We start from the raw sequence: 55,888 nt of genomic DNA on the forward strand, positions 1-55,888 counted from the left end.
TGGTCGGTGACTGGGACTGTCCAAAAAAACACTTTGGAAAAACATCAAAAAAGAAATGAGAAAATTCTGGAGACAGACATTCCCCTGGACCTGCTATTTTTCTTATTGGAAGTATCACCTGAGCACCTATTTACCACAGACCAGTGTTATACTCTGCATATTTTGTTGATGGTAGCAAGAAAAATAATTACTATTAATCAGATGAAGCCTAACCCTCCCATGATTGTTCAATGGTTACAAAAAGTCAAACATTTTACATGATGGAACACATGACTGCCCAGTTACAACTAAAACTGCCTATTTTTAAAAGGAGATCAATTATTGACTACCTTAGTTAGAAATCTTGTACTTTATTGTTTTGATGTATAATTTTTTCAGGTATATATATATATATATATATATATATATAGTTAGGCAGATGTGTGTGTGTTTTATCCCTGTATGGTGTTATTTCATCTATATATGCATGTATGTCAAGTGAAGCCCAATCTCAAGGTGGTTTTGTTTCATAATGTTAATTGCCTGCTAATGTGTGTTAATGGCAATAAAATAAAATAAAATTTTAAAAAACTGCAGAGCTGCTTATTAGAAACAAATGTAAATAGTGAAAATCAGAACATCACATAAAGAATAATGTTAGATTCATAAATTCAATATATTTATACTCAATATACTGAATTTCAAATTCATACAAATGACTAAGTGGTACTCAAATTTAGGGGGGGAAATGATGAATAAAATTAAACCTGACCTTATTCAAGAGGGAATTAGATCCTGAATCAAGCCAAACCCAAAGAGTCAGACTAATCGGGTTTGGGCTGAAATTCAAAGCTCTAGATTAGCAACCCCTGGATCCAAAGCAGTCTATTACCGATGTGGGCGGCTGTGTGGAAACAGTAGAGCTGCAAGTCTAGTTATGATGAACTGCTGGTACGCAAATACTATGCCTTTAAATACAGTATGCTTGAAGAACTTTCATATGATGTAAAAAAACATGACTTGTGGCCAGAGAGTGGATGAAATTATGCTCGTTCTCAAGTAACTTTAATCAGTGAATTTTTAGATTAATTAAAAAAATAGTGCTCAAGCAACTTGGAAAGATGCAGTTTCCATAGATTATTCTTGGTATGACAAAAAAAAACCCTGATGAAAAATTCTGTCATAGTATGGTTATACACCAACGGCTCAAGTGTTGACAACCCCACATTTTAAGAAGAACATAATTCCCTTGTTTGTAGCATCTTTTCAAACTCTAAGCAACAGTTTCCATTAGCAGCTTGACTCACATGCTGAAGTATTTATTTTAGCGCCAAAACTGGAGTCCAATAAACTCACGAAAATTCATCCTGATCTAGTCCAGCTCTAGACTTTATGAGTGACATTTATGTGAGTGCTGAGGTGGGGAGAGTTGTATATCGCTGGGTTGTGCATGAGTTCTACTACCTCAGCCGCTGGGAGAGACGTACAGTAAAAACACATAAAGCATTTCACTTCGAAACTCACTGGAGGGCTGCAATGTTTCGTGATGCTCTCCTTTTTATTGCACACAACCAAGAGTGTGAGAGTGTGTGTGTGTGTACAGTATGTGCGAAAAAGTCCACTTGCATGAGCAACTGTGTGTGTGTTCTCATGTATGCACGGGTGTGTGTCTGTGTGTGTGTGTGTGTGTGTGTGTGTGTGTGTTGCCTGCCTGCTGGTGCTCCACAGCCATCTGGTATCTGGTCAGTCTAGCAAGCCTCTGGAGGGCACCTGGCCAGCAGCTTGCTCACCTGGCTCTGCTAGCCCCTGCCAACCACCACACCTGGCCTGGCCAGCACACAGGGAAAGGGAACAGATTGCACAGCGCTGTCAAAAGAAGCCCTACATTGCAGCATGAAATAATACAGTGATACAGGATACATTTGCTGCTCAGTGTACTGTAAAGTGTTACAAAAGTTACAAAGAATGTGATTCGTGTGAAGGCACTACATTAGGAATGGCACACTAGATGCTAATTTTCAAATATTAGTCATCAGACAGATCACAGAGCTTTCGGAAATAATGCTCTACTCATCATTTGTTAGGAAAATAGACTCTTAACATACTCATATGAATTCCCCTGCATCTGTCCCCAACAGTTTGTGCCAGTCTGTGCCAACCCATCCATTTAGCATATGATGGCACTTCCTTCCTGCAGGTTGTCCTCTGCTATCAATTACACTCTCCTCTCCCTGCAAGAAAGATGCTCTTTGTCCCCCCCTGTCACACACACACACACAAACGTGCACACACACTGTGGCCGCAGAGGGACAGACACCTGCAGAGTGTTTGTCACCTCTTCTGTTGGCATCTGCGACCGCGTGGCATTGTGGGAGAAACGGCCATCTGTTGTCGGCAAGGCTGGACTGGAAGGGTGCAAGCGGGCACAATGCATCACGCTGCTCTTTTCTGTTGGTCTGAGCTGTGTGAAGTGTTGTGATGGTGTTTTTGTTGTTCTCACTCGCACTGGTGATACTCGGCTAAAATAACGTGGCAACAGGAAGAAGTAGCTGTGGCAACACTGTAACAAGTAATTGTAGCTTCTCTCGAGGCCGGTAACACCTTTTTTTTCCAGTAAATTCAACATGTGTGTGTGTTAATCACACAAAAGCAACGTCCCATACAGAATGTTTTGGATTCATTAAACCACATGCAAATGGTTGCCTTTTGTCAAATTGAACTCTCTCCTAATTATCTCGGAAATGTTTACTCCTCTTCACAGGGAGACAGCACATGAATGCTTGATTGACATGACAGTGGCTGCAAAGTTTCTTCAATTATCCTGGCAAGGTTACGATTGCTGCCTCTCGATTCTCAGCAGGTTCTTGTCATTACGAACACAGAAATACTAAACTCTTTTCTCTACCCACGCTGCTGTAACCTATGAATTTTGAGATTATATGTAAAAGATGCAGAGGGAGTTAGAACCATTAAAATGATTGTGGTATTTAAAACATGTGGAGTGAGCTGAGGGCTGCTTTCACTTAGGTTTTTGTCGGTCTGTCGTCGGTCCACCACTTTAGTCCAGACTGAAATATTTCAAAAATTATTGGATGGATTGCCATTAAATTTTGTACAGACATTCAGGGTCCCAAGAGGTTGACATTCATTGTTCACAGACAATGAATCCTAATGACTTTAGCGATTCCCTGACCTTTCCTCTAGCACCATCATGGTTTTGAGTGAATGTTTCAACAACTATTTGATAGAATTCCCTAGAATTTGACATTCATGTTCCCCTCAGGGTGAATTGTACTTGGTGATCCTCCATCAGGTCAAAATTTTAATTTATCTCATACTCAAATACCTGCAAAATTAATGACGTTCCCATCAGCCTATGCTGTACTTTGTGTTTTGTGCAAACAAGAAAATGTTACAATATACAAGATTGTATGAATGTCTGTTTTATTTTAAGAGCCGTGCAAAATTATTTAAAGTTACAACTGAAGGACATATGTGGCAACTTTGACAACAAAGGCAAATATGCAGTTGAAATATGCACAAAGTATGATTTTAGTTTCCATTTTATCACTGTAGGCAACAGTTACTCTGTAAATACTCTGGTGCTGGAATAAAACATTTGCTGTAAAAAGAAATGAAGCATTACTAAACATGCAACAATGTGTTTTTTATCTTGAGAGATTACACAAGACGTAAGTGGAAATAATGACAGCAGGATTGAAAAAAGTCATATTGAGATAACAGAGATATTAACCACATATTCCTGAAGGACTTTCATTTGTGCAGGACGTTCATTTGGCTGGGTGGGTTGGGTTGTGGGTCTGCTCATCCAGCCGGCCTGCACATCGCAGACAGATGTTCGGCCAGCCAAGCCTGCAGCGCCAAAGGCAGTGTGTGTTCTAGAAAAACCCGGAGACCAGATGCTGCTACCTGGTGTCCCACCCGCCTGCCGCTCCGCTATACTGGGCATGCTCCAGTGGCCATCACATGACCTCAAACTGGGTTTCGAGATGGCGTGCCGTCAATCATACTGATGATAGAGTGGAGTGGAGCTGGAATTGAAAGACGTTGTGGGGTTGACTCAGCAGGTTTGCCACTGTGTATCTGACAGGCTGAATTAATATGCCAGATTGTTTCAAATAATGAATCAAATAATGTAGCTATATAGTGTAACATTCATGCATATATGAATTGGAGGATCTCAATTTCAAAAAGTCGACAACATCGCGAGGAGTAATATCAAAACCTTAGCATAAAAGAAACTCATATCCAATACAATAAAAGACTATTTTGGGAAAATGACACCATCAAAACGACATGGCATCCTACTGTGTGAAATATCAGAAGTAACATCAAAATATAATGCAGCATCTACATCTATTTCAGCCTCTTTTCCCTCCAGTTATGTTTCCCAAATAAATAAACACTCTCTCTCCCAAACAAACAGAAACACAGATTCATCGTCCCTCCCCACCGTCCCTATTATTGCCAAACACAAGGAAACTTTCGAAGAGATTCAAAGATGCACAAGATTAAAGATTTATTTGTTCTTTTGAAGTTGCAGCAGTGTTTTTGTCTTATTTCCTCGACAAATGCAGCGTAGTAATGGTGTTTTTGCAGTGTGGTTGGTGCTGACCTAGAACTGCCAGAGAGAGGTTGCTGGCCTGATGGCCGGGCTCTTGTCTTGAAACTCCCCTAATGAGGAATGGCTCAGTAATGGCATCGCTTCCTTGTAACCTCAAAGGATGGGCCTTTAACTCACTACTATTCAGACTGTTATTTATATATTGTATTTATATATCATATGTGAAAAAGAAGAAAAAAGACTAGGAGGAAGCTGGATTACTAGACTGGTATATCTGGATGGCTTTGTTTTGTTGCAGTTTGAGAGTCAAATATTTTATAGTCTAATGTACCTCAAGTCTTTCTGCACCTTCTAATCTACATTAAGACTTCTTTTTTGTTATAGTGTTGATTTTGATGATGAGATAGTACAGTTTTTGTCTTGGACACCTGGTGTTTTTCTCTTTTTCTCTTAATATGCATCAATGAGTATATGGAGACTTTCACCTTTTCTCATATTTTGGTTGCACTTATTAGATTTAAAAGTCACACATGTGTTACGACGCCCTGATCTGATGCTCAGATTTCAATTATACTTTGAATTTCAATAACAGCTCATTGTTCTTGCTTTTATTAGCTGCTCTATCTCTTAGATCCATCAGGCATATATCTCAGTGTGCTGTGCATCAGGGCATCTCTTGCCCCCAACTGCACAGGAGCAGAGAATCATACTGCCCCCTAGTGCCCAGAGTCATTAGTGACACAACAGAATTGATTGTACAGTCGTCAACCAGACAATACCCTGGTACTTTGCCAGTGGCTCGATACCAAGATCTGTCATGGGCAGCGATGCAAGACAATAGATTCTACTGATTGGAGTGGTGCACACTCCTGGCTATGACACTGGCCTACCACTTGCTATCAAATGGCTGTTTCTCTCTCTCTCTCTCTCTACACTCACACAGCCCCTAATTCAGCAATCAATGCTACTCATTTTAATAGCACCTTTGCTGCAGCCCGAGCAGAGAAGGGGAAAAATCAGGGTGAGCCGGTGTCAAATCATTCTTCTGAGGTGAGGACCGCAATCATGGCTGCGGGGGATTTCTGAAAATGACTAAACATGCTACAGTAGGGGTGTCTTGCTAGACAGTGTTTGTTACTGGAACCAGTTGCACATACTTGTTTAAGCTTAATACTATAAAACTTAAATGTGTGGATTCATTAATGCATGTAAAACAGTATTAGGAACAATTAGTAGGATGAGATTTGCAGTAAAGAGGTGTAGACAACTACAGATAACCATGCAAATGATGTATTGAGCCTTAACATACAATGTAGAGACTTGATGATGCAGAGAAATCAAAGCATGGTTTCATATGTTCTTCAGCAGCAAACACACACATTTTCATCATATCCATTACAGTAATTGCTCACATCTAGTATCCTATTTTCTGTTTTTAGCCAACATATCACTTTGTCTTGCCAGCCCCAGGATGCAATGTGAGCTCAAGCAGCCATAGGCTCCTCTAAAGACATCCTAAGCAAATGCTCCAAATGACAAGACAGACTAAATACCCCCCAACAAACGATACAAGACTGCAGAAAACGTTTTAACAAAGGAGGTATGTAATGAACCCAACGTGCCTTCTCTCCAATATATCATCCTGAGTGAATTTGCCAACATCACTCTCTTTACCTCCAAGCATGGTAAATGAGAATTTATGCACCTGCTGCTTTATCATTCTTTACTTTTTTCACCCCCAAGAGGTAGCCATGCCACACGAGACAGATATTTCCACCAAAGGCAATATCCCCTCGCAGTAATTATATCAGAGCGAGAGAATGGCTCATTAACATATGCTAGGCATGTCAGGAATTTACAAGCGCCTTTTGTAGATGCTTCTCGTCAGTGTGCTGCTCCCATCCGTATGGTGTCTCCTTTGAGGATGCAACCTCCTCATTTCCATAGACGTCAATCAAGCTGTGCGTGGCTTTTAGAAATATTCTGTACAAAAACACAGGGCTCTCTGAATATGGCAATCATAAGGGACAGCTCAGTGATATGGAAAAAGTGTGTCTGCGCACATGTGGGGGTGCGACTATGTGTCTTGTGAAACGACATGATGAAAACAAAGCGATGGGGGCAAGATTATCTTGATGATGTGCCATCAATGCAGAGTGGGTGGAGTGATTGTATTTGCTTTTCTGCAGTGTGTTAAAGAGGCGTGTGTGTGTGTGTGTATGTGTGTGTGTGTGTGTGTGTGTTAATACATGTAGAAAGCTTGACACCAGACACCAGACTGACTAACAGACAAGTCCCGAGGCCACTGAGCTAGTGGCGCTGCTGCTGCTGCTGCTGCTGCTCCACTGCTTCAGGACCCAACATCTGCTGCCTGCAAGAAGGCACATACTGTTGGCCTTTCACCCATTAGTGTGGTGCCAGCAGAACGCAATGACCTATTTATCAGCCATGTGGACATACACACCTCAAAAACTGTTTTTTCAGTTTCCATTGTGATGCCATTATGGAAATCTACTGAATATTTAGCGATGTTATGTATCATTTATGGTAAAAAATTTTACCCCAGAACAAAGTAGCGTCTGTGTAATCTTAGTAATGGTAATTAAGTCTTTAAAAAGTTTGAATGTAGACGTGTGAACATACAGCTCTCTTCCAGTGCTGGAGGCAGGAGAGCAAAGTCTGTAGTGATGTAACCTAGCAAAATTTCCCTGTGAAGTGCAGTGTATTCATAATAAACCTGAGTTGAACTTAATGGATAATGTGATGGTACCCAATTCAGTTATTCAGGGATAACAACTTTTCAACACTTGTGGGTGTAAAGTGTCTTCATCCTGTACCTCTATACAGTCAGGCATTAATTGATTTCTGTTTTTTGCTGGAGCATTGATGTATTGATGCAAAAGAGCTTACTGCAAACATAAATTATAGTTTAGTCATAATTCATTGAACCTATTAAAGCCTATTAAAAAAATAAACCAAAATCCATGTATTGGCTAATTTCTGGGATGGAAAATGCATAAGTTCTGATGATGTTATGCCCCAGCGACCCCATTTGCTTCTCTTTATCTGCCTGACCCCCAGGCTTCGTCCAGTCCACGCCAACGAGGCCAAGACAGACACACTGGTGTGGTGCTTAGTTCCACCACATTGCCTGACTTGGCCTGCTGCCCTCATACTCAAATAACTGACAGTAAACTAACCAATCTGACTGCAAAAGGAATTTAGGCTTTGCTGAATACACAAACGCCTGCACTTAAGCAAATGGTCACTATGGTTTTTCTATTCTGTAAATGGACAGTACTGTAGCTTTGAAGAGGCTGACTTTTTAAAAAAATAAGGGAAGTGAAAATGAACAAAAGAAATCACTTTAAAATGATATGGATCCATTGACTTGGAATGAAAAAGTGACCCAACAGTGGCATAGCAGGAGTTTGACATAAAGCATACAGAGTGAGATGGAGATGGAGAAAAAAAGTCATTTTGTGTTTGAATGAGTCTAGTCTTTTGCCCTGGCAAATGTCATTGCAATGACTGAAGACCCAATGTCCATTTCCATCACCGACTGCTCTCTCTATCTCTCTCTTTCTTTCTCATTCATTGTCATTGCCTTTTCCCTTTAAGTGCACTTTCGCCCACACCACTTGGAAATTGATTGAAACAAAATGTCACAATTATGCCCTGTAGCTCGCCGCTTCAATTATTCATCAATTAGGGGCTAGGCTCCTTTTTTTCTCTCCTGTGAGCTGATTTTTCATTCAGTTTGCTCGAGATGTATGGCTCCCCTGCTGTTAACCAGTCCAAAGTCATTAGTTTCTGGGTTTGCAATTAAACCTGATGCATTATGCATGAGGCTCAGTAGACACACGCAGCAGCGGCCGCAGCAGCTAGCGAACGACCTAGCAAGCTCTGGAGGCGTGGATGGGAAATTAATTTACTAGAAATGAAGTTCTCTCTCCCTCTCTCTCTCCCTCTCTCTCTATCTCTCTCTTGTCTGGCAGGTTGGAACAGATGCCACTGGCTGGAGATGGAGATAGAGATGGGGCAGCTATCGAGACTCAGTGCAGCTTGATCAGCACTGACAAGGGAATTGAATCCCACTAGATTTACACACCCAAAATATGTGCGAGAGATATATTTTAGTGAAAAAGTTTTCAGTCATTTTTTGCCAATGTGCGACTATATACTGGATCTATATTTAAAAATAAAATTTAAATGAAATAGTCGAGGCTTCATAACAGTTTTTGTTGAACAAACATGGTCAAAGTATCTACAGGGTTGCCAGTTATATATTACAGACCTGCACTGACCCACCAATGTGAACATCTGTAGTAAAACAAGGTATTTACATAAAAAGCTTTTGTGTGAATAAAGTTTGTGTAAACCACATATTTTTGCAAAGTCACCATGTACAGACATGACATCTAGCTGTTGTAATGTTTTTTTCTATTTTTGTGAACTTTATGAAAGCTGTAGTTGACAACATGCTATCAACTGAAGCCTGTGTTGAACACTGAAACTGGGTACAACTACAGTACATGTACAACTTTTAATGTTCATTTGCTGCCACCTAGTGACAACAGTCACATGACATCTATGAAATATTTGAGTCACTGGAAATCATAGCGGCATATTAATATAGTTGTGAATATTGAGTGTTCAACTCAAAATAGGGTATATATATGTCTTTGTGCACTGTTTTAGCCGAAAATGATGAGAAGAGATAGTTATTGAGATCATAGACTTTACCTTTTTTAATGAACTTGTATTTTTCTTGAAGCAACACCGTAGTACGAGTGTCCGTCCGTGTTAAAGCACTTGTATGAGCAGAGAAGCACGCGCACTGGGATAGTCAAGAGACTCTTCATTTTCATGTTCTGAAATACACATATGTAAACATAAACACATGTATGTATGTCAGATTACATGTGGTGCTACACATTTAGTGGTACTATAGAAGTCATATATGCTTTACCGGGTGTCATGGTATAATATTGTTTTATTCACAGTTTTTTAAGAATATTTTTCACAGTACTATGTAATGCAAAAATATGCTTAAAAACATTAAACCAACCTTCCTCAGACTGATGAACTGCACACACTCCAGCCAGGTGGTGAGGAAGGGCCCTAAACACACTGCACAACAGCTGCCGTTAGCCAACAGGGCAGTGAGGCATGGGTAGTAGGGAAGCATCCTGTGGACCAGAGAGGACCTGCTTCTGTCCTCCCTCAACACAAATCTGGCAACCAGCTCCTATGGGGACACAAGGAAGACAGACTGTAAATGCGATGAGTTGCAAATACACCATTAATATATTCTAGGGAACAACATAAAGCTGTGTTGTGTAACATATATTATATAATGGAAGATAAATATGTTATAATTCAGTTACCTTTAATGCAAGCACCTCCACGTCCTGCACCGACGGCATCGGCTCACATCGCACAAACCTGTTACCTTCACAGTAGAGCTCCTTCAGGTGCAGCAGGTGAAACTGGACAGTGTTATCAAACATAGAACGTGAGAATGTTATTCCATAATTTTAGATAGATAATACTGTATATACTGTACCTCAACAGGAAACATGGACAACTTGTTCCCAGCCACATCCAGAACTTGGAGTTTTGCCAGTGCCTTGATTCCCTGGGTGAAATGTCAGGCAAGTGTTTGGTTATGTAGCCAATCAATTGTACAACTAAAAGGAAGAACTGAAGTTAGAACATGGCTACAATAGCATACAGATAGTATCTTAAAAGGTACCTCATTTAAGTACATACGCTACTGTGATTCCATGTGTTCAGTAGGTTTAAGGAAAAGGTGGTGGATTAACTTGAAGTGACCACATTAGTGATTTTCATCAGCATAGGGGATTCAAATTGCATTACTGAATATAAATAGAGAAAAATAAAGAAACAAAAAAGACAAAGAAAACTGTGTATTGTGTAGAAATGTTTCTACCGGGTATACGCAGGCTTGCCAGGAACAAAATTCACTTCCTGAAAAGTTGAAAATCACATGATTGAACTGAATACCCACCTCTGGTAGATTGATCAGCTTGTTTCTGGCTACATACAACTTGGTCAGTTCTTTACAGTGGTACAGCTGTTGAGGTAGCTGAGACAACTCGTTGGAAGTTAAGTTTATCTCAGTCAACTTAGTGAGATGACAGAGCTCAACAGGTACCTCTTCTAGTTTATTGTCCAGCACACTGAGGTGTTGAAGTTTACTCAAGCTGAGGAGAAACAGGTTTGCATTTGTTTTATCATGAAAAGCCATTGTGTGACCAACCAACCAAATAAATGAGTTAATTTTGCCTTCCATGCAGAAATATTAAATCTGTAATTATCTTCAGAATCTATTATTCCAGGTACAATATATGGGACTTTTGGAGATCTTGATGCTATAAATTTACCTTCTAATCTCCGGCGGGAGTCTTTGAATCTGGTTGTGGTTCAGATTGAGCACCACAAGGTTTGGTAAACCACCTGTAAAGCATGACAATAAAGAAGTTAATTCCAGCTTTGTCTTTTAAACAAATCTACCGAGGTGCAAATCATACAGAACAGTGAGAAACCTACCCATCACCTCAGGTGGCACCACTGTAATTTGGTTGCTGAACAGATACAGTTTTTTCAATGACTCCAGATGGCTCAAAACAGCAGGAACCTCCTTCAAGGCATTATTCCCCAAATTCAGCTCAGCCAGCTTGCAGACATTGCAAAGGGAAAAGTATTTAATGACAAACCTGCGTGCTGTGTAAAACATTTAAAGTGTTATCTTGGCAATTTTCCAGCAGACAGATGAGCTCGCGGAGCAAACCAAGAAGACTCACGTGTTGCAGAGAGAGCAGCTCAACAGGAAGCGCGGTGATGGAGTTGTTGTTCAACAAGAGGACTGACAGCTTTGTTAACCTAGAAACACACTTAGGGACGTCGCTTATTTTCTTAGAACTCAAATTTAAAGAAGATGATCTGCCATATAAAGCTCGTATCACTGACTCAGCCATTTGTTTTCCTTTCCTATCTTGTTCCCATGGTGACAAGATGCTGGGGTTTGTTTCTGCGCGGGGGCGACTTCCAGTGGTGGCAGGTGAGTAGAGCATGTCTCATGTCTCATTTTGGTTTCTGGGTAAATGTTTTAATTTTAATATCCTAACTCTCACTGCATAACATTTTACAACATTGTTAGCGATAAAAAAAATGCAAGGCTGCTCATAAAAATAATAAAGAAAATAAATTATACATAGATGTAGGCCTCCAGTGTGTGTGTGTGTGTGTGTACAGTTTACCATGGACACAGATGTTCAAACTGTTTTACTGTATGACACAGTCACCTTGAATTAAAACCGAGGAAGGGCATCTGTGCTGGAAACGTCATGTTCACATACAATAAAAGAATTGGGAATGAGACAGGAGTGTGGGGGTGTTTTTCTCTCTTTTTTTTTTTTACAAGTAATTATTTCCAAGCACCTGCAGAGAATTTATGGATGTTAGAGCTTGTATGTGTGTGTGATTACCTTGAATTAAAAGAAATTAAATTTCTCAGTCTCATGTTGAACAGAGCATCACTTTTAAGTACAACTAACAGTATTTTCCTCATTGAAATATACAAAATAACACCGTGACACACCTGCGCTCTTTTAGTATTTTATGTAACATGGATATGATTTACAAGTTCCACAATTCAGTTCATTCCAAGAACACTGCAAAAGTTCAACAATCACTCAATGACTCTGTTGACATTTGGTTGAGTGACATGCATGATGAACAGCTCTTAAATCCTCTCCAGCCCAAATGGATTTGGTTAAAAAGTGAGTACTGTACGTTACACCAGTGCTTCTCAAAGAGGAGCCAGTGTAAAAATAAAAATAATTTAATTTCCTAACAGGTTTTTTTTTTTTTATTACCACAATCATACTTGTTTCAGAACAGATTAAATCTATTAGATTTCATTCTCCTTACCGCTATCTTTTCATTACTTAACAGATATGTACCATTCACTGTTTAATAACCAAATCTGAAAACAGTAACATTCTCTGTTAATATCAGTTCGACAAACTTCTCCATCAAAGGGGTCACCGCCCCAAATACATTTGTATTTAAGGGCCCTGGTGTGAGAGGTCTGGACACTCTCTGCATTGGTTTACATCACACCAAGACTGAACTGTCTCTCAGCTGTCCTCCGCATTGGCTGGGTCCTTTATCCGCTCCACAGAATTGTAATGCTCTCCAAGTCCATAAGCATGACGCATATAGCTGCAAACAATGAGGAAAACATATTCTGTGAGTTTAAGCAAAGAAGGAATCTGTCATTTAAAATATAAAAAGGTAACACTTTATGCAAATATTAGTTATTCATTGTATGTCTGCTGCTGCTTTAGTCTGCTGTATGATAGCTACGGCGTTATCAAGAGCTTAATATTTACATGCAGTTACATGTAGATCCAAAACTGTCATATCCTGGCTCTGAAGTAAAGTACACGGCTGCAATATCAATAACTCAAGCAGACACTGATCTAGACTGGTGAGAGCAAGAGCACCCTGTATGAGAGAAGTCTTTTGTTGAGCCTATCATGAAGGCTTACTTTACATAATTATAGATTACATTTTAAGTTGCAGTAGGCAAACACTGTAATAAATGCCTTGGCTTGTTTGTCACAGCATGTAACAAATGTAAATCCAACTGTACTATCTAATAAGTACTATCTAAAAGTAAAATGGTTTAAACTCCACATATCCTTATACATTTTATAATTAACAAATTGTATGAATTTTAACAATTTCGCTAATGTAACTTGTACCCCAAACAAACATAAAAACATGTACACATGTTCTTACACAAGAGTGATGGCTTTACTATCATATTCCTCCCCAATTTTTATAGTTGGAGAATCAGCCTGGATCACTTCTATTGGCAAATGAAGGACCTGGGTCAAAGCTTGCAGCTGTGAAAAGAAAAAAATATATTATTAATATTATTATTTCAAAGTACAATAAAATATACCATTGCGTATCTATGACAACAATATTAGAGTGGACTCACTTCCAGTTGCCCTCCCCAAGCTGCTGTGTGCTCCACATCACTGCAGTATTTCTCAAACTCATCTGGAAGCAAACATACACAGACACATTTGAATAAGCATGAATAGTCGGCTTATTCAATTGTTCTATCACATGATAATACCAGTTAGCTTTTTCAGCCTTTTATAAAAAAATATTGCTAAAGCAGATTGTTTCTGAAAAACAAGACAAAGTTATCTACAGTGAGCTGTTACCTGTTGTGTACATGTCACCAGTGTTGGGGTTGGTGAGGAAAGGCAGGAAGTCATCAGCATGGTTTCTCATGTACTCAGCAGTGCGGCACCGCAGTTCTTTCACACTCATGGTTAACGCCGGCTAGAATAAAACAGAAAAAGATAGTGTATATACTCATGTGTGCAGTTTTTCAGCGTCTTAACCAAAGTATTGTGTATCAATTCAATGACAGTTTGTCATAGAAGCATAGTGCCATGCCAAGAACTGCGGCAACTGTACACGCTTGTATATCACATTTTTAATTAGCAATTCAAAACTAGAGAATGGACGAGACAGCTCTCCATCTACAGCTATAATAGTCCTACTACACGGTGTACCTTTGCTCTCTGTGCCAGCTGGTCCTCAATGGCACGGTACATGCAGTGGCCATCAGAAGAAATCTCCTTTATCTGAAGCTGTTGCTGGGAGAGTTTCTGAGCCAACTTCAAACCCTCCTGGTGTCTCACACCCTGCAGGTTCTCCACCTCAGCCTCTGCTATCCTGCTCTCTCTATCCTTCTCCTGAGCAGCCTTCTTATCCTGGAGAGGATGATTCAAATAAAATACATTCCATTAGTACTTGGAGCCATGTCTGAAGTGAATTTAAAAAGGACAGCAAACACAGATGGTGGATTAAACAATCAATTATAAATGAAATGCCAAAGCATAACTAATAACCATACTGCTGTCTAAGATACTGACATTTGTATATTATTCAGAATGTTGCCTTTGTTTGCATTGTAAATCTAGTAAATAAGGATGATCGCATGAAGTGTACTTTGTTTGTACATGGACAATGTCAATATATGACAAACTAACATGCTAACAAAACCTAAAACTGTGCTATTTTAGAAGGAACCAGTAGCTCACCCTTCTCTTCTGGGCTTTGGTTATACGTGGTTGTTTGACCTCTTCTTGGTTTCCATCCTCCACCTTCATGGTCTCCACTCCATTTATCGCCTCTTCCACCTAGTCATATTGAGTGGGAGGAGCTTTGGTTATGTTGTATTCTTTTAAAGCCTCTTAAAGCCTCGGGATATTTCTAATGCATAGCAGCAACATTTGACAATCATCTGAATGCAGGCATTTACCTTTGTGTCAGTTGTAGCTTTGAGCTGCCTTAATTCCTCCTCATGTTTCTGGCTGAGGTCCGTCTCTAGTTTGGCAATCTCTTCTGTCAACTGTTTCCTCCTTTTCTTGTCATTTTTGGGGACTGCATTTTTCATGCTCTGGATTTTAGCTGGAAACGTAACAAAAGAGGAGACCGTCAGACCAAACACTACTTTCATAAAGCTCCTCTCAGGTAATGCTGAATGATAGTGAAAAAAGTTAAAATAAGAAATAAATGAGAGGGGTAAGATGACCGAATTCACTCACAGATGATTTTAATGCACTTTGATGTTTATGAGCTTTTGCACCACTCTCTATGAGTTAGACTAATATATACCTACCATTGCATAGAGTCTATGATTAAAACTTTCAAACCTATTTCTCTTCTGACCACAGCCCAATCTGTGATGTCACTGTTTGTATTTTAATTTGACAGCTGATGGAAAGCATATTTTGACATCAATGATTGGAGTATGGCTGCAATAAAATAATATTTTATGATATAACTGTAACTAGAGCTCGAAGAAGCCAAATGTCACTGCCTTTAATGTTGCCATCTGCTGTGTTGCTGTGTACGTGACAATAAAACCTCTTGAATCTTGAACGTCCAACTTTTAGAGCTATAGGTTTTACCCTAAAGCTACAATCATTGTGAACATCTGGTGAAAAACAAACTGCACACATTGACTGGTAAATACCTAAGAATTATAACTTTATTACAATAATTATGGATCCTACATTTTGCTCAGGATTGTCTCCTGTGAAATGGCACTTGGCCTGTTGCTAGTGACTACAATGAGCTAAATTCCAGGAAATAAAACAACACACTTGCTGTGAACTAGTAACTGACAGCAAATGTTGTTTGATAATGAGTGGAGACAGTTGAGGTTTGCTACCTTGCAGGTCCTTCTTCTCCTTGCGGTGCTGTTTAGCCAACAGCTCCTCCGGTGTCTCTACTATCCCCTCCTCCATGACTGGATGCGGCTGCTCAGTCTGTTCAATTAATCTTTACGAGCTACATGAAACTGACAGATATTACAAACACTATAAGCTATGACGCCTCTGTTATAAAATATGCCCACATCACTGACAAGAGATAAAAGATATAGTCCACAATAATAAAACGTGCTGATACAGCCTTTAACCGGAAGAGCCAGGCAGAGTTTTCTTCTTCTTCGCTTGTGCTCTCACTGTTGAAGTTTTCATAGCGCCATCTGCTGGCTGCTTATTGTAACAGCGCTACTCTTTCATAGCAGCTGTAAACATACTGTAATATGGAGAGCCGTTTCAGTCATGGAATACGTAACATTATTGTTAAAGTGACGTCATAAGTGTGCACTCATTCATTTTTACTATTTGCTTTATTCAAACAATATGATAACTTTCAAGCAGGGCCTTAAACCAGTGATTCTCAAAGTGGAGTCTGGGAACCCACAGGAGTCATTGAGAGAGTACCAAGGAGTCCCCAGCAAGAAGGGGAATCATTTATTTTCACTATAATTCCATCCATAAGTAACACAATGACAGAAATTAATAGACTCCGCATCAGTGCAACAAACACTCAGAAACAGAATACACAGATACACACACAGATATATCATTAAACAAGATTACTGAGGATATGCTCTCAAGTTGTCTTTTCCTCAAATTACTTAAAGGAATGTATGAGGTTCCTAAGATTGTTTTAAAAAAAATAAGTAACAAGCATATTAAACTATGCAAAATTATAAAACATAAAGATACATAATATAAATGCATAAATTACTATGCCTGCAACTAATATTTTTTTCTTGTTGATTAATTTGTCAGTTTGGTCTATGAAATATTCCAAAATGGTGATAAATGTCAATTATGGTTTCCAAAAGCCCAAGGTGACGTCCTCAAATGTCATCTTCTGTCCTGACCAACAGTCCACAACCCAAAGATATTCAGTTTATTATCATGAAGGACTAAGGTAACCAGAAAATATTCACATTTGAATCAGAGAACTTTTTCGGAGACATTTTTACTTAAAAAATGACTCTAAACAATAATTGATCATCAAAATATTTGACAATTGATTTGCAGACGATTTACTTGTCGGTTAGTCAACTAATTGTTGCAGCTCTAACTATTACACCAAGGATAATGTACATATAATATATAAGTCCCATTACTGGTTAAAAATAATTTATGGAAAAGTATTATAGCATAAATTATTACTACCATCAAAACTTCTTTGGTTTTATTGGTATTAATAAAATATTACAGGGGTCCTGAAGCTCATAGATTTTTTTTAACATTGTTTCTCATACAAAATTGAATACAGAGAACATTCAATAAGTCAATCACAATAAAATAAACAAGATAAATAAAATGGCAGGGCACATTGTACATATACAAAACCAGAGGACATTATTCATTCATACAAATATTTTATCGTAAAAATGTTATTATTACTTTATAATTTATTTTATTAGTCAATCAGTGCTTAAAGGGTAAATTCCAAATATATTTTTCTAATTAAGGTATTTTGCAAAATGTTTCAGTAAGTAACAAGATAGGGCATAGAGACAGCATCACCTTGAAGTAAACCACATATACCTCTGTTGTTATTTTCGGCAGACAAAAAGCATATCTGACCCACAGGAGTATCAGCTGGATTCGGAACCGGGTAACAGAGGTCCTTGTTTGGATCCTGAAGCCCAGAGACTGTGGTGTGCAGACGTGCAGTGTGACGTGGCACGGGGGGCGGAAGAGCTTGTTTGTGTTTTGGTTCTAAGGGGAAGTTGCGAGAAGAAAGAAAGGAGGAGACGTGACGGGATCGTTGAAATAATTTTCTTGGTTCTCCGACACCACCTCACCATAGTGTCCCTGGTTCCGTGTGTTAAAGACTACAGCGGTGGTGTTTAAAGTTCAAAACATCGTCTTGCTCTCAGGTAACGTTAGCGCACTTGACATGAATCGACAAGTTGTGGTTCCCAGCTGGCTAACGTTTGTCATCGGGGACTAACGTTAGCTAATGTCGGTGATGTTTCATAGCTAAGGGAATGCAGGCCTTTGTCACGTATTAATGACACCATCTGACCTCTTTGGTGTCGATGTGGTACCATTAGCAAGCGGCTAAATGGTGTCCGGTATAGCAAGTAGCAGTATGACAGTTGACTTTGCGATAGCTAGCAGCTAAAATGGGTGGATTCAGGTCAGTGGGTGGAAGGCTAACGGTGCTAGCAAGCTAACGTTATATTTGTTGATTTGGGGGTTGAGGCTACTCCTCGCTAAATAACATTAGTCAACCAGCACAACAAAGTAATTTAATAATGTTATCTAGCAGTACAACTACTAGCTTGTTGTTGTCGCTGCCTTTTGTTATATGTAGTTTACCGTGTCGTTTCGATATGCTGTGGTTCAGCTGGTAGGGAGGCTACTGGCCAGTTAGAAAGCTAGATAATGTTGGCTAACTGAAAGTGAGCTGACTAGCTTGACAACAAAAACAATTTAGAAGATGGCCTCCCACTCTAAAATCAAAACAGATGCAATGAGTACAGCTGACATGAGCAAGCGTGTTTACAGTCAACTTATGACAGCAGAATCCAAATACTTCGTGAGCATTTTGCAGCGCGGCGCGTTTGTTGACAGTCCCTGTCATGAGTCTGAAGAAACGCAGTGACTGCTTTGTCGCTGCAGCTTCTTCTTGTATGCGTACTCGTTTTCTTCCTGCTTGATGTAAAGGATAAGCATAGGAATGTTCTTTGTAAGCCTTCTATTTAGTTTTCAACCTAGCAGATCCTTTCTTAGTGCGACATGGGTTTACACAAATGTGTATAATTCAGGGGTTTCCTCACTTTTTCTTTTCCAGCATATTGCATAAAGTTGTTGTAGTTGTCTCACTTATAGACTTGTTAAACTAAAGTTATACGCAATTTAATCTCCTAATATGTACTCAAGAGGTTATATTTTGATGTACAGTATTTATGACTGACATAATTTCAGCAGCCATGAACTGCATGACTGATGCAATAACACAGGTGATTTGATCTGTCTTTGCAGCCTTGTTTTGAATATAAATATAGCTATCCTCTCAATAGTATAGCAGTTAAACATACTATAATAAGCACCTGTACATTCTAATACAATTATAGACAACAAACCTTGAAACAAAAATGGTGTGGTGTCGGTATTGGATGGCATTATGTACAATATAATACAATATGCAGTACTGTGGCCTCAAATTTCACCATAGAGGCCATCAATAGGTCTCTAAGAATAATATAATCAAAACTGTAAACAATATGTCTCACTGGTCAACTTTTTTGCAGAGCCATTGTATGTAATCGCATTAGAGAGCATATGTGAGTATAGTAAGATGTCCTGTATTTTTGTCACTAAGTGTAATATCTGCCTCCTGGATAAGGGAGATGGAGGGGGTTGCACTGTGAAAGTTATTATAGTAAGTTTTGTGGTAAAGGATAAGAATCCAGAAATCTTACTCAGGACAGATTCTCTCTGCAAAATTTAACATAGACTGTGATTATCGCCTGACAACAGCCATTTGTTATATACAAATTAGTCAGCGGATCTACCCTAAAGAAGTTACTAAGCAATGCATGAATGCATGGTATGTATCCATACAAAGGTTCTCACAGTTGTAACATGCTCGAGTAATGTGAGTGGATAAAACTCTTAGCTTGTGGTTCATGTCATGGCCTCCTTTTCTTTTTTACTGTTGTGGTTGTGGTCTGCTTTCTTTGCCTCTTTAAGAATGTCATTCATAAATTCATGAAGGCGCTGTGGGCGAGATATGCCTCCTTGTGTTTGTAGCTGCAGCTATAAATTCCCCTAAGCTAAGAAAAACTTTTGTGGACAATGACGTCTATACGATGCTCTTTCAGCCACAGTGCTACAACAGAAAATGAAGTTTATCAATTGTATGTAGGACTTCAAAAGATAATTTGGCAAATGAATGTACAAATTCATTTACTTATAACTTAATTTTTGCAGACATTTAAAGGAGAATTTATTTACGTTTTTAATCACAGCTTGTTCAGTGCATAAAATTGAAATTCATTCATTTTATTTAAAGGTGAAGTTTATCATTTGCCACACATTGTCTCCTTTCTCAGATGACTGAAATGATGTTCCAGCTACTGTAAAGACTGCTGAGTTGTCGTTGGAGTTTGTCTTAGAAGTCTGTTGTTTAATTGAATATGGTTGCACAATATAGAGAAGTGCAACACTATGAGGCATACACTTATTTTTTGCATTTGAAAAAATGGGTGTGAACTGGATCACTATGAGTGTGCTGACTCTATTTTGAGTGTACTTGATTGTCAGTTAGAGTAGATGCAACCTGACAAGCCAATCAAAATGTATTAATAGTTGAGATGGGAGAACATCTCCAACCACAGTAAAGGTGCCCATTAAGGATTTTTATGATCCTCCATCATACAGATACTGCACATTAACAATATATTAATCAAAACATTAGATATGCTGACTGTAAATATATACAGTACATGAATAATCACTTAGCTAACGTAATGCTAATTATATCATTGGCCTTGGCAAGTCATCTGACTTTGTTGCTTGATCTTAGTTTGAATATCTGCTTACATGTAAAATTACATGTGTAAACTAGTTAATTATTCTGCTGCACTTTTAGTGTTGTTAAACTGCATCAGATAGGCAAATGTATCCTGTCCTCTCTAAATTATTTAGAATTAAACATGGATGTAAAAACAATTCAGGGTTTGAAATTCTTTAAAAGTTCACTTTGCAAATATTTTGTGAGGAAGGAAATGCATTCAACACTCTTGTTAGACCTCAAGGTTACACACAATGCGTTTTGGTGAGTCACACACAATGTAAACATAACTTTCGTTTAACAAGAAAACTCCACAGGGGCCCGTTAATTAGGACAAAACAGTGAGAAAAGTAGAAAGCTTAGACCTGTATTTTGCACAGTTCGAGTACTGCAGTCTGCACAGGTTTAGCTCACACTGATGATTGATGAGACTCTTTTTTTTCCCCCAGCGTTTCCAAGTATTTTTTGTGCATTCTTATAAATGTGACCTTTAGACAGATCAAGTGCTATATATCCAATTCATTTTATATTAGCTGTTACTTAAAACCACCACTAACAGCCCACACAAATTTATTATTGTCATATCACTGTTACTTCCACTCTTTGCACATAGTAATACTGTATGTCTCTCATAAGTGTGTCATCACGGAAACCAAATATTTTGTTCTATTTTTAGCGCTGTAGAGTCCCTCATTGACTCAAAACAGAAAAATAAGCTTATTGGAGTAACAGATGAAAGCTCTAAAACAAAATGGTTGCTGTTGAAACTGTTGCTATTAGTATTTTGGTATCACACAAATTTTATAGGGGAAATTATTAGAAGATCTTTTATTATATTTGTTCTGAGCTGTGATGCTCCTCAGAGTTTAATACATGTTTATTACTTTGTTGGTGAGTCAGTAAACCCGACAGTTTCTTCTCCCGCTTCTTGCAGCAGAAGTCCTGATAGTGAGGATTTACACTCAGGCCACCGGGGGATCTGACTAGGTCATGGCCAATCGGGGAGGAGCTACGAGACCCAATGGACCCAATGCAGGGAACAAGATCTGTCAGTTTAAGCTGGTGCTGTTGGGAGAGTCAGCCGTGGGGAAGTCCAGCTTAGTGCTCCGCTTCGTCAAGGGCCAGTTCCATGAATTCCAGGAGAGCACAATAGGAGGTGAGCTTCATATCAACAGAGCAGGCTATATCTCACAAGCTTCCAGTTGGTTGTAGATCAGATGGGTGGAGTGTTGCTATCGCAGGAATATACTGTATTCGTGTCTGAATTAACCCAATTTTGCCTTTATTCAAACAGTCATAAATATGAAGGGGAATGAATTCCTGCAAAGGTCAAGGCACAAAAGTTGAAAAGCCTTCATTGTAGTGGCTACATGAATATACATGTATTCATGTTACTCAGGGTCAAACTGTCACATATTCAGGCAAGTGAATTAAGTACAAGCTTCAATCACACACATGAGAATTTTCACAGCCATATCTGGCTCCCTCTTTACACCTGTACTTAATAAGTTAACATTGTCACAGATCATAGTAAATAAAGCATGTAGTAACGACGACATGTATGCAAATGGATTCTCTTGAAGCCATATTCCACCTATACCGGTAAATAATATTGAACCAACAATACCAGATGAACCTGAGCTGAAAAAAAACAAAAATAACTGAAAAATAAAAGCAAATGAAACAATGGGATAACATAAGAAAAGGGGGTGGCAGAAATCAACACCTAGTTCATTTTACAAAAAAGGTGAAATATGAGGGCAGGGTATAGAGTGACATTCATCTCACAAATCCAAAAAGTATCCCTTTGTCTGCTAGTCTCGTCAACCTGTCAGTGTCTCCCTTACAGGATTAGCGATGCCTTCAATTACCGTGTTTTTAAGAGATATAACATCACTATTATTACTCATGTGTAGAGTCATAGCTAATTTAGGACAGGCGTACTTTCTTCCTTCTATTAGGTGCTTTACTATTGTCACAAAATAAAAATGAAAAAACTCAAAAATCAAAACAATTTGAAGAAGTTTTGAGCATTGTTTTGGTGTAGATATAGATTATTTTATGATGACTCAACCCTCTCCTTATCCTATCTCTCCACAGCGGCCTTTCTCACCCAGACAGTGTGTCTTGATGACACAACAGTGAAGTTTGAGATCTGGGACACTGCAGGTCAAGAGCGTTACCACAGTTTGGCACCCATGTATTACAGAGGAGCGCAGGCCGCCATCGTGGTCTATGACATCACAAACGAGGCACGTTCATCTATCCATGATAAAGTTGTTCATGCAATTTTCACAGCATTGACTTGAACTTGTACACATGATACTGGCCACATTCAGTGTACAAGTTGTAGTTCAAATACAGTTGGTGGCTTATATGAAAATGTTGTGAAAATTTTGAAGCTACTGATAGTATGAAGGTATTGACAAATTACACTATTTCTTCTGTTTGCAGGAGTCCTTTGCACGGGCAAAGAACTGGGTGAAGGAGCTTCAAAGACAAGCTAGCCCTAACATAGTCATCGCTCTGTCAGGCAACAAGGCTGATCTAGCCAACAAGAGAGCTGTCGACTTCCAGGTCAGACAAAAAAAAAAAACAAACTATGTCATGATAGTCAGTCTTATTTTTTTCTTAGGTTCTGGTACGTGTACGTGGTACGTCTAATAGATACAGTACCAGCCAAAAGTTTCGAAACACCTACCCACTCACTTGAATGAGAAAATCTATTAGATAACTGTGGTTTTGTTTTGCATGTGTGTGTGTGCGAGGAGGTATTGAAACCCGTGGTGTTTGCATTGTGTTGACAGGATGCCCAGTCCTACGCAGATGACAACAGCTTACTCTTCATGGAAACATCGGCCAAAACATCTATGAATGTGAATGAGATATTTATGGCTATTGGTGGGTAACTCATGACACTTTATTCATATATTCCCTATGCATTTGTAACAGAGTGGTAATCAGAGCCAAATTAATCCTATTGATACTTGTTCATAGTATTTATTCTGATTAACTAGACACCTTGCAAATGAACAGTCGCAGTTTCTGTTATTTTATATTCTTTAATTTGTTTGTTTTTTGCCCCTCAGCAAAGAGATTGCCGAAGAGTGAGCCTCAGGCTGCAGGAGCTAACAGCGGGCGGAACCGAGGAGTGGATCTGACAGAAGCTGCCCAGCCAGCCAAGGCTCCATGCTGCAGTAACTAACATGAAGAACGCCTTCCTCCCAACCAACCTGTATAGCAGTAACTAATGCGGCTGATGTCCCAAATGCCACTGCAGTTACTAATGCAATGTGTTGTTCTCTTTTCTCCAATTCTCTTATCTTAAAAACAAGATAAGATGGCCTGTGCCCACGCCCTTCTTTTTTGCAGTAGCAAAGTCATTGCCATTATACTGATCTCTCCACATGGCTCTGCCTCTTTTCCTCCATCATGGTTCTGCTGCTACCTGGTGAAGCCTCCTAACCAGTCTTTCTTACTCTCTGTCATCTAGCTTGTTACATCTATCAATTATTATTGATAGATTAATGATAGCAGATACTACAGACATTAGTGCACCTTGCCTTCCATCATCTTCCTTCTAACGTGTAGATATGGGTTTCATTTAGAGGAAGTGCTCACTTCCCCTTTTCTGGGATAGCTTAAGACTTAACTACTGCATTTCTAGTCTTCTGTTTTTGTTTTTGATAATTTTGTTAATTATTGTTTGCTATAATTTTGTCAAAATTATGGATGCACATACCTGTATATTTACAAGGCCTAAAATAGAAAAAAAGAAAACTGTGTTTTACCTTTTTATCAGCAGTAGCACAAAAAAAGTCTATTAGAGAAGAGGAGCATATTCTTGTAAATCTGAAAGGCGGGGGGGGAGGAGCGAGAGAAAGAGAGGAACCCTAAGCTCCACTCCCCTTTTCACTGGGATCTTTTTATCTGAAAGTTTAAAAACATTTGTTGTGGACTGTAGTCCTTAAGATTCTTTCTCTCTGCCTGCCCACTGCTCTCCATGTTCTTTCCCCCACTAAACCCAAAGTAGCACTAGTGTTCATTCTCTTCATCCATCCCAAGGCTTCATCCCAGGGCCATGCCTGCTTCTAGCTGTCCCTAGTGGCATTGTGCAATGTTTCACAGTATTTACACTGTGACTTGAGTGTCTGCAAGGACCAATGCAGCACAGCAAAAGCCCCCTGCTCCACCCAGCTTTCACCACAGCAATGCGCAGGGGTCCCTGAGGTGCACTCACCAGTGTCACCGCCTCCCCATCTCCTGATGCAGCGTCCTTTCATAAATCTTGTGTTGACCGTCGCTTCGTGGTTATACTTGGGTCTCTTTGGTTTCTGCCTTTGGATGATTTATTTTATGCAGATGACCTTTTCCATTGTGTTAGTGTTGCTGGACCGCTGCTGGGTTTTGCACCGGGTTAAAAACAAAAGTGATGGTAGAAAGTGGGGAGTTGCAATATGTTAAGGTTGCTTCATAATCACCTTTTTAAATCATAATTATTTGTCATCTTCTCTTGATTAGGAAGTGCTTTAGACACCGTTGTGTGTCAGTGTGTACAAACTAGGCCTGGGCTGGCTGGCTGGTGACAGATTACATCCATAGACTCACTCACACGTGCCCATTTATGTGTGTATGTTTGGACACACATTTGCACATGAACACACACACATACACACACACACACATACACACACTCACACGACTTCTTCCCTCTGAACGTCATTGTACATAAGCACACATGCACACAGTCTGTTACACCTCTCTCCCTCACCTATGTCGTGCACACACTTGTGATTTTTTTGCCCCCCATACTTACACCCCACCATACATTGTTACATACACACACACACACACATACAGTACATCTGGTCAATAACTCTTTTTACAGGTCTGTCTTACTCATGCCTTGCACTAATGATGCTCATGAATATATCTTGTCATAATTACAGCCAGTGTGATATAAATATATATATATAAATATAAATATATAAATAATATACTGTAAATAGGGTGTTGCAGTGTAGTCTACCTTTTTTCAATTTACCAGTGACAGGACTAATGCTTGCTAAGGCGTTGTCTAGATAATCAGAAAAAAAACTGTACAGTTAGCAGAAAAAAAAGCTACAATCTGGGTTTGGAGTTTTGTTGCAGTTCCTTTTTTTCACACAAATGGTTAAATTATAATCAGTGGTGGTCTTTATAAATGTATGTAGTGTTATTAACAAAAGAAATGAAATTGCATTTGTTTAGTGGTCTGTCTTGTACCTTTTACTCAACGGAAAAAAAAATCAAACATTTTGGTTTTTATTTTTTAACATTCTCTCTATCTTGCATCTCACTAATTCTTTTTTTTTAGTGGCATCAGGCGATGATGCCTTGTCCAGTGCTGCTTCCTGTAAGTAGATCTGAACTTCCAGAGACACTGGTTGTAAAAGCTCCAGAGGACACAGACAGAATGCAAAATAGTTTGATTAACCAATTATCTGCCTCTCCATAACATCTCAGTAACATTGTGAAGATATTGTAGGAACAGTGTAACAACTATCAGCTGGCACGATGGTGATTCATCAATAAATGAATTAACACATAATAGGGATGTAAATTGTATGTTTGGTTTTTTGTTTTTTGTTTTTTTGCCGTGAACACTTAATTGCAGCCGAAAACATTTAAATGCAAGCATTTTACAGTACTGTTATGTAATGACCAAATAAATACCGAAATAAATTTGATCATTTATTATTGTAATCAGGCTGTGTGTGTGTATGTGTGTGTGTGCATGGACTTTTGATGGTATTTTCCCACACAAAGCAATTATGTTTTATCTCAACTGATTTATGTTTGGTCTTTTATAGGAGTTACAGTTGTACTGCCCCTCTCCTCTCAACGTGACTGATAAAATCGTTTTATTATTTTGTCATCTCTGACCTTTAACCTGACAAATGTTCTGTATGAGTCAAAGATCTGAAGAGCAATGATTTTCTTTTAATTTGGTGAGATACCATGTCCTCCTAGGGGTTTCAACTTTTTAATATATTTTTTATATATATTTTATATATTTTAAATGTGACATAAGTCATAATATAGTCTGTAAAATAATAGTTATTTGTATTAATCCCAACAATTCCTTTAAATTGCATGAATTAACCATGATTCAATAGTCACAATGTGCTCAGAAATAGCTCCGTATAGCAAGCCAGTCTTCTTCTGTTACATTGACCTTGAAATTCTGCTACAAATGGTTGCATTTTTTGACCTCTCCTCTCTTGAATTGTACTGGAATTGGCCTATCCCATTTGAGTCCCCTAGCGGAGGAAAATGGGCCTACAGTGAGAAATTGAAAATAATGATGAGCGCCATGTCTGATCCTCCGCTTGTGGAATAGAGCGGACGGCAGAGCGAATATTTCCCGGGCCGGGGGTCCGCTCGGGGTTCGGTGCGAATCATGGCCGACACCGCTGGGATTCAGCAAGGTTCGCCGGCCATCGGAGCTGCGGGCTTGGTTCCAGCCGCTCCTGGAGCCGGGGGGACGGAGGGCTCCGGCGCTGCTGGAGGATCCGCACGAATCGCCGTGAAGAAGGCGCAACTCCGCTCTTCACCTCGGCCGAAGAAACTGGAAAAACTCGGAGTGTATTCATCCTGCAAAGTATGCGATATTTGCTGAAAGCCGAGTTTTTAAAACAATTGATTTGAGTATTCATAATAAATGGTATTTTCTGGGCTCGGTTGCAATAGTTTACAAAATGCAAGCGCAGCAAAGGAAGCCATTGCCGCACTTCATTTTTTTCATTTTGCATACATGAACCAATTATTGAAAAAGGGATATTAAAAATGCAGTTTATTAAATTGTTATTATTATTTGCACTTGTAACAGGGCCCTCCAGCTGCAAGCTGTCCTCTGAATTTTGCAATGTTTCTGTCTAGGTGGGGGGTTGGTGAACGTAAACATTGGCTTGGCGCTGCTTCTTGGGAATAGCTGCCTGTGTGCAGAAGGGCTGCAGCCCCCAGTGTGTATGTGTATGTGTGTTTGTGCGCTGTGTGTGTTTTCCACGGGAAATTTCACGGTGTCCCCGTGCCGTCTGTCAACGCACGGTGGTAAATAGAAAGGGTTTATTGGGTTTATGCAGTGTATCATCCGCAGAGAGGGACGGGGTCTTTGTTTTGACAGGGTGACAGCTGCTGGCGGGGCGGAGTTTGTTGTTGTTTCAATGCGCAGGCTCAGTGCAGCAGCTCCAGCTGATGGTGACAGGCCTCCTCACCCCACCTCCTGATACTGACCAAAGTTTTAATTAAACTGTGTTTATATGAGCGGCCTGTGATATTTTAAGATGTATGTATGCTGTTGTGGCCCATTTATAATAAGATAATATATTACTATTGAGTTGTTAGCTGTTTATATATTTTTATGCACAGATAAGGAAGATAAAAGGCAAGTAAACTGTCAAAGTTTAATAATAACAGTAATGAATTTAATTTTCAGAACACAATTAATGTATTCTTATTTCTCCTTAAAAGATCAAATCCGTGCCAGTTTGTTGCTGCTAACTGTGACAGTTAATTTTGAATGTTACATAGTTCATTTGATATATGGTTGATTTATCCATGTCTTTGTTCCTGCTTGTACTCATTTAGACTCTGCTTTTTGTAGGCTGAAGGAGCATGTAAGTGTAATGGCTGGAAGAGTCAGAACCCCCCACCTACACCTCCACGAACTGACCAGCAGTCCAACGCAGTCAACCTGCAGGAGCCCTGCCGGAGCTGTTCTCACACTTTGGGTATGTCAGCATGTCTGCAAACTGTAATGATGGATGAAAATCTCTCTCATTGTGATAATGACAGGGAATTACCTTCTGTGTTACACACTTCTCTCTCTCTTTCTCTGTCCCAGGTGATCATGTGACCCATCTAGAAAATGTTTCGGAGGAGGAAATGAACAGACTTCTAGGCATTGTCCTGGATGTAGAGTATCTCTACACATGTGTTCACAAAGAGGAGGATGCTGACACTAAACAGGTCTACTTTTCCCTCTTCAAAGTAAGTTTTTGCTTTTATAATCAAAATATAATCTAACACACAGGAATATCAATTGATTATCAAAATGTTCTATACTTGAAGTGTGTAATAAGGCTGTCATTAAATGTATTTGTTGTATGTTGTGTGATGACAAACAAAGCATTCATACTACTGTTCTGTTTATTTCTCAGCTGCTGAGGAAATCCATCCTACAGATGGGTAAACCAATGTTAGAAGCACAGGAGAGTCCTCCGTTTGAAAAACCCAGCATTGAGCAGGTAATCACATGGGTTTTTCAGCTGCAATACAGAAGCAATACTTCAACAGTCCATATTCATGTTGGTACTTATTTTCTCTTTCTCTGTGTTTCCCAAATAGGGGGTTAACAATTTTGTCCAGTACAAATTCAGCCACCTGCCATCTAAGGAACGTCAAACCATCATGGAGTTGGCCAAGATGTTTCTAAACCAGATCAACTACTGGCAGCTGGAGACGCCCTCCCAGAGGCGCCAGCGGGTGCCCAATGATGACGCAGCTGGATACAAAGCCAACTACACCAGGTAAGCCGCAACAGCAGATATCCTGTAAACTTGCAGTAGATGAAGATATTGTACAATTGTTTGTTAAAGTTATTTCTGTGTTGTGCTCACTACAGATGGCTGTGCTACTGCAATGTACCTCAGTTCTGTGACAGTCTGCCCCGGTACGAGACTACCCAGATCTTCGGCAGGACACTGTTGCGTTCAGTTTTCACTGTGATGAGGAAACAGTTGCTGGAGCAGGCCAGACAAGAGAAGGACAAGCTGCCACCTGAGAAACGAACACTCATTCTCACACACTTTCCCAAGTAAGAGGAACAAAGATACAGAAGCTCTGAGATTGTACACAGAGAAGTCAAACACAAAACTTAATATATTTTCAGACTAACAAACAATTAGCCACATGCAGACTCACTCACTCATACATAGCATGTCCATTCATGTGCATTCTGAATATGAAACCACACAGTAGCTGTGTATGCATGACTAACAACCTTTTGTAATGTAGTTAAATTATTATTGTCATGTTTTTGGCTCAGGTTCTTGTCTATGCTGGAGGAGGAGGTGTACAGCCACAGTTCTCCGATCTGGAGCCAAGACTTCTTGGCAGGAGCCTCAGGAGGGCAGATTCCTATCCACACAGGTAACACCACACCTTCACGGAATCAACAGAGCCACACACCCTTACAGACACACCCTTCAACATGCCTCTTGAATCATTCAACTGTTTCTTTTTATTCTAAATGTCACTCATGAATAAGAATGTTCTTATATTTAATTTTACTTTCTGTTGCTCTGTAGTTATCAGTGCACCTCCTGTGGCCAGGCCCTTGTACTACAGCACAAGTCCTGTGTCGGTGGACCCATCCAGCTGTGGCAGCATCAGTCCTGCTGGGAAAACAGTTTCTGTACTCGAGCCAAACCCAGGTATTACAGTCAAACCTGTCAGTACCCTGACATTATTAACATCTGACATTAAACAGTGAGAACAAGGGTGAAGTTAGCGGTGTGTTTCACATTTTAACCATGCTTATGAGTGGTTGAATATTGGCTTTAAAGCTGTGTGAGGAAACAGAAGTGAAACACAACCAAGAACTACTACTGACATACTGAAAGTAAGTCAGTTTGCCACCATGCATAGTTAACAATTGGAGATGAATCCACAGCCAGCTGATCTTAAATGCTGGGTAACTGTGGTTAGCATTAACAATGAAAGAAACCCCAATATTACTGTCAAACAAATAAATAAATCAGATTGTGCAATAAGAGAATATAAGAAAGTATAAAAGAAACATGTGACAATGACAAGTATTTTCCTCTGTGTCCATGCTTTCTTGTAGTTGGTGAGAAGCGTAAACCCTCAGAACCCCTTCCTCATGAGGAAAACAAGAGACCCAGGGTGGTGGGTGACATCCCCATGGAGCTCATCAATGAAGTCATGGCAACCATCACTGACCCTGCCGCCATTCCCGAGGTAACCAGTTAGGGCAGAAACCACGTAAGAAATAATATAAACTTTGTCTAATTGGCTACAGTTAAGAGTCTGGTATAGAAACTATATTTATCTACATCAAACTGATTTTTAGCATAAAACTTAGCAAAAAACTACCACTTTTGAATGATAATTTTGTATGTTTGTTACATGAGGGTTTTAATTATGGAAATAAAAGTGATAATGACTTAATGCCTTCCATTGTACGTAGACCAGTCTGCTGTCAGCCCACTCAGCACGTGACGAAGCTGCGCGTCTAGAGGAGCGCAGGGGCGTGATTGAATTCCATGTCATCGGTAACTCCCTAAACCAGAAGCCAAATAAGAGGATCTTGATGTGGCTCGTCGGCCTCCAGAATGTGTTCTCCCATCAGCTGCCCCGCATGCCCAAAGAGTACATCACACGGCTGGTCTTTGATCCGTAAGTGTACCCTGACTTTATCATCATCTGTCACATTTAGAGAGACAGCTATAGCGAAAGCTCATTCTGACTATCTGTTTTTTATTTTTTTCACAGGAAGCACAAGACGCTGTCACTGATCAAGGATGGTCGTGTGATCGGAGGGATCTGCTTCCGGATGTTTCCCTCACAGGGCTTTACAGAAATCGTCTTCTGTGCTGTCACCTCCAACGAACAGGTCAAGGTGAGAGTGCTCCCTGCCTCTCAGCTTGGTGGGTCTTTATAAATTCAAGCTACTATTTATCTTATTGGTCAGTTTTAACCTTTGTGTGGTTGTAGGGTTATGGAACACACTTGATGAACCACCTGAAGGAATACCACATTAAGCACGAAATCCTCAACTTCCTCACTTATGCTGATGAGTATGCCATTGGCTACTTCAAGAAACAGGTAATATGTCTGTCAAACGGTTACTTTGGTCATATGATGCAATACTCTCTCTTCTTGACTCTTCTGTGTAAACATAATAAAATTCACATGACCTAAAAAAAAAAAAGATCTGTAATAAAACAAGTAAAAACAACTGCCTAAAGCGAAGATGATTTCACTTGTTCCTATCGTAAATCAACTTGTTTAGGAATTGCTTTCAACTGTGCTATTCTTATCTCCTTTGTTTTACGATACTCATATTTCTACAGATGTCCGTATTGCACCCCAAATGCAGCAAATTCAGACAATGAAAATAAATCAAAAGATACAGTTAGAGATAGGAATTTTGTAGTCGTTGCACGGCATTTGATGTACACCAGTAAAAAAACAGATCTCGCCTCCTCTCTTTCAGGGTTTCTCGAAGGACATCAAGGTTCCCAAGGCCAAATATGTTGGCTACATCAAGGACTACGAGGGAGCCACACTGATGGGCTGTGAACTCAACCCCAGCATCCCCTACACAGAGTTCTCTGTTATCATCAAGAAACAGAAGGAGGTGTGTGTGTGTGTGTGTGTGTTTAAATCTTTAAATTTTAAGTGCTTTCTGTCCCTCCACTCCTTTCTCTTTTAAACCATTATCATTTATCCTCCTCAGATCATCAAGAAGCTGATAGAGAGGAAGCAGGCTCAGATCAGAAAAGTCTATCCGGGGCTTTCCTGTTTTAAGGAAGGAGTACGGCAGATTCCCATTGAGAGCATTCCTGGCATACGTACGTTACTCATGAATTCCCACTGTATACTATACTGCATGTCTCCAACAGTATCTCATATTTACACATTTTTGCATTATATATGAGACTAAGTTTAGTTTTTTAACTAACAGGTGAAACTGGCTGGAAACCCATAGGCAAAGGGTAAGTGTGACCCTACTGTAAGAGATATGAACTTGGACTCAAAGCAGAGTGCCTTCACCCAGTGACTTAACTAGTATTGCCCAATTTGGCAAGGAGGACTAAGTCCAAGGATGGGGCAAAATAACATATCTTGGACCTGGACATGTCAAATTAAAAACAGCAGACAATTTGAATACTGCCCTCTTCACCTGAATACCTCAGTTTGTTAACAATATGTTCTCTGTTATTTCTGCTTTGCCAGGAAGGAACTGAAGGACCCAGATCAACTGTACAGCACTCTGAAGACCATCCTCCAACATGTGAAGGTGAGAGAGACACACAAACTGTATACACAAACATTCCCGCTAACACACACTTGATTCTTACCAATATGGTCTTTATATCTTAGAGTCACCAGAACGCCTGGCCGTTCATGGAGCCTGTGAAAAAAACCGAGGCACCTGGGTACTACCAAGTCATTCGCTTCCCCATGGGTATGTATGCACAGAACCACAGTTATCTGATTCGGTAAAACTTACTTGGAAAAGTAAGGAAGTGAGGATTAAAACATTGCAAGGACAGCTCAGTAGTGAGGATGCATATTGCTGACGGATCCCATTAATTTTTTATGGAGAGCAGGAGATCTGACTGCACGGTGCATGATGGATACAGCACAGCAAGTTGACGGACCAACCGCTGAATCTGAATTTGCATAATTGAGACTCAACCTCAACTTTATGCAAATGAGGTCCATCCAACGTAGCTGGCTTGAGAAACTCAACTAAAACTGTGAATCAAGATTCTGTTACCTTGTTGCCTATTTTACACCTCAAATGTTTTCAGAAACATACTTTAGTGTAATGTTTAGCTGTAAAATGAGAAAGTTTGTGACGTGGCCGCCATGTTGAAAACGGCAGAGCAAACACCAAGCACCACCCAACTCGCAGTACGTCACCACCAGCCAGAGCATTCAGTGGTCTGTTGCGTCCAGATGCGTCATCGCCAGATTTGGTGCGTCTGCACCCTGAGGCCTTGCCTTAGGGTCTCTCTAACAAGAGGCGCTAAATCTTCCTAGTAGTCCCTGCTTACTGTGCTCTGGATTTTTCAATTCATTTTAAAAGCACTTGCATTAGTTTGTTTTTGTTTTGTAGCTTTAGATGTTTCAGTGAGGATCATTTGGAATAAAAAGTTGTCGTCCAACATCAGTTTTAGCTCATTCCAGGGGTTTTCACCAAAATGAACAATGTCCTTTCTGGATAAGCGAAAGAGCTCTTGGTTTGATGTAGCATACATATTCAACCTTTGACAGTGTATCACACTTTAAAAGCAGTATCAACTACATAAGTCATGCAAGGGTGTTTTTTTTCCACACAGATCTTAAGACAATGAGTGAGCGTCTGAAGAGCAGGTACTACACGACGCGGAAGTTGTTCATGGCCGACATGCAGCGCATCTTCACCAACTGTCGTGAATACAACCCACCAGAGAGCGAGTACTACAAGTGTGCCAACTTACTGGAGAAATTCTTCTACACCAAGATCAAAGAAGCAGGCCTCATCGAGAAATAGAAGAAGAAGAAGAAGAAGAAGTTGCTCCTTACCTTAACAAAGGATGAGATGGCCCTCAGACTGTAAACTGTTATGGTTAGGTTGTGAGTAATGCAAATGACAGTTGTGTGTATGGGCAAGCTAAGAATAGGACTACTGATTCTGGAGCAGTAAGGTTTCAGAAACATATCTTAGTATGAAAGGGGTCTCAGATCAGCGGTCTTTTAATGTTTGATGCATGCCGGGCCAGATCCTGAATCAGTAGCTGAGACTGATATTTACACTGAAAGTTAGGCCACGAGGGAAGGCCTCTTTGAAGACCTGCGAGACTGTTGCCAGTATGAAACTAAAGAAGCACGGTGTCTTCGTATTTCATCACATATCCCAGGGTCCCATGGAAAGAGAGGACAGTGAGAGGTATAATACTAATGGATATTAAACAAGGCAGAAAGCTTCCGTTATTTTACTGTGCTAGACATTAAAAGGCAAAACACAAAGACAGATGATTGGAGATTCACCTTACCTTACTTTGCCTCTCTCCATCTTCTTCCCTCCTTTCTTTTCATACTTTCATCCCCTGCCTCTTCCTCTCAGTTGACTCAGGTAGAGATGTCATGAGCAGTAATCACATCTACAGTGTATGGAGTCAGTAAACAAGTGTTACCTGTGAGGAATGTGACTGAGAGATCAGATTTTCCTGTCTGTTTAACTCTGTTCTGTGCTGAACAGCGCCTGTGAGCGTGAACAGCGTTGATGAGGTCAAAGTTTGTCTGTGATGAGTTCATCCTGCCAAAAGAGGAATACATACTTTAAATTTGTACAGATTTTAATTATTTTAAAGCACTTATACCCACTGTATATTTTAAATGTGTATATAACATATATTTTCTGTTTCAGAACTAAAAAAAGTAATCTTTTTTTTCTCAATAAGCCACGTAGGACAGTTTGACTATCAAAATGCACTTTTATTTTTCCAACTATTAGTTAACATATATAAGAGCATCTTCTTTTCCCCAGAATTTGTTTTACATATAAATTACTGCTGTTGACTAAGGACTAATTTAATTATCTAGAGTTTATTCTTATTTATGTGCTGTAATTTAAAAGGAAATATGCTTAAGACAAAGTCTTAATTTATTCTTTCTTATTTTTGTCCTGCAGATGGAGATTGATAACTTTATACTTTGGAGATAAATGAAAAGATTGTGCAATACTATGTAGTTTTGCTGTTTTGTAAAAAGGTGTTTGTACTTTTCAAACTTTAGGGAAAAAATACATTTTGTAATGTCTGGAAAAATTCTTTCATGCTCTTTGTACAATTGGTTTTAATGACATGGTATTAGCCTATTTTATAGACTGAATAAAACCGAAGTGAGGCTAATTTAGTGTGTCTGTAGTTTTCCATCTTCAAACACATACAAATGAAAGGAACCATCTAATTTTTGCTAAAAATTTAATAGGCATTGAGATTGTAACTCAAAATTTTGAACTCAATTTCAATATGTTGCTTGTTGACTTATAGGTCTTCGGTGTAGTAAAAATGTGTTATTTTCATAGTCTCCGCCAAACACAGTGACAAAATGACAGAACAAAGCTTTTTATGTGCCTTTAATAGGAGACGTTCAGGTCCAATTAGGAAAACCATGTCAAACCCCTCGAATTATAATTGCGCTACACTGAAGTTTTGGCATTGTCAAGACTCTTTTGCGAAAGACTTTAATTAGAAGAAAACAGATGACTTTCTTCTGAACTTTGATGTTAGGCTGTCAGGATGACTAACCTCCTCTCCAATTAGCACATATAATATTTAATTTAATTCTCACTCTGACACAGCCATTAATATATACAAACTTGTATGAAGCAATAGAGTAAATGAAGCAATAAAGTTTATTGTCATATCATACAGCACAAGGTAAGATTAAAGAAGATACAAATGGGAATCCATTAGATGACATAAATACTCGTATTTAGGATCTCATAATAAAACCATACAGCCTAAAAGTATGATGACGACTTACAGAAAAGGAAAATGTGGCCACAATCAGATATAAGCCATTACTACATATACCTAAAGATAAAGAAGAGAAATGGAGAAGAGAGAGAAGATAAAAAGGATAAAGCTCTGCAAATAAGGGAACAAAATAAAATCTACAATTGATCACAGTTGTTCTTCATCATATGAAGAAATTCAAACTTGAGAGTGAAATACAGAATGATCAACTGTCAAAACTCTAAGAAATCACATTAAAACTGATAATGCCAGTAAACACTCAGAGTTCAGTGAGGACAAACAGAGTATCTGCTTTCAGCGACATCCAACAAATGACTCATTGTATTTCTCAAATGGCTGCTGGTCGTTCGTAGACTTCCTTGATTTCTGCACAGACCGCCTACCAGACTTCTGTTTGAAAACAGGAGAGCGGAGGAACTGCAAGTCTGTAAATTTGTCTCCTCGCCGAAGTTTCCTGTCAAAATGAGAATATAATTGTCAACCATTCATATAATAATAATACAGTATCTGAAAGCATTCACAGTAACATCAGCATCTATGTGTAAACTCACGCGTGTAATGAGGGTTCCTTGTAGTCCACCACCATGGTACAGCGCCGCTTGCGAGCAGGAACAGGGGTGGAGCATCGGGCATCAGAGGGGCGTGATCCACCACAGGAGAACTTGCGATAGGCTGCAGGGGACATATTGGTCACATCACACAGACTCAAGCCCCGCCCTGCTGTCCTTACACCAAGCCCACCTATAGAAACGTGAAGATAGATGTGATCCAAAAGCAAGAAAAAAAGAAATCAGAGTTGTGCATCTTCATATGAGTACACCAGTGAACAGCTTTAACACGGAATGCAATGAAGCCGATGCATGGAGAAGTGACAATACAAGGAAAACGTGATCAGTGCTTAAAGACGTTGGTGGCTCATGACAGGAAGACGATGATATTTTATCAGTAATATTGTGATATTTCATGTGGACAAGCCTTTTTTTGGAAAAGACATAGACTTACGCTTCTTGCATGTCTTAACTCTCTTTGGCGTTTGGTTGGGTAAAAGAGACGGAGCTTCACAAGAGGAATCTCCAAAATTGGACAGGACGTTGTCTATTCTCATCATCTCAGCTTCAACCAGAGGGCTGACAGGCGGCAAACAGTCCTCCTCAATTTCCTCTCTGTGAGGCTCTGGAAAACCAGCACAAACACACATAACCATCTTCAGTCCATTCAAAGTTTTTAAAAGGTCATCATAGGACAAGATGATAAAACAGAGAAACTTTCTGAGCAGCGCTACTAATGAAATGTGCCAAGAGTTTTGATTTTTTGCAATGCAATGCAGACCGAAAGATATTCAACAGCAATGTGACAGACAGACTAAAACCCTCTTGGCTGACAACTCTAGCCAACAGATGGATGTTTAGAAAGTATCTATTGACATCACAATGCAAAAGGCCTGAAGGCCTGATAGCATTTCATCTTATCACCACCTCTATGGGACATCATTTTAGATTCATTGTTAGTCATTAATATTTTCATAATGTAGCTTTGGGAATTCCAACAAATACTCAATTTGCTGAAAATGAATGTCCTGTCAGAACAAGTGCATTAATCCACAGTGGAAGGAAGGACAATAATAAAAAGTAATGGACAAAGTTGTGAATAAAGTGAAATTTGTTGCCCACTACAACTGCCTAAATACTCACAGACATGATGAAGATACAATATGAATACGCATTCGTAGTACCATGTTTTCTTCACAGTTCTTTACAGTCTCTATGGTAACATAGGAGACACAAACTCAACATGTTCCTGAGCATTTACTCACCGTGTTGATTTTCCTGTCCTAACCTCGCAGGGTCAGGGCTGTTAGAGAAGCTAGAGTCAGGGGACTGGTCGAGATGAACTTCTTCCTTTTCAGGCTCTGCAGTGTTAGGGCTCGGCTCATCATCTCTATAGACTAAAAAACAAAAACAGTGAAAGAAATTGTTTCATTATAACCAGTTACATGTATGTATTCTTATCCCATTAGAATAAAACATGAAGTTGGGGGTCAAAACGACAAATCAAAATGCTCACCAGAGATCTCCTGTTTTGGAGGGATGTTTTCTTTCTGCCTGGCTACTTTAGAGGGCCGACCTCTTCGAGTGGTGATCGTCTTTGTCTTTTCAGGGGAGGTCTGTCTCCTCCTGGTCTTCTGTGGGACATAAAGGCTGTCCTCTGACTCAGAAGATGGTGATGATGAACTTAATTCATTATTATTGAAAACCGCAGGTGAAGATTCTTTTTGGGCCTGTGGAGGCTCTTCGCTGATGGGTGTGGCTGGCTGATTGTCCTCAGCCTTGGCCCTGAATGGTGTGATGTGGACAGTCTCTTCACAGTCGAAGTCAAACGTGTCGTTAAATCCCAGCGAGGTGTTGAGTTTATTTCCCTGTGTTGGACAAGCTGCCGTTTTGGCCCGTGTGGCGGACCGGTCCCGACTCTTGGAACGGGCTCTTGGTTTGGGGTTTTCCCAAGGTTTCTTTAATGGGGCACGCTCTGGTTTGCGGCCTCTCTCGGGTTTTCGTGCAACTGGTTCTGGTTTGGTGCAGGGTTGCTGCTGGGCTTGTTTCCTGCTAGTCTGCTGCTGGTTGGTTTTTTTGGGTGGGACAGGTTCAGGGGTAGAGTGCTGAAACTCTTCATTGTCAACTGAATCCACAATTTCTGGTTCTGCTACTTGCTGTGTTTGATTTTGGTTTTTACTGTCACTGCGAATAGGACTTGCTATTAAAGCCCCCAAACCAGCAACAGGGTCACCCTCACTAAACGACCTCTGGTCTCGCACACTTTCAGACCTTCTTGTGCTCCTTCTATCAGCATGTCGGCGCCTCACACCCACTGTAGATGGCAAAGTAACCTGCTTGTTGCATTCACGTTGTCCATTCATTTTAGAGGGATGAGGGTCTGTGAGGAAAAAGACAAAATCAACATTATTATTACAATAGTTCAATTTTGTAGGATGAATGCAATGTTTTAATAAAATACTGTGAAGATACCGGTAAACACTAGATGGTCAGAAGAACTGCCTATATTCAAATTTGAGTGTGGATTGGTCAAAGAATAACTTTCCTGGCTATCTATATAAATCATGGCCTGGACAGGATGCTCATCAATCAGGAGGGATACTTTTCAATTGAGGAATAACCTCAATTGAATTGAAAAGGTGTACTTAGAAAAAAGGTGTATTTCTAGTTTGTTCTTGTGTTCAACCTTAGTTTCATTTATTATTTCAATTTCCTCCTGATTATGTGTTTTAAGTAAATAATGACACATTAGCGATGTATATTTATATCCCAAAATGCACTTTGCCATACTGTAGTAATCAAATGACCACAGCTGCAAGTCAATGGTAATAAAATATTTCAGGTGACAATATGTTAACTGTATGGGCTAATACCTAATACTAACCTGAAATATTAGAGTGTGTGTGTGTGTATACCTGCACAAATTGGCGAGATTTCACATGCATTGGGCTCATCAAGTTTCTGGCCGCTTCGCTTTCTCCTATAGAATGAGAGGCAACAGATCTTAATAGTCAAACAAGGCATAAAGGATGTCATTATATATTATGTGAATTGTTGATTTAAAAAAAAAAATTTTTTTTAAAAATCACCTTGATGAATCCACATTGCGTTGGGGCTCAACAAGGATGTTTGTAGGTTTAGTCTAAATCAAGACACAAATAAATCAAATATTTTTATAATGGCAAACAGAACTTCAAAATCATTTACATGTTAGCCAGGTTTAGTAAGTAAGTACCCTGTTTGACAGCTGACACAGGAGTTATCATCTGTCTATAGAGAGGAACAAGGAAAAATATACTTTCCCAGCATAGACCCATTGAGTGTAAAATCAATATGAGAAACATTTTCACTGCTCTGTTTTATATCTCTCCACATCCAAGCGTCTATTCCAGAAAGTCAGTTTACTGAGTTATCTGGATTATTCTGATGAACAAAATCCAGAACAAGAACAGACCACAGGTCTCCTAATATTACCTCTGAAGCACTCGCTGCCAGCGCTTCCTGCTCTTTGAGCTTCCTCTTGAGCAGAAGCAGGTGCAGGAACAGGGCCTGTTGCTCCCTTTTCAGTTGCAGGATCACAACATTAGACTGCCTCACTTTTTCCTTTTCAGCTTGCAGGGCTACGGCCAGCGCCTTGTTGTTCAGCTGGACATCCTTCAGGATGGTGTGTGTGGAGTTAGTTACTAGGAGAAAACATAAGAGGGATTTCATTTGTTTGAGGCAAAAATCACATCTTCTGCACTTCTGAATCTGTCTGTGTCATGGATTAGGAAAGTACAAATACATCCTTTAAGTCAACATTATTATACTATACTTGATGATTTAAGTTACGATAATTGTGGAATAAGTCCTAAATGTAAATCAAACTGATAGTTGCCTTGCAAGATAAGCTCAGGTTTCCTTACCACTGCTTTTGTTTATCATCCTGGACCGTCCTCTGCGGGGAGCCGAGGCACTAGCCAGCCGTTTGTTCCTCTTCTCCTTCATCCTGTCCTTGATGTCCTCCAGACTGTGCTGGAAAGACTTCTTCTGGGCCCGTTCTTTCACCATGGCTCAGTCTCTTAGATTAGTTCACAGTTTAGCGAATAATGATGCTAAATCTTTACCAAAACAAAAGAGTACGCTAACGTGCTACGCTAAACTAGTTAGCACACTACGTAACGTTAGTTACTCCCACAGGCTATCTTCAATAGCTGCCGTTATATTTGAAAGCAACGTGAAAATTTAACCTACCGGCATGTGGATACGTCCAGGCAATTTGGTTTGTATATCGCTTCAACAACATGCGTTTGTGACTTATTTAGGCAGCGAAATAAGCCATTTTATCACGAAATATCCGACTCTTTCTCTGTCTCTCTGAGCGAGTTGACGTTCGAATTGTGAGCCGCGATCACTGATTGGTTGGAATTCGACTGCGTCACTTCCTCTATGTAGATGGGCGGTTCGCTAGGTGGCGCTAATGTAAAGTAGGAAATAAACATTTCCTTGCAGAGGAGATGAAACTGATTTGGTATTCAATATTCGTCTGCATATTCTGGTCCTCTGAGAGTAAGCCGTAGAATAACACACGGCACACACAAACTGTCGAATTATGATTCTTTGCGTTTCAATCAGCCTCTTTTCATTTTTTTTTCCTGTCTGTCTGTCTGTCTGTCTGTCTGTCTGTCTGTCTGTCGGAAACAAACAAGACAAAGTGGAGAACATGCGCCACTGGGAAATGGAGGAGGAGGTATAGAAAACGTCTTTAAAAATGTAAATGAGATTCATGCTCATCAAGGGTCAGGCTCATTCAGCTCTTCCAAAATGACTAATTGAGTATTTATAATTGACTGCTGGAGATAAGAGCTTGAGTGGTGCTCTGTAAAGTGCTCTGCTGCATGTGGATAGAGCTGATAATTGTGTTAATCTATAAGTCCACTGACAGGCAGTGTTTGAGTTATATTCCTTGTGGGTTTTCTGAAACTCTCGCGGCTCTTTCAAATGAAGATTACACAGTCACTCAGAAAGCAAGTCAATTATTGGATGAATGCAAATTTTAATTTGAGCTATTAAGTTTAACTTTTGACATTTTGCTCAAGTGCCAGTGTCCAGCCTCCTATTCTCTTGCTATTTTATATAGGGCCTGATATACACACACATGCTCCACATACACACAACTTGCTTAAAGTCGCCCTACTTCCATGCCATAAGAGGCCATTACTACCCAGCTCAGGTTTTTCGCTTTAAATGTTCCATAAATATTGAATTACACTGAATACCTACTCATGATCTCATTTGCTTTCCCTAGTCAAAGTCAAACAGGGTATGTCTTACTTGGCAGAGCGCACTGAATAGACTTACCCCTTTTCTGCATGGCACTGCAGCTAAAGTAACATCCATTTGAACCTTCTGTCAGTGGAGATCCAAGAAAGTGTCCATGACAGCCTACTGAATGGCATATTGAGGCTACAGAAGGCGCTTGGTGTTGTCAGTATTACCCATTGAAAACAAATGACTTAAGCAGGGTGCCTCAGTTGTGTAACAGGCCTGTACTTTGGTGCAAGACCCTCCGGTAAAGTATACACTCAGTTCCTAGTTATTTCTATTTTGCTTATGTAAGGACATGTAGCAGTTAAATTTTATTACAAAGACATATAAATTAAATGTTATCACCGCTGCCAACACCATAAGTCTTTTTAGTAGCGGGTGTGCATTTTTAGCATGGGCTCTATTACTACTAATGACTCAGTTTTAATAATAAGATCTTTTCTGTTTACCTAAAAGATGTATTATTCTTGCTAAAAGTAAGTAAATGTTACAGCTGTTGCCTCACAGTATTGGAAAGAGTGAGTGGTGTGTTGTGCGTGAGCGTTTTTGTCAGTCTGTATTAAAAAGAAACAGAGAGGAAGGGAGAGAAACAAAGTAAGACAGATAGACAGCCACAGGGACACCATGCTTTAATGAACAAATTTATCACACAGTCATTTCATCCCACCCCTAACTATCCACTTGTCAGATTCCTGGAGAGAAACTTATTATCACAGGTACAGGAAAAGGACAGAATAGGAAGGACTGATTAAAATAAAACAGAGTCAGTGCTGTGGCAGCTAGAGAAATTTGGCCATAATAAAAATGCGATGAAAAGATGACCATGAACGTCAAAACAGATGAACACATTGCCTATTTTTGTGAAACAGTAGCTATCAGCAGTCTATTTATCGACTGATGTGATGCACTGATATCATTATTAAGAGCTGACAAACTACTGTCCAGTCAGATGTCTAGCTCACCTATCCCTCTCCAGACTGTCTGACTGGCCAATGAAAAGATCATCTGCTTTCCTTCCAGATGAAAAGTATTAGCTCTAATCTGTGCACTCGCCTCCACTGGGGAAAAAAAAATACACAGCCCTACTTTTTTAATATGGAAAATGTGCTTACGGTGCCATACTCACAATTTATGATAATGAAATCATAACACAGGTTGTGTAATCAGCCCCAAAGCAAACTTTAAGACAGGGCCAGCTCAGGAAACTAGAAGTTTATTTAATGGATCTTAATCTTCATTGTGTTGACAATCAGTGATAGATTTGAGCTTCAAATGCCCTCTCAAACCGGCGTTATGTGACGATTAATCCCTTAATTAAAAGTGAGTCATACTTAAAACACAGAACGAGTGTCAGCCCAGTTTATACTTAAAATAGCACTTATTTCCACTCTTTTAATTTAATATACAGTGTGTGTTTGAATGTGATTACTCTAACTAGAACATCCTACAGTATATTTCAACATTACAGAAGGGCTCTCAAGTGATGTGTTTTTTCCCCACTTTGGATGTGTGGAAAGCCAATGTCTGACTGCACTGCTAACAAACCAAACTTCAGGAGCAATCCTTTACCATCACATCCTTTTGAACCCAGACGATAGCAGCACTGAGCCACAGACACACAATCGACTCTCTGTGGGATGCAGCTTGGTCATTATGCCTTACAGCCTGCTCTTGAACACCCTGCTGAGCCATTTACTTCACAGCCCACCTCCCCTCTGTTTACTGATCTGTTGCTCAATGCCATACCGCTGCATTGCCTCAACAGGACCGGAAAGCCTCACAGGAACTAAACAAATCCTGTCTGTCTGTGCTGTGGACTGGAATTGATGGCTGTTTCTGAACTTTCAACTTTTGTTTTTTGCTGAGAGTCAGATGGGAACATCAATACCACTCTCACATCTGTACAGCTGTGCGAATGGTTAGCTTAGCTTAGCATAAAGAATGGAAACAGATAGCCTGGTTCTGTCTAAAGGTAACAAAATCCGCCTACCAGCAACACTAAAGCTCACTCTACTATAATTTTAATCTGTTCTCCACTAATTACTTCTTCAGTTAACTTCATGATACAATTTATAGCCTCAGGATTCCCCTCAGTTTTTATTTTTATTTGACAGCACTTATTTGAATGCAGACTTTGTGAAGTACGTTGTAAACTTTTCCAGTTTGGTTTCATAAAAACCTTTTTTCCATCCCTAATTTCTGTTGGTTATAGTCTTATTGTACTTACCCGTGACCACCTTTGTTTTATAATTTGAAATGAATGAATGTGCAATGTGCAGAAGTTAAAATGCTGCATCCTCATGCCAAGAGATTATTGCGTGAACAGCAAGCAAAGCTGCCCTTGCATGGCATGTACGGCTCAGCTTTGTACCTTTGTACTCTCTCCAGGTAGCAGAGAATGAAAAATTCCCTGGATGTCAGGCTTTCGTAATGCTAACATATGTTTATGTGTGCATGTACGTGTGCGTGAATTTGGTAGAGGAGTGAGCGAGTGGAGAGAGTAGCCGTGAATGTATCGTGAGATAACGAAATAAAGATGACAAATACAGGAGAAAATCCAGTGAAGGCTGGAGAGGGAAGGAGCCAGGGAGTTAAGGGGCCAGGGGAGGTATGAATTCTGACAGCCTGTGGAGAATTGAGCATCCCACACAGATGTTCACAATCATCACCCCAGACGATTAATAATAATAACTAGAGGAGTGCACTGAGTAGAGTGCAGATATCCGCCAGGTGTGTCTGGGGACATGTGTAGTCTCAGTTTTCTTTTAAGATGCAGAGAATAGTGTAATGGTAGCCAATAACCAAGCAGCCTCCTGGGTTCGCATAACTGTATAAACTTAATAAGGTAACAATAAATGGGGCGATAAGTCCAAACCTTTCAAATTAAACATAAACCACACAAAATAAAACCCCTCCCTACCTCCCTCTCCCCTCCTAAACAAAGACATGAATCTCACTCAATTGTCCCTCCTGGCACCCGTACAGCCAAGATGGCAGGGAAGCTAACAAAAAGAGAAGAGTGTATCTGCAGTGTTGCAGACCTATGCAACGCACCCACTTTACTACATGATGCACCCCCTTGATGTTGTCACCCTAACATGACACACACCTTTGACCCCTAACCTTAACCATCTCACTGCTCATGCCAAAACCTAAGCAAGTGGGTGTGTCATGTAGTAAAGTGGGTCCGCAGATACGGAATTAATCTGCAGATGCTCTGGTTCAAGATGAGTCCAAACTTTTCTATGGATATCAGTTTTTGAGGCACGACAAAGGCCAAAATGTGGTCTATCTGTGGACTCACAGTATCTACATGACACACCCACTTGTTAGGTTTAGGCATGAGGAGGGGGGATGGTCAGGGTTAAGGGTCAGGGGTGTGTTGTGTAGGTCTGTAAGACTGCAGATAGACTTTTCCCCTTGTATTAGCTTAGCCGATTGCAGGGAAATGCCTTTTGCTACAGTTGTTGATCACTTGCAGCTACTACTGGCAAGTTAAGAGGAGTGAGGAGTCAGCAGCCAATGGCGGCATAAAACACATTATAAAACAGGTTTCTCAACAATAGTGAATCACTGCATCCACGAGAGGTCCTTCAGCATACAGTCATAAATGTGCACAAAAAATATAAGGCTGATGGGTCCAGTAGTATGTGAGACGGACAGATACACACACGGACACACACGACCAAACACATAATAATGACTGCTGCTGTGACAACAGGGGAAATCAGAAGGCCATGATTGATTGGATGATAGTTCTCTGAATTGGCCTGTAGAATTATTTACTTTGGAGCGGCTGCAGGAGGCGAATTAAGCATCCCACACACAGATGTTCACAATCATGCCCCAGACAATTAATAATAATAATAATAACTACTGCTGCTGTGACAGCAAGGGAAATCAGGGGGCTGTGATTGATTGGATGATAATTCTTTGAATTGGCCTATAGAATTGTTTGCTTTGGAGTGGCTGCAGGAGGCAGAAGCAAAAATATCTGACTAATTAATCCAGTTTGGTGTTAGTTGGCTAATGAAAGACCAAATGAAGAAACAGATAGTCTGAGAGGTTGTAGAAAGTTGAAAAACAGTACTCACACAGCCTCTGGATGGCCAGACTTCAACCTCTGAGAAAGGTTAAAACCATCATTGAGATAATGTCAACGTGAAGTTTTATCAGTGTTATCCTAACATTTAGACCACATTAAAATGATTTACAATTGTTTCATTTGCATATAAGCCAACTGTGCAAAAATGAGAGACAAAAAACAACTCTTGGACAAAATACGAAAGCCTGAGGTGTAAGGTGTCTAATCCATAAACCTGCCCTGCTGCGTCTCCAATCAGTGTCTGCAATGTATTGTAGCAGCAGTACACACTCGCTCAATACCTGTAGGCTTCTAAAAACCTTCCTTCATAACATAAGCTTACCAAAATGAGTTACACATTGCCTGAGGCTTCAGTGCAGTAAACCTCATCAGAAAGACAGACAATAAAGTCAGACAGAACATTCCTGCTTTGATTTATCACAGAGGATGAAGCTGGAGGGGTTGCACAGTGGGGCAAAGGTTTACCTGTACTCTTAAGTAATAAATAGTTAGACAAAAGTCTCCTGAAGCCAAATAAAGTCTGTGGATGTGTCTGCTTCCATTATAAATTTATTTATATAAATACCTGAATACAGACCAAGGAAAGATTATTTTTACGTGCTGCTCAGTAGCAAGGGAGGATGAAATGGGTTTAGGTCAGAGACAGAATAGAGAGAGTTATGGTTTTGGGAGGAGGTGATGCCTGACTGCGTTTTGATGTGTTTACATGTCTGGCGGTGTCTGGGTAACACGTATGCATGGAGCTGAAAAGATTGATTTGTTCCTGTAAATGCATTTTATTTTATAAATCTGTTGGAGCAAAGATCTGTTAAAACGGCATATGATGTTGAAATGATATTGCACTCATTTATTGAATAAAATGGACATTTTGGAGTATTAAATTGGTGTTTGGAGTCATATTCAGAAACGCAACAAAGATCGAACATGAGTATTGTTTATTGGAAAATAATAAACATCTTGAGTCAAGCATGCTCTGGTTGACATTCATACTTATATGCATATCTGCACACACAAACACACACAGTTATAATCATCATGGAAGCTCAACATTCTGCATCTTTCTTAAAATTCACTGAATTAAACCGCAGTCCATTTTAAGAATATTTTACAGATTATCACCATTTATAAAACTTAATGGAATGGAGCTGTAAAAAGTTGTACCTCTCTGATGTCTATATCTGTGCATGCACCTGCACACACACACACACACACACACACACTCTCTCACATATCATAAAATACTCTGTTTTTACTCATTTGCAGCTGTGTACATCCTCCATCCCAACCTAACTGATGCTTTATGGTTTTGGCCCCAGCAAATAGTCTTCAGTCCTGGCCCCTGACACCCACAGTATCTGCTGGCATGTGGAGTACAGTCAGCACTGTCTTATATCACATCTTGTTCAGGCCTCAGTTCTGCTTTTAGCTGATTGAGATGCAGACTGGGTCAGTAGGGGGAAAACAGAACCGGCGAGTGTGTTGAACAGATGGGCCCAGGGGCCGGATGCAGCAGGGCCTGGGGGAGGGGCTGACTGTGAAATAGGGCGGGGCTCGAGCTTGAGGCGGGCCTGACAGGGAAAGGGGGTAGCGTTGCCATGGCGGCGGCGGTGACAACAGAAAGCTGACGTTGTAGGACACACGAGGCCAGAGGTTTGGTCAGGTCTTGGCTCTTCTGTAGAGCCAGACGAATCTGCGAAAGAAACACAGAAAAACAAACTGCTATCAAGGGGTTTTCTTTCCTTTTTCTCTAAAAAGGAAGTTTAGATAGAGAAGGAAGGCAGTTTAAGTAGGAAACCAGAGGAAAACACAGGAGATAACATCTTAGTAGGTAGTCGGCACATTGAAGTAAAAGCTTTCCAAGTTACTGCCAAACAAATTAGTAAAGAATCTGCTCTCCTTTCTAATGTAATCTGCCCTTTTGTTCCTCTCCAAACATCCTAAAAGTAAAACACAAATACAAGATTCTTCAACTCATATCTCTGATGTATTGTTACATTTGCAGTAATGAGGGGCGCTTCCTGGAAGAGGCTCTTGAGAATTAACTCATGTACACAAACACAATGATGACGGCTGAAAGTAAATCAAGCAACACCAAAGTACTCACTGCCTGGAAACTCTGGTGACGCTGGGTGGGAGTGTAGGGGCTGAACTTCGGCTTGGCTGGTTTACCTGCTGCTCTGTCCTTGTGTCTCCTACTGCTAATGTGCTGGAGTAGTGGAGAGAGACAGACAAACACACACACACACACAAAAATAAATCCAGACAGACACAGGCAGCAGCATAAAGACTGAGCAGACGAAGAGACAACGTGGCATTTTCTTGGAAATCGGAATAATCAGAGAAGAGGAAATTAAAGGACGCCTAATCAAAGTTCCTATTTTCACTACTCATGCATAATGTTGATATTTTGTTGGCTCTGGTTTTGAGTATCAAAATATTCATGAGGGGCGGGTTTGAAAATCTTTTTGATTTGATTGACAAGCACAAACAGATGGCTACAGCCAGTGCGGCACACAATCAGCAGTGAACTGCTAAATATGCATGAGCACCTGGCCAAAGTTAACTTTTAGGCAGTCGGTTATGAAGACCAACAATTTGCAGTCGTATCACGAACAGAGAAGCTAACCTCACATTCAGCTGCTCACTGAAAACAGGCTAGGCTTAGCAGCTTTGTGCTCATTATCTTGAGGGATCTGTGATTTTTAACTCACCTGGAGCGACAGGTGTGAGGTGTTCACACTGTGATTTGAAATAAAATATGTATGGCTCTGTCTGCAATGTGTGATGGATAAACTGATGATGGCTCTGTTGATGCCTTTGACTGGCTCAACGGTGTGAGTGGCAAATGTGTGTGACAGCTGACCTTTTTATAGATTTTGATGCATAAGAGGAACTAACCAGTGAGAAATGTGATGAGGAAGTTTCTTGTGTTACCTAACCAGTGTTCTGGTTAGGTAACACAGGAAACCTCCTAACAATGTCCTAACAACATCCTAATAATGCATACAAGTGCCCAGCATTCCTGGACATGTAAGACTCTAAAAAATACCATTGCAGAGGTGAAACATTCATCAGAAAAGAACATAACTTCTTCTATGTCATTACAACGTAAACAAAGACTTTTCTGTTCCAAGCTATACAAATAAAATCTACCATTAATATGGCAACAACAATGGCAACTCAGGATGTTTTACTACAAAGTATAGCCCTTAAATAATGCTCATTAAAATGGAAAAAATTGTCTTCAATCTCACATAAATCACAAAACAAACGAAGCCTTTTCTCTTCAGGGATATTAAACCTTCCTGAAATGTACCTGAACATAACTCTGCACGCAGCGATCTGTGACGTTTGCTTAAATTCTGCATTAAATTCTAAAGTTCTACACTGTAGTTGCTTCTCATGAGAGTATGTTCATATTTTAGGTGTGTACCAATCATCAACAGACCACCGATTTTTGCTGAGCACCACAAATGTTACACTGTTGACTGTTTTGAAAAATTAACTAGAAATGAATCATACACAAATAAAGATTTCACCTCACTAATTCAGGGATGTCCATGCGAAATGTTCCAGTTCAAGATCTTTACAGTGAGCAGGCATATCCATCAAGTCTGTTCCAAAGCCAGTTTGAAGGTTCCCATCCCATATCACCACTGATGGCCAACATGGGTTCAACTTCCAGAAACGAGCAAAGCGCTCAGTAATGGACTATTACAACTGTAGCGTGTGAAATGTGTCTCTGTGTTAATAAGTATAACAACTAATCTGTCTGAGCCTTGTTTTTGACAAGACATTTACAGCAACTAACCTGTTTGAGTTGAGTCTCAGAGTTGACATGCACATCACAGATCTCACAGTGGAAAGTTTTATTCTGGAGTCCAGTCGACAACTCAGACGGCGCAGCCAACTTGGCCTTGACTCCCGTCCTCGGAAAGGACTTGATGGCTCCGTCACCACTTCTCGCCTCCAACATTGTCTTGTGTTTAGTGCCTGAGCAACCATAAATTCATATTAATAGAGTATTGAAACAGTACAAGCTGTTAAATCCACCACGTGTCTTACCACTGTTGTGGGCTTGGAGCTGGGAGGCGGAGTTGACAGCCACTTTACAGAGTGAGCAGTAGAGAAGGCGTATAGCTTTCTCTTCTTCCGTCTCCTCTGGAGCCACCTCTACGTCTCCGTCTTTTGGTGTTTCTTTCTCTGTCATACTTGGGCAGGGTGACAGGGAGGGGTTGGACGGCACTTTCACAGTTTCATTGGGTCCGCCGCTTGACGGTGCCGCCTCTGAGGTAGGGTTTGGGGCTGAGGGCTCTGAAATGAAGTCATCATGAAATGATGATGAAAAAGCAAAAATATTACAGAAAGCAAGTCTGTGACTGCAAAACAGTGAGATGGAGAGAAAGACAACATGGAGAGAAACTGGAAATTTTTTCCACTTCTATGAAATTCCTGAACTCTTACAATAAGCCCATTTCATGACTTGCTCAGAGACAAAAACTCACCAGGCTACAGGTGATTTATGAGCTCTATCAACATCTATAATCACTCTAATAATCAATGATTTCCCCTAGGATCTGCCTCCCAGCACTAAAACGAACAGTTCTGTATTGAGATGATTTGGCTCTATTATCTTTCGTGAGACTGACTTGTAGAGTTTCCCTGGAGGAGGGTGTGCTGATTTAAGGATTCAGTCGCTGCTAATAACAATGATTAGCTCTGCCTTGCTGAGTGGGTGCCTGTTTGTTACCATTGATTCCCCACTTTTAGAGGCCGCTGAGGCTGTTTGCTGATGTAATCTTCAGAGAGCACTCCTGCTGTCTCATCCACTTACCTGAAACTAAATCCAAACTGGAAATGAGCACTCATTCTTTTTCTCTTACAAAAACATTTGCATATCAGCTTTGTCAAGTACAATTCTCCAATCTCTTTGGTCTTTAGCTTGCAGCAAAATGTATTATTTTCATTCCTTATTGCCCACACACATGCAGAAGTAGCACATCAGGACCAGCACACACATATATATATATGCTAATGCAGGTTGGAAAGCAGTTGACAAATGCGTTGACACACCTCCACATTTATACACATGTACTGTACATGCTTGCACACACACACTCTACGGTTACCCACAGATCATATTCAAAGCATTTTCCGTGTGTTTTTGATCTCAGGAGGCCACTGAATGAGGTCAGTAAATGTAGACATGAAGAAGGAGCAGGGGATAATGCTCAACCTTTAATCTCTTTACTGTGAAACCCAAAGCAGCGGGAGCTTTATCACATAAAAGAGTTAAAGTCGTGACTGGGAAAAGAAGGTTTGAGCCGCACATTCCTATATCTAACGCTGTCATACATTTGATGTCTGCACACACACACACACACACACACACACACACACACACACACACACACACACACACACACACACACACACGGCAGGGGAAGCATGCGTGCCTGCAGAGACACACACCTCCTGATGTTGTGTCAAAGCTGGAGGGCTGTGAGCAGGGTGATGAGAGGATTTGAGATGTGGTTTCCTTGGTGACCGGTTCAGAGGTCCTGATCTTAGAATCTGGAGCATCCAGAGATTTCAGCCTTTTCGCATGTTTGGTGCCACTATAATGGGAAGAAGCCTGTGCCTGTGTGCACAACAGCAGACAAGAGGGTATAAACTAGCTGCACAGAATGATTTGATTATGTAAACCCAACAGTGTTTTTATTTTAAGCCACAAGACATGAATTGAATGTGAATAAAAATGTAGTTCCAGTGGTTAAGTTTTAGAGTCTGCTATCACTAATAAATAAATGTACAAAAGCTTCTAAATCAAAATGTTAAATGTTCCTGATGTAAAAGGCTTGCTCACATCAGTGGCATTTTTCAATACATGAGTACATTTTTTGGTCATTCTTTCTTTTATTTTACATTTACATCAGATGAGTTCACAAAATACTGATGTTTAATTTCAATTAGATTAGGTTTTTCATTTAATTTAGATTAGGTCAAACTTCTGAAATCATTATGGTAAAAAAATGTGTCTGTTTTGCCAAGTTTTTGAAAAAAGTTGGCTTTTTTTCCTACATGCTATTTTTAAATATTCTTTGTTTTCCATTTATTTCTTCTCACCATGATTCCTGCTCTGCACTTTCTAATAAATAAGATTTGTGACAATGTGTCGCAACTCAATAAATTATAGTTCTTGCTTATGAATAGTTTTATAATAAGCACAATAAATAATGAAGGCTCTCTAAAGGTCAAATAGCTGTGCACATTTCACCTAATTATTGAATGAGACAGCTCTAACTCCTTTAGAACCAGTAAAACAGCCAAATACATGGGCAGGTCTCCTCAGCTGTTCAACTGCCATACGAGGGTGTGTGTGAAAAATAAAAGCACCCTCAAAGAAAAAACAACATAGAGGGAGAGTTCCCGCAAGACACCACCCACCTCAGAGTTGAACCTCAGTCGGCAGACTCCACAGGAACTGGGCTTCCTCTTCAGCGGTGAGCTTAGCCTGAATCCTGGGCCAATCAGAGCTTTATGGACATGATCCATCTGCAACAAAGGAGAAGCATAACATTAAAAGGTCACGACTGGTTTAGGACTGTGAAAGACTGAGTAGGTAGTGAAAGTGATCACCTGAGGTGTAAATGACAAGCTATCTGGATGCTAAACACTCCTCTCAGGGATACAGAGATTTATAACGTCTCAGGTCAAAGGTGGGGTTGGGGGAGTACTTTAGTCTGGCGCCCAGTCATGCATGAACCCAACAGCATACACACAGCTGCTGCAACACATGTGACACATACACATGTTCACATACACACAGCAACATTTACTATCATTTGCTGAAGATACATGAGCATGTAAATGACAAGCCCTGTGCACTAGAGGCCAGACCAGGCCTAACCTCAATCAGTGTGAAGTAATACTCCACCCAAAATGTTTCTTTTGACCATGAGCCACTCAACCCTTGTAAGCTTGAAAGGCTTGGAGTTTGCTTCATCGTGCAGAAGATGTGGTCAGCTTGACTTAAGCTTTCAGCGGATAATTTATTCTAATTATTTTCTTGGCAGACAAAAGTATTAAAATGTTTGTAGAAACTTGTCAAACCACTGCTGCAACATATTCCAGTTCTTCTCTGTCCATCAGTGTGCTCAGTGTGTTCTAAATTCCTATATTTTAAATTCCTAAATATGCCTAAAAAACTTCATTATAGTTCTCTGTCAAGCTCACAAGCATTGGTTTATGTACTTCTTAAAGCTTCCTGCTCTTCCACCTGTAAAAACCACTCAATCCAAGCTCACTCATTGGCTGACCTGATGCTGCACTCTGTAAATAAATTGCAGCATAGCTGAATAGTAAAATATTGAAGCGGATTGACAGCGAAGAAGTAGATAATGCAGTAGAGCATCAGATTCTTATCTTTTTTTTTTCTGCATATTTGAATCTGTTGTGACCAACATGAAGCCAGGTTCACCACAGCCTCTGTTTGTTCTTCATAATGGACAAACTCCAAACATTTTACAGCCACCTTTCAATTTTCCAAGAGGTGAATATTTCCTCACCCAGTCCTGTTCCAGGAAGACCGAACCTGCGAATGGTCTTTCCACTCAAACAGTTAGAAATGAAGGTAGAGTTTTAAAAAGTGTCATCATCTTTAATTTACAAACTAAGTGTTGTGTTGTTCGTGTTGCCCTCAACATGAACAACTAACTAAAGATAAAATTAAGGACGTTTCACCCCCTGAGCTACTTTTCTTTATGAGTGGAAACACAGGTAGTAAACCTACCCATATCTTTGCATATGTGTGTGTGTGTGCGCAATAACTATACCAGCATCTGACCACACAGAGTTCTGCACCTCTGGACATTGCCTACTGGAAGGTTTAATGAGCACATATACTCAGTGCCATAAAACCCAACTGGCCTTTGTGGAGCAAAACAAACCTATTACCTATGATGAAATGTAGAGAGCCATATAACCAGCCACAACCAGGGAGGCTTTATGGAAATCTGTCTGGAGGTGATGTTGAAATTTATGTGTTTTTGTTGGTCAGCCAACTAGTTCTGTAAGCTCTGGGAACATATATAGCACCGCACTGGATATTAAGCTAGTTTCTTTAGTGCCAAAGATGAATTCCTCGCTCTTCAAATGTCAAAAACGCAACAGAATCCGTGTGTGCGTGCCTGTGTGCGCGTGTGTTCTCGCTCATTTTCTTTGATCATCACTCGAGGCAGCTGCACTGGAATGCATCTCTGCAGTCGCGTGTCTCTTATCTCTGCTGTTTCCCTGCAGCTGTTTGTGTATGTAAAACTCAAACGAACACATATAAATACATACAGTTCTTTTGTGTATTGTGTGCAAACTAGAAATCATGATATCCTAAAAATTAAGAAATGTCATGTAAATTTTTTCTATAACATGGAAATAGGCATGGACATTTTTATGTTAAACATTTATGAGAATGTGCTATTATGCTAATCTGAATCAAACAGAACATTTTAATACAGTAAAAGCTTGTCTCTCTCCCTCCCTCAGCCCAACGATCCTGTATCACCATCTGACCTTCCATCACACATTCCTCACTTCACCCCTCCATCTGCTCCCCTCTGAACTCTCTGCCTCTCCTTTCTTCACCGCCGGATCAAAGTCACCTTCCTGCCTCTCCGTGGACTCACTCTCTTTACCCTTCACTCCCACTCCGCTCACCACGATGGACGAGCACCTGTGGGCAAAGTCAGTTTGCCCTTCTTACTCAGCCCTTTTACTTTCTTGCTCCTGTACACAATTTAAACCACATCACTTGCAGAAACATGCCCTCTCTTCTTACTCTGACATCAAAACCAATAAAAAACTGTTGCAGTGAATTCAGTGGGTAATGCAGTAAATAAATAAATACATGACATCCACCTAAGAGTATCAATTATAATCAGAACATTCTCTCTATAAACCTCTTCACACAGACATACTCAACTCCAGAGAAGGAGTTATGGCTCAAACATATGGCCAAGTGAAGTAAAGCAGACTTTTACCTGGAGCGCAGTCAAGAGCCTCAACATTTATAATGATGAATGTTCCTGGATTAAAACTGTGTACCAGTGCAATAGCTACGTGTGAGCGCATGACGTCAAGCACCCCAAAAAAGAAAGGCGGGTTATGATGAATGAGCTGCTGCTTTTTGGTTCTTTGTCATTTAAGTGATTATTTGCTTGGAAACAATATCACATTTTTGTCTCTATAAAAAAGCACTGTCAAACTATGAGCCAAACTAACCAGTGAAGCCCCAGTGTGAAGTCCTGGATCTCTGGCTTACGACAAACATCCACAGACACTCACACACACACACACACACACGCATGCAAGCCTGTAACTAGGACAACCAACATGTGGGCACTAAACAAACTCCCGGGCAGTGCTTTACAGAGGCATTTGCCAACACACGTACTGTAGCATCTACGTTCACAAGAGAATGCAAGCTTATACACACACCAAAAAAGAAAAAACCCACGCACATAAAAACACACACTCCCGCAGAAAATGGAGCCAGTTCAGCTGTGTACCCACTTATTTAACACCCACAGGTTCAGATCAGAGGAGGGAGAAGATTCCCTCTACACTATGCTGTGCTTTCCAGTTTGCAGACAATATATACTTGAGAAAGTGGTTCATTATGTTCTATTACGTAAAGTTTCCTTTAAACAACATTTGAAGTAACGCCTCAAAATCAACCAGGGAATATGTTATCCTAACATAAGCGGTGTCATTTATTAAATACACAGTCTAAAGAGTTGGCAGTAGGGGTTTTTGGTCTTTTTCCAGCTTCATCAAGTAGAATAAGCCTGGCATCTCCAAAATTACACCAAACCAAAGGCAAGCATTAAAAGGTGAGTAACTTTTTAGAGGGCTGACAATATGCAACGGCAGAAATGGAATAAAATGAAATAAAGGAGAGAGACAGCACTTACAAATAGGTGAGAGGGGATGTGACTCAGCAAGGAGAGGGTGATATGAGATTTGAAGAAATGTTTTTTTTTTTGCTTTTCAACCTGTGTCACGTTAAAAGTGAGACAGCTTTTCT

The 55,888-nt window shown here is 40.1% G+C and overlaps 6 protein-coding genes across 10 annotated transcripts in view; 2 read left to right on the forward strand and 4 right to left on the reverse strand.

The window, feature by feature from the left end:
* Positions 1-1,584: 1,584 nt before the first annotated feature.
* lrrc69 (leucine rich repeat containing 69) lies at positions 1,585-11,699 on the reverse strand. Of its 2 annotated transcripts, none has more exons than XM_067613104.1 (9): positions 11,395-11,699; positions 11,141-11,267; positions 10,975-11,047; positions 10,599-10,794; positions 10,134-10,205; positions 9,955-10,056; positions 9,636-9,815; positions 9,311-9,438; positions 1,585-1,806 (listed from the first exon to the last, which is right to left on the reverse strand). In XM_067613104.1, the coding sequence occupies exons 1-8, from the start codon at positions 11,662-11,664 to the stop codon at positions 9,316-9,318; spliced, it is 1,143 nt and encodes a 380-aa protein (XP_067469205.1). In that variant the 5' UTR covers positions 11,665-11,699; the 3' UTR covers positions 1,585-1,806; positions 9,311-9,315. The 2 variants fall into 2 exon arrangements, with proteins under 2 accessions (XP_067469205.1, XP_067469204.1); XM_067613103.1 differs by lacking the exon at positions 1,585-1,806 and adding an exon at positions 3,407-4,031 and having other exon boundaries at positions 11,395-11,697.
* A 497-nt stretch (positions 11,700-12,196) lies between these two features.
* On the reverse strand, positions 12,197-16,143 carry otud6b (OTU deubiquitinase 6B). Its single transcript, XM_067613105.1, has 8 exons — positions 15,861-16,143; positions 14,946-15,094; positions 14,725-14,823; positions 14,194-14,394; positions 13,837-13,957; positions 13,605-13,666; positions 13,400-13,506; positions 12,197-12,817 (listed from the first exon to the last, which is right to left on the reverse strand). The coding sequence occupies exons 1-8, from the start codon at positions 15,934-15,936 to the stop codon at positions 12,733-12,735; spliced, it is 900 nt and encodes a 299-aa protein (XP_067469206.1). The 5' UTR covers positions 15,937-16,143; the 3' UTR covers positions 12,197-12,732.
* Positions 16,144-17,692: 1,549 nt separating this feature from the next.
* LOC137199033 (ras-related protein Rab-5A) lies at positions 17,693-26,272 on the forward strand. 2 transcript variants are annotated; one of them, XM_067613107.1, is made up of 6 exons: positions 17,693-17,882; positions 21,465-21,683; positions 22,628-22,779; positions 22,982-23,104; positions 23,335-23,428; positions 23,617-26,272. In XM_067613107.1, the coding sequence occupies exons 2-6, from the start codon at positions 21,518-21,520 to the stop codon at positions 23,730-23,732; spliced, it is 651 nt and encodes a 216-aa protein (XP_067469208.1). In that variant the 5' UTR covers positions 17,693-17,882; positions 21,465-21,517; the 3' UTR covers positions 23,733-26,272. The 2 variants fall into 2 exon arrangements, with proteins under 2 accessions (XP_067469208.1, XP_067469207.1); XM_067613106.1 differs by having other exon boundaries at positions 17,694-17,882; positions 21,462-21,683.
* A 536-nt stretch (positions 26,273-26,808) lies between these two features.
* Positions 26,809-35,217, forward strand: kat2b (K(lysine) acetyltransferase 2B). Its single transcript, XM_067613099.1, has 18 exons — positions 26,809-27,170; positions 28,173-28,299; positions 28,413-28,558; positions 28,729-28,815; positions 28,916-29,097; positions 29,193-29,384; positions 29,616-29,719; positions 29,878-30,003; positions 30,417-30,550; positions 30,780-30,988; positions 31,085-31,211; positions 31,307-31,417; positions 31,809-31,952; positions 32,052-32,166; positions 32,280-32,310; positions 32,552-32,615; positions 32,699-32,783; positions 33,664-35,217. Exons 1-18 carry the CDS (start codon positions 26,970-26,972, stop codon positions 33,855-33,857), a joined length of 2,379 nt encoding a protein of 792 aa, XP_067469200.1. The 5' UTR covers positions 26,809-26,969; the 3' UTR covers positions 33,858-35,217.
* Positions 35,218-35,705: 488 nt separating this feature from the next.
* sgo1 (shugoshin 1) lies at positions 35,706-40,799 on the reverse strand. Of its 2 annotated transcripts, none has more exons than XM_067613101.1 (10): positions 40,629-40,799; positions 40,301-40,455; positions 39,870-40,078; positions 39,485-39,537; positions 39,311-39,375; positions 37,912-38,775; positions 37,661-37,792; positions 36,850-37,020; positions 36,399-36,519; positions 35,706-36,301 (listed from the first exon to the last, which is right to left on the reverse strand). In XM_067613101.1, exons 2-10 carry the CDS (start codon positions 40,443-40,445, stop codon positions 36,142-36,144), a joined length of 1,920 nt encoding a protein of 639 aa, XP_067469202.1. In that variant the 5' UTR covers positions 40,446-40,455; positions 40,629-40,799; the 3' UTR covers positions 35,706-36,141. The 2 variants fall into 2 exon arrangements, with proteins under 2 accessions (XP_067469202.1, XP_067469201.1); XM_067613100.1 differs by having other exon boundaries at positions 36,399-36,588.
* Positions 40,800-46,727: 5,928 nt separating this feature from the next.
* Positions 46,728-55,888, reverse strand: part of LOC137199034 (zinc finger protein 385D-like) — a 13,112-nt gene continuing 3,951 nt past the window's right edge. The window contains exons 1-7 of one of the 2 annotated variants that reach the window (XM_067613109.1): positions 52,447-52,873; positions 52,255-52,362; positions 51,280-51,448; positions 49,873-50,121; positions 49,619-49,800; positions 47,912-48,013; positions 46,728-47,497 (exon numbers count right to left, since the gene is read on the reverse strand). In XM_067613109.1, coding sequence (XP_067469210.1) covers positions 47,255-47,497; positions 47,912-48,013; positions 49,619-49,800; positions 49,873-50,121; positions 51,280-51,448; positions 52,255-52,362 — 1,053 coding nt within the window. In that variant the 5' untranslated portion in view covers positions 52,447-52,873 and the 3' untranslated portion in view covers positions 46,728-47,254. Of the gene's footprint in view, positions 47,498-47,911; positions 48,014-49,618; positions 49,801-49,872; positions 50,122-51,279; positions 51,449-52,254; positions 52,363-52,446; positions 52,874-55,888 lie in introns of those variants that run through there. The other variant, XM_067613108.1, reaches the window with a different exon arrangement.

The sequence above is a fragment of the Thunnus thynnus genome, chromosome 15 (assembly GCF_963924715.1).
Source record: "Thunnus thynnus chromosome 15, fThuThy2.1, whole genome shotgun sequence".
NCBI classification, from domain to species: Eukaryota; Metazoa; Chordata; class Actinopteri; order Scombriformes; family Scombridae; genus Thunnus; species Thunnus thynnus.

What these genes read in the sequence shown, in the direction of transcription:
- lrrc69 (XM_067613104.1), bottom strand. Translation starts at nt 11,664, where the DNA reads ATGCTCTACTCACCTGCCACCACTGGAAGTCGCCCCCGCGCAGAAACA. An exon ending in GGTGCCACCTGAGGTGATGG is followed by an intron (nt 11,048 to 11,140) that starts GTAGGTTTCTCA and finishes CATGCTTTACAG; the next exon opens with GTGGTTTACCAAACCTTGTG. An exon ending in AGCTGATCAATCTACCAGAG is followed by an intron (nt 10,206 to 10,598) that starts GTGGGTATTCAG and finishes CATTTCACCCAG; the next exon opens with GGAATCAAGGCACTGGCAAA.
- otud6b (XM_067613105.1), bottom strand. Translation starts at nt 15,936, where the DNA reads ATGGAGGAGGGGATAGTAGAGACACCGGAGGAGCTGTTGGCTAAACAG. An exon ending in AAGCTACAACTGACACAAAG is followed by an intron (nt 14,824 to 14,945) that starts GTAAATGCCTGC and finishes CAATATGACTAG; the next exon opens with GTGGAAGAGGCGATAAATGG. An exon ending in AGCTGGCACAGAGAGCAAAG is followed by an intron (nt 13,958 to 14,193) that starts GTACACCGTGTA and finishes GTTTTATTCTAG; the next exon opens with CCGGCGTTAACCATGAGTGT.
- LOC137199033 (XM_067613107.1), top strand. Translation starts at nt 21,518, where the DNA reads ATGGCCAATCGGGGAGGAGCTACGAGACCCAATGGACCCAATGCAGGG. An exon ending in CCAGGAGAGCACAATAGGAG is followed by an intron (nt 21,684 to 22,627) that starts GTGAGCTTCATA and finishes ATCTCTCCACAG; the next exon opens with CGGCCTTTCTCACCCAGACA. An exon ending in TGAGATATTTATGGCTATTG is followed by an intron (nt 23,429 to 23,616) that starts GTGGGTAACTCA and finishes TTTGCCCCTCAG; the next exon opens with CAAAGAGATTGCCGAAGAGT.
- kat2b (XM_067613099.1), top strand. Translation starts at nt 26,970, where the DNA reads ATGGCCGACACCGCTGGGATTCAGCAAGGTTCGCCGGCCATCGGAGCT. An exon ending in GAGCTGTTCTCACACTTTGG is followed by an intron (nt 28,300 to 28,412) that starts GTATGTCAGCAT and finishes TCTCTGTCCCAG; the next exon opens with GTGATCATGTGACCCATCTA. An exon ending in TGGAAACCCATAGGCAAAGG is followed by an intron (nt 32,311 to 32,551) that starts GTAAGTGTGACC and finishes CTGCTTTGCCAG; the next exon opens with GAAGGAACTGAAGGACCCAG.
- sgo1 (XM_067613100.1), bottom strand. Translation starts at nt 40,445, where the DNA reads ATGGTGAAAGAACGGGCCCAGAAGAAGTCTTTCCAGCACAGTCTGGAG. An exon ending in TGGCAGCGAGTGCTTCAGAG is followed by an intron (nt 39,538 to 39,869) that starts GTAATATTAGGA and finishes GTCTTGATTTAG; the next exon opens with ACTAAACCTACAAACATCCT. An exon ending in AGTTAAGACATGCAAGAAGC is followed by an intron (nt 36,589 to 36,849) that starts GTAAGTCTATGT and finishes ACGTTTCTATAG; the next exon opens with GTGGGCTTGGTGTAAGGACA.